Source organism: Sorghum bicolor, chromosome 5 (assembly GCF_000003195.3).
Source record: "Sorghum bicolor cultivar BTx623 chromosome 5, Sorghum_bicolor_NCBIv3, whole genome shotgun sequence".
Taxonomy (NCBI): Eukaryota; Viridiplantae; Streptophyta; class Magnoliopsida; order Poales; family Poaceae; genus Sorghum; species Sorghum bicolor.
In genome coordinates this window covers 68,325,380-68,385,660 of record NC_012874.2, presented here as the reverse complement: position 1 = coordinate 68,385,660, position 60,281 = coordinate 68,325,380, and the positions used below count along the sequence as shown (strand labels likewise).

At 40.7% G+C, this 60,281-nt stretch overlaps 5 protein-coding genes and 1 non-coding gene across 6 annotated transcripts; 3 read left to right on the top strand and 3 right to left on the bottom strand.

Annotated features, from left to right (window-relative positions):
- LOC8068345 (FHA domain-containing protein FHA2) lies at positions 7,945–10,369 on the top strand. Its single transcript, XM_002451141.2, has 3 exons — positions 7,945–8,572; positions 8,966–9,117; positions 9,850–10,369. Exons 1-3 carry the CDS (start codon positions 7,945–7,947, stop codon positions 10,075–10,077), a joined length of 1,008 nt encoding a protein of 335 aa, XP_002451186.1. The 3' UTR covers positions 10,078–10,369.
- On the bottom strand, positions 12,039–13,248 carry LOC8068344. The gene has a single exon (XM_002449868.2). It carries the CDS (start codon positions 12,961–12,963, stop codon positions 12,208–12,210), a length of 756 nt encoding a protein of 251 aa, XP_002449913.1. The 5' UTR covers positions 12,964–13,248; the 3' UTR covers positions 12,039–12,207.
- LOC8079163 (F-box/LRR-repeat protein 4) lies at positions 13,408–18,489 on the bottom strand. The gene is made up of 8 exons (XM_002449867.2): positions 18,054–18,489; positions 17,363–17,611; positions 16,594–17,000; positions 15,906–16,091; positions 15,384–15,576; positions 15,140–15,216; positions 14,886–15,036; positions 13,408–13,974 (listed from the first exon to the last, which is right to left on the bottom strand). Exons 1-8 carry the CDS (start codon positions 18,399–18,401, stop codon positions 13,678–13,680), a joined length of 1,908 nt encoding a protein of 635 aa, XP_002449912.1. The 5' UTR covers positions 18,402–18,489; the 3' UTR covers positions 13,408–13,677.
- TRNAL-UAA lies at positions 21,241–21,322 on the top strand. Its single transcript has one exon. It is a non-coding gene; the product is annotated as a tRNA-Leu (tRNA).
- Positions 24,895–31,524, bottom strand: LOC8079162 (protein FRA10AC1). The gene is made up of 11 exons (XM_002449866.2): positions 31,266–31,524; positions 30,837–30,904; positions 28,092–28,173; positions 27,913–27,996; positions 27,477–27,516; positions 26,911–26,956; positions 26,418–26,476; positions 26,254–26,321; positions 25,943–26,047; positions 25,804–25,868; positions 24,895–25,306 (listed from the first exon to the last, which is right to left on the bottom strand). The coding sequence occupies exons 1-11, from the start codon at positions 31,319–31,321 to the stop codon at positions 25,227–25,229; spliced, it is 753 nt and encodes a 250-aa protein (XP_002449911.1). The 5' UTR covers positions 31,322–31,524; the 3' UTR covers positions 24,895–25,226.
- On the top strand, positions 35,088–42,045 carry LOC8068342 (armadillo repeat-containing protein 8). The gene is made up of 8 exons (XM_021461301.1): positions 35,088–35,543; positions 37,392–38,111; positions 38,315–38,410; positions 38,486–38,569; positions 40,281–40,515; positions 40,592–40,752; positions 41,034–41,315; positions 41,456–42,045. The coding sequence occupies exons 1-8, from the start codon at positions 35,088–35,090 to the stop codon at positions 41,513–41,515; spliced, it is 2,094 nt and encodes a 697-aa protein (XP_021316976.1). The 3' UTR covers positions 41,516–42,045.

The following is a 60,281-nucleotide window of genomic DNA, read 5'->3' as shown; positions in this document are numbered from 1 at the left end:
ATGCAGTAACAACTCTATGTAAATAAATCTCACCTATTAATGAGTGGGGGGTGCTATGACTAAGAGAATCTCCAAGGGACATTCTAAATTCCGCACTCCATATCTTCACTTAGCTAGCCACTCGATAAAAATTCTCTCTATATAATTCAGCACACTTCAACAAACAAGCCATGAAAGAAGGAGAAAGAAATGGAATTTTGGAGCAACAGAAACATGAACGTCTCCAGAGCCATTCTAAAATCTACTCTTTAAATCATCGTTTAGATAGTTATTTGAGTAAAAATCTTTTTCTATATTTTATACTCTCCACTGTATTTTATGCGCGGCCTAGCGAGTCATCCTTGCACTCCATCTTTGGCTAGCAAGAAATTCAGAATAGGATATTCAAATAAGAAGTTAAAGTTTGGCTTTGCAGATAGTGTCGTTGTTCCGAATGACTAGTTAGTTTGTGTACTGTCTCGGCAGGCAAAGACTTTTCTCGTCTTCTCACCAACCAAATAATATTATGATTAGTCAAACGGTGACGTACTGTCACGTGTACTCGCATGCCTTTATTTGACAGTCAGGTACCGTACAGCAACGGATGTTTGTATATATATACGAACTATTCTACATCAACATGGCGTTCGATCTTTCAGGGAAAAGAAACATTGCGTTTCATGCTGCTTGAAAGATACGTAATCCTATTTAACAAGATCTTTTGATGTGCATCGTCGCAGGATTTTAATGGGCGTTTTTTTTAGGAAAGTTTAGTGAGCGTTTGACGCAGTCAGGTAAACGGTGCCGTACAGTAACGGATGTTTACTTCAACATGTACTATTCGAATTCTGTAATTTAATTACTTGAATACACATCATGCATCCATCCTATTCTGAATTGAGGTTTCATCTATACCAAGTTCTATGTACGTACGTACGCTCATGCCGGCCGACTAGACTAGTCAAATACAGATGCATATGCTACTACTAGCTAGTAAAGTAGTTCACTACAGTTACAACTATATTTTGACCTAGCTTTATGTTAATTTCAGAGAGATTGCGTAACTGCATCTGGTGGAAGAATCATGCATGCTACTACATTATTTTTTGTGAGTTAAGATTGATGATGCACTTCCGGCACGAATATCTTCGATCAGGTCGTTTATTTGTTTGCATTTTACTGGGTCCTTGTATTGCTCAACTCGATCAGACCACTGCGTACATCAATGTAGGGAATTTCCCAGCATATCGCCGCTCAGTGATTTGTGATGTTTCCATTGTTATGTACCTCGCCAGCATATTGGCGCAGGTTGGTCACAGAAGTAGAACGACGTCATCATGTCGTACTCGTCCGGGCACTGGAGCATCATCGGATCTTGGACGGCGACGACAACGTGATCTCCTAGCTCTGGTGGCGAACGCCGGGATCTGGGGATTCGGCGGCGACGCGGTGTCAGGATGGGCTTGGCAACCATGTAACGACCTGCGCCACGGAGCGCGTCCGCCACAACCAGAGCGTCCACCGTCTTGCCAGGCGAAATGGCGAGGATGTCATGTCAGTGCTGTAGGGGCTCACGTATAGTTGGCGTCGCCGGCGACCACCGTGAACTTGTGCCCGGCGATCCTGATGTACTACTCCGAGAAGAGGGCGGCGTTGATTACTCGCAGTAGGTACGTCTTGCCAGCACATACCCATCTTCCACGGCTCCTTCACAGTTGAAGAAGCTTGCCATTAATGGTGGATGCACTGGGTTGGTCATTGAGGAAACTATGCACGAAGTCCCTGTCCATCTCCCACCACTCCCCTGATCGACATTAACAAGACAACATGAGCAAAACCAGTTCATATCATAGATGATCTCTAATGTGAAATAATTCACCAACCTATCACGATGGGGATCTTCCTATGAGGCTTCTCAAACGGGTAGGAGTCGGCGCCATGTCTCGGACGGATGATGAAGGCTGAGGGAGGGGAGGGAGAGGCCGCGTGAGCTCGGGGGCTGGTGACGGAGAGGGAGGAGGAGGGGGGAGGGGAGGCGCTGTTGCTCGGGCACCGGAGGGAGGGGATCGGAGGCGCGTGAGAAAGAGAGGGTGAGTTCTGAGTGAAACCATAGGTTAGAAATTTATACTTGAGCGCCTATCGGGCCTCAGTATAGGTCTGTTTGGGCTTTGGCTTTTTTTTAGGCGGGCAAGTTAGGAGGTCCGCCTCCGAAAATAGGAGTATTTTTTAAGGCGTGCTTCTTATAAGGCCCGCCTCCATTAATATATTTTAGGAGGCAGTTATTTTGTAACCGCCTTCGTAAATTGATTTTGCGAGGCGATTCATTGTGACCGTCGCGGTTAATAAAAAGCGATCGCCTCGGTTAATCACAGGCATTAACCAGCAGTTCATATTTCTAGCCGCCTCCAAGACCCAGTTTAAAACGCCTCGCAAAAGATTTTTGTAGTAGTGCGAAGAACTAGACAATCTTGTCATCAATGCATTCAGGTTGCTTGATGCACGGAGCTTCCATCTGCTACACAATGCTCTGATGATCCTCTTGTGCAAGAAGGACCCTACTACTCTAAGGGACTACCGGCCGATAAGCCGTTGCTTGGCCTTTGCTTGGCTATAGATGAGGTAGGGATTCGGGGGTTTTCTTCTCAATTACCAAAACTAAAAGATATACTCTTGGGCACAAGACACATGACACTTACATTCTCCCCCACTTCAGTGATTTATTATAGCACAAGCATCATGTCTTAATTAAGTTCATCTATCATGTACTAGGTTTGCCACTATCCTTACAAGAACACGTTTCATTATGAGAACAGCAAAACAATAATGAGTAAGCATCATATCATCATCATGTTTCATATCATTACTATGATGCAGGGGCATGGATCAAGGATCATTATTCAAGAGAGATGAAGATTTGAATCGATTTACATCCAGCTGGGCACCCTAAATTCACGCACATATGTTCTGAAGCTGCACAAGGCAACCTTTCCATTGACTCAATAGTGTGTCTAAACAGGACCTGAGGGCGGTCGTAGCTCCACATGATGTTCCAAGCCCATCCATAGTGTGTGCTTTGCCACGACCATGCATATCTACCATCCTTAGAGGAGGGCATCCATGACACATGGCTGACTAAAACCTTAGCAATTGGTGACTCATTAGAGCCATTACAGAAAAGCTTCATAATCCAACTGTTACACCTTGGAAATGTAATGTGAGACACATGGAAAATCAAGACTTCTAGTAAGTTGTACATCCTCTAAAGAGTGTCTTTTAAACTATTATAATAGTCGTGCCCTCGAGATCATTGTTGCTTAAGCACAATCTAGTTACTCAGGTTGAACACATTGCGTCTAACTCATGTTATACTTGTTAAGTATGTTTACACTTACAAATTAAAAAAAAAGATGGGTACTAGATGGTGTTGATGTCATGAAATTTCCTTAGGAAGTACTAGTCATGTGTTCACTAATTGATGTCTGCGTGGTGTTGGAGGCTTCGTCAAGATAATAATATTATATTCTATTGCATTTTGTTAAATCCTAAGTCTCTTTTTTATGTTTTTTCTGAAATCTTTGTATTAAATACATTGTATTTGGTATTACCTTATTTGTCTCTATACGTGTGAATTGACTTACTAGGCACACATATGGTAAGAATCTTGTTTCATCCTTAAAACTAGATGATACTCTATGCATTGCTGTAGGAATTGTAAAGAATTTGGAACAAAATTAAGTGGAGATGACATGAATAGTTTGCATTAAGAAGTTAAAAGTTAGTGGAATGACATGGCAATTACTGGGAGATAATATGGATAATGAGAAAGAAATGGTGTGGATGGCTTGTATGTTGAGATATAACTTGTTGTGGGGATTAACTTTAAAACTAGGCAATACTCTATGTGTTTCTATGGGAATTGCAAAGAATTTGGAATGAAATTAAGTGGAGATGACATGAATAGTTTCCATTAAGAACATGGTAGTTAGTGGAATGACATGGCTATTCGTGGGATATGATGTGGATAATTAATGGGAAATGGTGTGGATGGCTTGCATGTTGAGATATAACTTTTAGTGGGGATTAGATTTATAAGAGATATAGATTGGGTGTGACAACAAGCAATAAAGCTCTCCTGATAAACTAGACATAGGCCATAGTGTACCTAAACCATTATAAACCTATGTCGTTGTACAACCTATCTAATCTATTGCGCATGATTCGTTGGATTAGCCATTGGAGGTAAAGAACAATGACAGGTCTATTAATCGAGCGATTGTTGGTCAATTGACAATCCAAACTAAAATAGTCCTAACCGTATGTCTTTCTATCCCATGTGTGGTTAGAGAAGATGTGAGTTGCTAGTGTTGAGGACCACCAAGGCAGATAGTGGGAGGATGTGGCTCGGTAGTGTCGCTTAGTGATGAATTGGTGTAGGTAAGGGATTGCAAAAAAAATTGTGGTAATCATAATAACATACTTGTGGCAATGGAAGGTCAAGTAATGATAGATGGAAGATGACGTACCTAATTGTCCTCAACTGACAAGCTACCAAAGATAGAAGGCAATGATGGTTCATGAGTGGATGTCGTCAATCAAGATCAATCGAGCGGGGGACAACCTAGACTGGGATGGATATGGAATGGGTGGGTTGTCATGGCAGCTATTTCAAAGACATGCTTGTGTGAACTAGTGGAAAAGACATCCCTTTGCAAACTATACTTTCATACCCTCACCTTGTCGGCCCCTTTCTACATCAGTTGGGTTCTTATCTTCCTTTCATATTCATAGTTGGAGGGATATGCTAAGACTATTACAAGAGCAAATGGTAGAGCTTATAGACATAGTTCAAGATGTCCAATAGTAGCAATAAAGTACACGATAATGGTTGTCAATGAGGGAGGGGCTTCTAATCCAAAGATCTACCTCTGTTCAATTAGACACCAGTCTTGTATGTGATGATGATCATGTGTGGCATGCATCATTTGGGGGAGATAGAGATAGAGATAGAGATAGAGATAGAGATAGAGATAGAGATAGAGATAGAGATAGAGATAGAGATAGAGATAGAGATAGAGATAGAGATAGAGATAGAGATAGAGATAGAGATAGAGATGGAGATAAAGAGAGCTTTTGGCTATTAGTTTTGGCATTGCGATAGTAGAGTGTGACAATTCAAGAAAGGAATAGGAATGAAACAGAAATGGCAATAAAAAAATATTTAATGGGCAATATAAAGAGGAATAGATGGGTAGGGAATTGAGCCACCTTTGAAGACAGATCTGGGAGGGGCCTCCATCCTTTTCTCGTCGCACCTCTTTGTTGCCGTCGCCACCACTGTTGGCTCTCTTCTTGGTGATCATGGAGTTCTCTAGTGAGAGCATGAGCTTGCCTGCTTCTGGTATGTACTAAATACGTTTTTCTCTCCTACTTTCATTATTTGCTTTGTTTAGAAATCTATCTTGTTGAAGGTCTTGTTCGTTAAATCCTTTCCCCATGGGCAAGGGATTTTATCGCCCAAATCCCGACCAGTTCCAAGCAAAGGGATTAATCGAAGATTGAAATGGGATTATAGTGAATTCATACAGATGCTAAGGGTTTTATGTATTAGAGCATTAGATACCTTGTGGTTAGGAAACAAAAGATGATATCACGTTTTTGTGGGATTTTATCCCCCAAATCTCTACTAGTCCTAAGGAATGGACTAATTGATGATTAAAATGGGATTATAGTGAATATATACACATGCTAAGGGTTTTATGTATTACAGCATTAGATGCCTTATGATTAGTAATCAATAGAAGATATCATGTTTTCGTGTAAGTTGCAATTAGAAAACTTATGGATTAACATGTTAACTATATTACTTGGAGTAATGGTTTTACAGAAGGGCTTGTTAGGTACATGTCATTACCTTTTTGCATATTTCTGAAATATCCCCCTACAAATTAAGATCGAAGTTGTAGACATATCATTGAGATTTACTTCTTATTCGATATATGCCATAGGTTGTGGTAGGAGCACCATGAGCATATCTACCCTAAGAGGAAAAGCACTATAATAAATGGGCACTTGCATGGGCTCTGCTAGTAGATAGAAGAATGATTTTTGTGGCCATGGAGCAATATTGAGCCATGTAAGAGGGGAAGAGGTTGGGGGAATCTTTGTATAGGCAAATTTTAATTCCAAAAAAATTGTAATGTGGCAAGGATTTAATTAATCGTTAAATAAATAGGTTGAGAAGAATGATTGTATTTTCATGCACAGATAAAGTGGCATGCAATTATGTGCCTGGGGTGAAACAAATCTCCTATTTTGATTAACCCATTGCTATGTTCTCTTACTCAAAAGAGAAGACATGAGATAGTATAATGACAATATATTTGTGTAGTCTTTTTAGTACAAGAGATTTTCATTTGGGCGTTCATGTCTCTAGTAAGTCTATTTTGAATGTGTTGGGTTTTCCCCCAAAATAATTTCTATATTTGGACTCATATCTATTTACATAAGCACGCCTTTTTATACTATGGCCAGGAGCTTTTACTTCTCTAGAAAGCTTGAAAAGCTAGAAACTCCACCAAACATGGTAGCTTCTTCAAGCTGACAAAAGTTCCAAAAGCTACATTTTGTACTAAAAGCAGAGAAGCTCCCTTAGAGTAGCTTCCTGAGCTTTTACAAAAAGCTTCTCTAGGAGGAGCTTTCTGAAAAGCTACAGCTCCACAAACAGAGCCCTATATCAAAGCTAGCAGATCTGGTGCTTAAACTTGATAACACATCAGCTTGTGCCAGAATGTGAGAAGTAACCATTTCTAGATCCACAATAAGTTATTATTGAATCGCCATGATGGTGAGCTGCATGTTGGTGTGGACAAAATTCAATTGCATTGGGGCCTGTATGTATAGAACCCCTAACTGGTAGAAAACCTTTGGTTCTTGAAAGTCAGCCTAGATGTTGAGAAACTTAGGCGCATGCCAATTTTGCTCTATGCTATGTTTTGGACTGTTTTGATCCAAATTTATCATATGGGTATAGAAAATTTTATCATAAATTATTATTATTTTCCATGAATGCATGACCATCTTCTGAAAATAAGCTCAAATGGTCTCGTAGCCCATTTTTGTCCAAAAAGATTTGTACAGCATATATTAATTCTCTCCTTGTTTCACAATGCAACCATCAAGGTTATTGTGTAGACATCACTATCAACAATCAAAATCATAGGATAACTGGTCCTTCACGTATTTTTACATTATTACTTTGGTATATCCTTTTTCCAATAGTTTTGTTTTTGAATTTTGATAGAGAGCTGCTATTAACATATAATTTTATTGCCATGCCATTTTTGAAAGGCATTCCTCATTTGTCGTGTTAAAGATTGATGCACACAGATTATGATACGGGAAAATAATGTTGTTAGTTGTCTCCCTTCAAAACACAATGAGCCAACGTACCAGACCCCTGGAAATACAAGCATCATGGTATCTTTCTAGATGTAAGAAGCATTTTGTAATTGTACATATAATCTTATATTTTTTATCAATAGCACTGATAGAAATTGGAACAAAAAAAGGAACTTTGGCTCCCCTAAAACTGTATCTTCGTGTAATCAGCAACATTACTGAACTATATTAAAAGGAATAGTGAGAATTGGTTCCATTTGTAGCCTACACTATGTCTTATGTGCAATGATTTGAAGGAAGCAAACATGCTACTTATGTAGTCCAGTGTATTCTCTATTAGCATATATTTGTTGTTTTGGACCCTTTTATCATATTATTGTATTTTTACAATGTTTAGTTCATGTAACATAATGATCTTAGCTGTCTAGCATGAGACTGCATAGCCATATATTGCAATTCAGCTAATATAATCCATCTACACTGTATTTTAACAAATAATGTATTTACTCTATAGAAGAAACTAAAATAAACACATATTGTTTTCTTTGACTACCAGGATCACCACAGATGGCAGCCCCAAATTCTGTAGCAACTTCTATTGGCCAGGGTCAAAAGGTGCCTGGTTTTGCCAAGCTTCAGGGTGAAAATTTTGTGTACTTCATACAAACTTATTCAGTCATCTTGGGACGCAACACTGAAAGCTATAGTGTAGACTTTGATCTCTCAAAATATGAATGCAGAAGCCAACGAGTTTCACGTTGCCATGCATGTATATTCTATGACTTTAAACTCCGCCATTTTGTCATTGAAGTCATTGGAAGAAAAGGATGCACCATTCGGGGGGTCTCTTATCTCCCAGGTAGTGTCCCTATTAAATTGAATTCTCAGGACCTCCTTGAGATTGCTGGCATAAAATTCTACTTTCTCCTACCATCTCGCTCCATCTTTGACACTATTGCTTCTCGGGATACTACTTCATTGCCTCCACAATCTTCATCCCTTTTGCACCCTGCTGATTACCATGGGCATCCAAGTGCTAATGATTGTAGCCATAGCAATGGTGAGAATGGTGTCAAAATAACCAATGACAGGAAAGGAAACTTGGAGAAACAAAACTGGAGTTTTTCTGGAGAATTGGATATATCTAACTGCAATGGCATCAGTAATGCTGACCTAGTTGGAACACTTGATGGGGGTAAGCTACCTCTGCTATAGTCTTATGCTAGATCCATGTTGCTCCATTTTTTCCTACATTCTAGCATACTATAACAGAAAGTGTGGAATGACAAGATGACTTTATCCACATGGTTTATTTGCACAATAATTCAAGTATACCTTGACTGTTGTATTGATTGTTGGCAGGCATTTCCTCTTCTTTTGTGATGCTTTGGAATAAAGTACATTTGCCAGTGCAGACTTCTTTTATTTTTTAATTATAGATGTCAAAAATTGTTTAGTTACTAAGAATGAATATTAATAATGGGAAGGTTTCCTTTTGTTGGCCACAAAATATAAATATGGAGCATTATCCTACTGACCTGCTCTCATACAAAAAAATGAGTATCCCTAACTAGTTTTATTTATGCAGTCAGCAAGCTAGATATACAAAGTGCAGAGAAGGACATAGATGATCAACAGCTCCTACTAGAAGAAGAGGAGGTAGCGACGTGTCTTGCAGCCCTGATATCTGACCTATCTGGTCCTAGAAAATGGGTGCCTATGGAAAAACTCCATTCAGAGGTTTGTCATGGAAGAAAAATCTATTTTTTGTAGAAATTCTGGATTTTTTTACTAGGCATTGATACAAAACATGGAAATATGTTGGCATCTTTAATGTGACATTATCAATCATTACTCGATCAATGGTAAACTAAATTCAAGACTTGGCTTTGTCTTGCCAATATGTTAGATGCTGCATAATATTGTACCATTTGTCCTTTTGTCTTGGTTAGTTGTTGATGTGGATGCCATAGCGGTAATGGTTTTGTAGGCAATATTTACTATCTGCAATATAGTGGTGACTATAGTGACGGTTGCAGTGTTGCAAACCCGTATGTGCAAAATTATACAAAATAAAATATAAATTATATTCTTCATTGAGGCGATAGTAGACTGGCTCTCTCTATATACATTAACAATTTGATGTTTTGGGTATATTTTAAGATTTCAATATTGTTGAATGTGGTATCCAATATTATATCCTGCCATCCATTCTTGAAACTTTGGTCATAACAACAGTACTATTATACATTAACAATTTGATGTTTTAGGTATACTTTAAGATCTCAATATTGTTGAATGTGGTACCCAATATTATATCCTGTCATCCACTCTTGAAACTTTGGTCACAACAACAGTACTATGATCATATGATTATTTTTACAATGTGTACTGTTTCTAACATGCTATATATGGCATGTGAACGTATTGTAAAGTTTTTTTAAAAGAATACTAATCATTGATTACCTGCAGCTTTTTGAACGCTTTGGTCAGAATTGGCCCCATGATAGGGTCAGCAAGTACTTATCACAAAAGGGCATGTCAGGCTCTTCAATTGGAGATGGTAGGCCATGGTGCAGCTTGTGGACGCTATTCAAGAAGTACCCGGAGCATTTTGTCATGAGCACTGTGACAAGAGGACAAGCAGTATCAGAGTATGTTGGCTTGTACCATCTGGTTTCTTTGGAAAATGAATCGTGAATCCAAGATGCATTCTGAGTATTCTCAAGCCATCGTGATCCTATGATCTAAAAAAACTAGGACATATTATTGTTAGCATTTGAAATCTGAAATTCATGTTGCAGATGCTATGTTGTATTGTAAACCTATGCACCTTGGATGATGTGGGTACCTTTAGGATTGATCTGTGCACTTCAGTGCTAGGGTTTGGAAACTTTGCTTTTGAAATAGTTGTATCTGTTGGGAGAATATGAATTATCAGTGTATTCCTCCAGTTTAGATCTGTGGTCACATTTTTTATTTCCCTTGCTGCATTTTGCAAGATAAAAGGGGTTGCCAATGCTAAGAGATGCATTGACCAGTGACATTGTTGGAAACATTTTTGCTACATCATATTATTCGTGACATGGTCCTACATTTTTTTAGAAATTCTTCAACCCTCAATTCTCTGATGTCCAGTCTATAACCAAGACAACCATAAAGGACCATGCATTTTTTTTGGCAAATTGCCCACGACATGGCTTCATTGTAACAAACTGCGTCCTTGAAACAGACGACAATTGTCCTATATTTTCTTAGAATGTAATTTATACAAAGATGATATTGCATCTCATTAGCATCACACGTCGATAGAAAAACATTGTAAATGGAGAAAAGGGACACATACAGATATACCACCAATGAGTGTGGCAAGCCACGACTGTTACATGTTGTTCCAAGGTTATGAATACATGACAAAAGTGTGGTACAATCAATTCTCAAAGGATGCTATGCAAGCCATGAAAATCAAAATGGAGAGCAGAATACAACTTGATGAAAAACCTGACAGTCATTTTTACAGTTAGGTAAAACTAAACTGGTGGAGTACGGAGGACGGAGGGGCGGAGGCTCGGGAGAGACTCGTCCCACCTGACCGGAACCACCGACGGCGATGGCATACCGGTGGCGAGCTCTCCGACGGCCTTCAATTTCTAGTCGAATTCAAATTTGAATATGGATAATGTCAGCCATGTCGGATAAGATATAAATTGGATGTTAACATCATAAATACACGATTTGAGTATTCGGATACAGATACGGATGTTAAATGAATTGGGTCTCAAATATGGTCGGAAAATATCATCATCTCCGGCCTGGAGGCTGGACTGGAACTGCTGTGAGGTTGATCATCTGCAGTTGCCATCTTGCATGATGGACACCCCACCAAAGCCACACATGTCCTGGTCGTGCCCTTCCCAGCGCAAGGCCACATGCTGGCGCTCCTCGACCTCGCAGCGCTGCTCGCCACACGCGCGGCAGGAAGGATGGGGATGGTGTTCCAAACGAGTATCCGCAATTCTTCTCTAGCGTAACAAGATCATCTCCATCCTTACACGGCAGCGAGCACTCCGTCACCGTGGCCATCACGGCGCCACGGCGGGCAACGCGCCGCTCCTCGAGCCGCTCCCCCTGGCGCGGCCGCTCATCTCCTGGTGCAACGCCCAGCGGCACAGCGTCACGGCCATCGTCTCCGACCTGTTCACCGGGTGGATCCGGCCTCTCGCCGCCGAGCTCGGCGTCAGGGCACGTCGCGTTCTCGCCTTCCAGCGCGTTCTACGTCGCCATCTCGCGCCCGCTCTGGCGCGATATGCCGCAGAGACGTCGTGCCGACGACGAGGCCGTCGTCATGTTCCCGGACGTAATTGGCGCCGGATGACATGGATGTACCGGCAACACGAGGTCGGCGACGAGCCGTCTGAGATGATCCGGCAACACGTACGAGGTCGATCGGAGACGAGGGAAAGGCCATTAATTAGGGAGCGTGCCATGGAGCTCACAGCTCAGACGCAAGGCGAAGGGTGGGAGCTCGTACATGGACTTCCAAGATTTGGTTGACATGCATGGTGCCAAAAGTCGACTACGGTCGTGGTTAGCTTTTGTTGGGATTTAGATTTAATTTACAGGCGGTTATATATCGTCTTTTGTTAAGATCGAGACCATCGTTTCCTTGGACACGATTAGCATGCAATCACAAATTCACAATACATCAAACCCGGCCATACACACCCACGAATCGTATCGTATTTACACTAGCTACACACTCGCTGAGAGTGAGCTAGAGAGCCACTGTGTGATCGCACGGCATGCAGCCTCTCTGGTCCAGTCGTCCGTTCACTTCTCCTCCGGCGGCGCCGGCTTGCCGACGAAGCTCTTCTTGCGCTCCTCGATGAAGGTGGAGGACCGCTCGTTGATGTTGGACGGCACCCGCGGCACCTGCGGCATCCGCGGCCGGAGACCGCTCCGCTTCGGCACCCGGGCGCCGGCGCCGCCCTGCTGCTCCTCCTCCCCTCCCGCGACCGACGACGCCTGCCGCTTCCTGAACAGCGACTTCTTCCTCTCCACCTTCGCCGGCGCCGAGCTGGCGGCGCCGCCGTCCTGTGCATGAGGACGGTCATCCTTGATCGTCACCGTCCTCCTCACCTTCGTCTCCTCCACAGCCGGCACTGCTGCTGGACCGTCGGCAGCGGCGGCCGCCGCAGCAGCAGCTCCGTCCTTCTGCTCATCAGGAACGTCCCTCGTCGTCGTCGGCGCGGCGCTCTCTTCCAGCATGGTCGGCTCGACGCCGCTGCTGTGCTGGCCTCCATCGCCATGGCCGCTCAACTGGAAGTCGAACTCGGCCCTCTCGATGGGTATAGCGAACTCGTCTTCTTCCACGCCACCGGCGTCGTCTCCTCCCTCCGTCGGCGGCGGAGAGTGGCCACCGCCGGCGCCAGCGCCGCTCCTTGGGCCCTCGGCGATGCCCTTCATCCTGCTCACCGACAGGTTCTTGGCCAGGAACGTGAGGAACCGGTCGCACATGCCGCCGGCCGCGCTCGTCGCTGGCTCGACGTCGCCACCACCGCCACCGCCACCACCGCCTTTCGCCATCGCCGCGTGCTTGTATTGTATTGTACCCGCTGATTCTATTTGACGCCAAGATGGAGGAGGTACACTTTATAGATGCCTCGACATGGTCGTGTCGTGTCCTTGTGTTTGGATAAGAGCAACAACAAAGTCGCCGACAGACAGCGTAGGAGCGAAGCAGCAAAGAATCCATGCGTTGCTTGCAGCTGCAAGAGACCGTCTCGTTTGGTTTTACTTTTACCTGATGAAAATGTCTTTGGGTAGTGAGAGACAGCAAGTGATTCCAGATGCCATAGATGGCAACCCGTTGGGAATATTGCAGGCCAAAGCGATTCCAAGAGTGATCAGAAACAGGCTAACAGAAGCAGCAAGGTACTTCCTTGGCCGCTGGAATAAGGCAAGCATCCTTGTCTGGTAAAAAAAATGCTGGAGACGATCCGACCAGGCTTTTGATGAAGCTCTTGACAGTTTATTCAATTGATCTTTATTTGGTCATCACTTTTGATGAAACAGTTGGTACAACATTTTGTTCTGCGCAACACTTTGTGAGTAAATAAATAGTTCATACGACACTTTTGAGGTAATGATGCTATGGTATACAGCACAGCAACAGCAACAACAGAAGCTTTTGTTTATCCAAAGAAAAGGAAGGAAAAAAAAAAAGAAGAAACCACATCAGAAGCTTTCTGGGTAACAAAGGAGTTGATACTGCACAGATTTATTTCCCTTCTTCTGAACCTAGAGCCCGGTGCAGAGGAACGACAAGACAGGTCCTGCTCTCCGCCGGGTCCTCTCACTCACCTTCCACTCCTCGACGAGGAGCTTCTTCAGCCTGGTGCAGCCCGAGACGATGGTCGCTACCCCAGAGCTGGTGATTCGCCGGCAGTAGACCATCTGGCAGGACTCCAGCTGCAGACACCCTCTGACAAGGTGGTCCAGACCAACGTTGGTGACATCTGGGCAGTGGGAGAGTGCAATTTCTTTGAGCTTAGGGCAACCATCGGCTATCTCAGCAAGCGCTATGTCACTTATGATCTGTATGTTGAAGCAAGATGAGAAGTCATCAGACAAAGGAACTAGCATGCCCAGATTGTTATGTATACCAATACCATAGTCACAGAAAACAGGATCAAATGCCGTCTCTGACCCCGGTTTGACAAGGTCATTTTTTACCCCACCATGTAAAAACCTCTCGCAAGTAGAGTACCACGTTCCTTGACCCCATTGACTTGGGAACTTTGTGACTATATGATTTATACAGAGCAAATGAAAGCATGTTTCCTTATGTATGGACAGCATAAAACTGTTTATGAAACTAACTGTAGAATCAAATATAATTCCACATTTCCACTTACCTTCTTCTACCCTATTTGATGAAGAATACAGAAACCTATCACAACGTGGGCTGGTTCTTTTTGACAGGTTAGAGGTAGAAGCCAGTTTTAAACACCTAGACTTACTGACTAGGTTGCTGATCCCTTGCATGCAAGATTTCCATGACGGCTATTAAGAATTCATTTCCTGCCAAACTTTGTATCTGCACAGCTTTATTATGTCTCACAGTTCTAATCATATTCTGACAGGGATAAAAATCCTTTTTTGTTACCGAAATCTTCACATTTGTTATTACATATTTCAATTGCACTAATTGATTCCCTACAGACTACAGTCAAATTACTATATGTTTGCCTTACTGTATACCAGACTACCAGAGCCTAGATATAGAACATGTGGGCTCAACCTTTTCAAGTGCTGTGAAATGTGCTTCAAGTGTTCTTCTTTGAGGCAGAAGGAGGTAGCTTTCTTACTCAAAATACAAAAGTGTTTATCGTAACACAGGATAAAAATGTACTCAAAGTAAAGTGAAGCAGTGAAGATTTCTCTGTTTACTCAAATTTCGGACAGTTTTCAAATAAGGAATGCAGCATGATAGAGAAAATGCATACCCGAAGAACACTTATATCTAGGAAGACTAGATCAGGGCATCCTCTGGCAATTGCAGTCAAGCCACTATCGGTGATTAGATGGCACCCACACAAGTTTAACTTCTGCAGAGGGCAGTTTTCCGCAATTGCAGACAGCCCTGCATCAGATACCCTGAAAAAAAAGAACTTGAAGATTCACAATTCAAAACAAAGAGGGCAATACAGATTGGAATACCAAGTTAAATAAGACATATCACATCATACATTATATTTACCTCTCACAAAACTGAAGCGTTAACTCTCTAAGTGATTTACAATTCTCAGCAATAGACAACAATGCTCTGTCTCCTACCTGCATACCAAATGCATAAACTATGAATACAAAGTTACAAACAGAAAAAATCATTTAAAGTTCCAAACTGAACACAACCAAATATAGACTGCAGGGGAAATGCAGCTATCCATCTCCATGCATGCTAGGCTTTCAGTAAACCAAAGCAAAACTTGGAAAGCATGTACCTCATAACCACGCCGGATAGAAAGTTCTGTTAAGTTCTTGCAGCCTTGAGCTATGTGGGACAAGGCACTATCACTTATTCTTGAACAGTCAACCAAAAAAAGAGTCCTGAGAAGTGAGCAGCCTCTACCAATCTCCAGAAATGCACTGTTCTGGATCCTGGGGCAGAAAATTAGAGAGAGCTCCAAAAGGCCCCTGTTTGCATAGGACCACAAATCATATACTGTTGTCGCAATAGAAGTTATCAATATAGTTCAAAACTGCACCTAAACAGGAAAAAAATTGCAGAAGTACAACAATTTTCATTGACCATCAGTCAAAGATTATGATAGCCTATATGCTGTTTCAAATTCAATATACAGCCAAACTGTGCTTATTAATGGATTCATTATCCTAACATATTCTTTCTTGAACTACAGCACATCAGTTGACATTAAGGAACTGTTCATAAAAAGGAGAATAAATGTCTAGGAGTGCTAACTGAAGCAATTTCAATATAGTATGTTATCACCAAGGAAACTTACGGACACCATCGCCCAATGTGCTCCAATGCAACAGATTCCATGTTCTGACAACCACTGATCTTCAAACGTGCTAATTTTTTGCAGCTACGAGCTACAAATTCAAGGCTTCTATCAGTTAGTAAATGGCACTCATTGAGAACAAGATCTGTGAGATTCTTGCACCCTTTCGCAATTGAAGTAAGGCTCCTGAAATTGCAAAAGTTGGTCCGCTAAGCATTCAGAAAACTCAGAAATAACTGAAGCACAAGGTGCAAGCAAGGATATTAATGGATGATCAGCACCTTCAGTTGCACATGATTCAATGAAAAGAAAATCAAATTGGCATACCTAACATCCTAGTTGGTTTACATCAGTTCTGCATAGTACATAGTACTACATATCATGGTTCTTCATTGTTTTCATTTTCATTCTTCTTGAAATTCTGTTTTTTTCTTCGCTTTTATGTAAATCATGGGGTTCATAAGCCCTGCTAGTATATTACATAAAACCTTCAAACATTTTTTTACCTATTAATATATTTTATTATTTTAAGAGCCAAGATGGGAAATTAAAAAAAAACAGAAAAAAATCTTTAGCCTAGAAGAAAAGGTCCAAATCAAAATTGATAGAGGAAAAACAAGCATATATAAAACAAAACTGGGACTTCAGGTCATAACATTAGATTAGATAGTGCAACTAAACTGAGTACCTGTCTGTAAACCCTTCAAAGTTGTTGAGTGACAAGATTTCTAAAAGCGGACAAAATGAACCGACAGCATCTAGGGCGTCATCCCCAGCACCAATACATTGTAGCTTCAAAGTTTTTAATTGTCGGCATCCTTTAGCAACAGATATTATTCCGAAACTTCGAACACAATCTGATTCCACCGATAGAATTTCTAGGTTAGGGCAATGGGATCCAACAGCATATAAAGATGCATCAGTCAACCATTGACAATTTGCAACAGCAAGTGAGACCAGCGATTGCCCACAGTTCTTTACTAATCCAATCAAGCCTTCATCTGTGGTGCCTTCAACAAATCGCAAGTTCAATTTCCTAAGCAGCTTGCATCCTACCCCGATAGCAGTAAGTCCTGGATCTCCAATAAAGCAGGCCTGCATTTTAAGATTTGTCTTCATGCTTTGTCCATAAATATGTATTGGGTCTACGAAAGAGGAACCATATGGATTGCGACCAATGGAAAATTGTGTGTGGAATTAGACAAAATGACCTTCTTATCAGATTGCAACTCTGCCATGCATATACATTCTTTACTTTTAACTTCTGTACATAAGGAAAATACAATATTTACAGCTTCACCAGGACCAAAAACCACAATCAATTTTTTTTCCAGATATATATTGTTTTTTCACAGAGCTAATGTTTCAAGTCTCCAAGGTAGAAAAGCAAAATGATATATGAAGTTCATGAAGTCAATAGCACAGCATAAGCTGAAGAATAGACAATACAGAATTACCTGGAGATCCAAAGAAGTCAACTTCTTGCAATGCTCAGCTATCCTCACTAAGCCTGTTGAGGATATGGCAGAACACCACACCAGACTCAACTTCTCAAGCCCTGTGCAACCCCTTGCGAGATGACCCAAGCCAACATCGGTCAAACAGCTGTGCTCAGACCCTTGATCGCCGACTGGCTGGTCCAATGGGAACGGGGATATATGAAGAGTAAGATTCGATGCGAGGGGCAGCCTCCTCCGGCGGCGGATCTGGTTAGGCATATGAATATGCTTTCAAGACAAGTACTGAGTGCATAGTAACAAGGGAGCTAAATAGCTAGCTTCGAGAAAGGAATTCTCAAGAAACCTAAGTTACAGCACTAGAAGAATGACACTAAATTGAGTTTTTATGTCTCAGTCTCATGCGGCAAAGTTCTTCCCACTCTAGCATTTCAGGCAATTTCTCAGCGGCCGAGGAAAACTCTAGCATTTAGCACTAGAAGTTCCACAGCAGACGAAAATTCTAGTTTTTTTAGGGGAGTTGGTCCCACCAATTCCTCGACAGGTCCTCTACATTCGCCATGTTTCTCGCAAAAATAGGACGACGCCGACACAAGACGCGACATTTTCGTCGCGATCCGCGTACGGACGGACGGCGGCAAGCGGGGGATCCCAGCGCCCGGATCAAGGGGGGAGGCTAGGCGAGGCGTACCATTCCGGCGCGGTACGGGCCGCGTTCCATTCGGGAGCGGTGGTACGATCTGGAGGCGGGTCCGGATCCGGAGGCGCCGGCGGCGCCCGCGGAGGCGGTGAGGCGCTCGTCGACCGACACCTCGGCGAGCGCCGTGAAGCGCTCGGCGACGAGGCGCAGCACCTCGTCGGCGCGGTCCCCGGAGGCCGCGAGCCTCGCGGAGCGGCGGGAGGCGCGCTCCAGGCGGCGCCAGCGGCGGCAGACGAGCGCGCAGGCGTCGAGGTCGCGCTTGGCCCCGCCGACGCGGCGGATCACGTCGTCGAGGAGCTCGTCGGGGAGCGCCGCGTTGATGAGGTCGGCGCCCCGCATCGCCGCCGGTGGAGCGCGGGCGGGCGGGGAGGATTTGTTTGGGCCGGAGTGGACGGAGAATCAGGCGTGGCGCTGTGGGGTGGGGCGGAATATGGGAATATTTGGATTATTTAAGTATGGATATGGAAATGGAAAGCGGTGGGCGAGTTTCGAGGGGTTGGAGGGGGCGGAGTGCAAGACCTGCGCGGGGGAAAGGAACAGAAGCGTGCACGCGCGGTAAACTACTTGTGCGGTTTAGTCCCCCAAAGCACGAGTGAAATCTCCACTGGGTTTACTAGCATCTCCAACGAATTACCTATTTCTTCTTTTATATAAAAAAAAAATGGCATAGGTATTTTCACTGGATTGAAAAAAATACTCAATCCTGTTTGATGTCACTATTGAGAGCTACTTTCTCCGTCTCGGATAGAGAGTTGTTCTACGATTCTAAAGTTGTCGTAGATTAAGACTATCTCCAACAACAATTGTTACCCAAAATACAATACTCAGGTAAAAGATTCAATACCTATTTTTAGTCTTCTCCAACAACAAGACCTAAAAGACAATACTCTCTGCAAATAGGTCTCAAGGAGAGAGGATACCCAATTTTGGGTTATGCCTCTCCTGATACCCAAAATGGGTCTTCTCTATGGGTACTCTGTTGGAGGCTATAGGTATTGTGTTGAAGACCCATTTTGAGTTTAGGTTCCCAAATGGGTCTCCTATTGGAGACAGCCTAAGAGTCGTTTCAAGACTCTGAAGCCTATTGCGTAGCCTCTACTTCCTCCTCAATTTGATTGCTCCCTCCCTCCTCGTCCTCTACACACCAGCACCCTTCGCGGCTCCACACCTTCGTCAAAAGGTCGTCTTCATCTCCGTCAAGCTCCTCTACCTCGCTACCGTGCTTTCGTCTCGGACTAGACCGACCTCAAGAAGAGGTGTATTTGGTGACCGACGTCGAAGAGAGGCGTCGCCCCGAACAAAAACCATGCCCTACTGGCTCCTCTTCTCCTCCACCGGGTGGAGGCCCGTGCTCGGAATGCCTTTTCTCCTCCATGATGCCTATAACAGCCGCCATCGTCGTATCCACTGCTGGCACTTTTGCTCTAACCCCTCCCTCACAGATCCACCGCCCTGGTTCCTCTTCTCCTCCACCGACAGCGGCCACGCCGGATCTGCTACCCGCCCATTTGCTCTGCCCCCACCCTTGCAAATCTGACGCTCTGACTCCTCTTCTTCTCCACCAGTAGCCACCAACGGTAAATCCATAGTCGCCCCGTCCCCTCTGTTATAGATCCATCGTTCAATCCTCTTCTCCACCAGTGCGATGTATGTCGCCCTTCTCTCCACCTCCATCGCATGGAGGACGCGTCCGCTGGTCCCCTTCTCCACGAGCGACTAATGATGAGTCCAATACTAAATTGAGTGGGAATTGAAACGAGGCTCAAATCAAATGTTATTATTTGGATAGCACGAGAAATTGCAAAACAATTGAGGTATAATTCATTTCCAAATGTTGTTTGGATAACTTATACTACTACAATCTCGATTCGAGAGGAAAACGACAAAATTGTAGTGTGTAGATCCAATACATGTCCATGACCTAGCCCTATGTCATTCTCCTTCCAACCACAGGACACTAACGGTAGGACTGACATAGATGGACATCTGGTCCAGTGGGCACCAACCCTAGGGAAGGAGAGAAGACATAGCATAGGCCTTCTTTATCAGCCCTCCGTACCCTCTGTCATAGATCCATCATTCGAGATCCTCTTCTCCACCGGTGTGATGTACGTCGCCCTTCTCTCCACCTCCATCGCATGGAGGACGTGTCCGCTGGTCCCTTCTCCACGAGCGACTAATGATGAGTCTAATACCAAATTGAGTGGGAATTGAAACGAGGCTCAAATCAAATTCTATTCTTTGAATAGCACGAGAAATTGCAAAACAATGAGGTATAATTCATTTACAAATGTTGTCTGGATAACTTATACTACTACAATCTCGATTCGAGAGGAAGATGACAAAATTGTAGTGTGTAGATCCAATACATGCCCATGACCTAGCCCTATGTCATTCTCCTTCCAACCATAGGACGCCAACGATAGGACTGACATGGATGGACATCTGGTCCAGGGGGTGGCATAGGCCTTATTTATCAGCCCTAATGTCCAATGTGGCCTACGTGGCACGACGGTGCTAGCTCGCATTGGACGCGACAACAGGTTTCTTTGTCAACCATAGCACTTAGTGCGGTTACCTAGCACGGAGATTGCAAGTGTAGTGGTTGGCTCAGCTTGGATGCAGCGGCATATGAGGAACACCTTAGCCGAGGTTCGCAGGGTGTGAGGTGCTGCAGTACCCTAGGAAGCAAACCAATTTCAGCAAACACGATCTCCGGGAAGATGATTGAGGCTTTGATGGCTCAATTTTGATGGGGGTGTGAACATGATGTGAGGCGTCGTGAGAAAATAATTGTTGCAGGAAAACAAAATAGAGTCGAGCGGGTGTCCTCTTTGTTCGAGACTTTGAGGGATTGGGGCAGATGTTTTTGAGAGATTTAAAATAAAACTATTCCTAAGTCTTAGATAACTATATAATATGTTATATGTGATTTTTATTATTTGGCTTTGATAGTTAAACAAGTTAAATTAAGCTCATAATATAATAAGTTGGCCTTATGTCTCGTTAAGACATTGAGGTAAGTCAAGCTGACTTCTAACTCGTTAAAAAAATCTGAGTTGATCTGACTTGTTATTGAGCCCTCACATCATCGGCAGATAAGAAGGGTGGCTGATGGAGTAGGTACGGAACCCGTAATTTAATCAAATAGCATCTTTTGTGTCTTAGAAACATTGCAGCTGGTTTGCCCGAGTGGTTAAGGGGAAGACTTAAGATCTTCTGCACAGTAGTGCGCGTGGGTTCGAACCCCACAGCCAGCATATTTTTTATTTAATTGTGTTTTTTTCTTGCTCTTTATTTATTTTTTAAATATTTGTTTTTAACTCTTTATTTACATTTGATGTTTCTTCTTATTCTTTATTTAATCTTCTTATATTTGTTTCTTACTCTTTATTTAATATTTTTATACTTTTTCCTTACTCCTTATTTAATAAATCCTTTTTATATTTTGTCTTACATTTTATTTAATCATTTTTACTTACTCTTTATTTAACCTTTTTATATTTGTTTCTTACTCTTTATTTAATATTTTTATACTCTTTTTTTCTTACTCTTTATTTAATCCTTTATATATATTTCTGTGCTCTTAATGGAATCTTTTTATATTAGTGTCTGCTCTTTATTTAATATTTTTAATACCCTTTATTTTGGAATGGAAATTGTAACATCTTTCTGTAAAAAAAATATGACTCTAGAATTACGTTTCCTCTTTTTTTAATACTCTTTATTTTGGGATGGAAATTGTAGCACTTTCAGTATATATTTTTTAAAATACTCTTTATTTTGGAATGGACTGTAGTGTAGCATTTCTGTACAACTGTGAGGGCACAACTATTTTTTTTCTGGCTCTGTTCTCAATCCAACCAGAACAACAATGGAAAGCTATATATATATATATATATATATATATATATATATATATATATACTTACTACAGCGTGCGTGCCATCTTTCTACTCATAACCATGATGTTCAACGGCCATGTGGCCATGTGGGGTAGGGGTCCCAAAACAATACTTCTACATAATTTGGTCAAATGAATCTTAGGTCTATTTGGTCGAGTGATTCTGAATTTCACTTCTTAGGCCTTGTTTAGTTCCAAAAAATTTTACAAAATTTTTTAGATTCTCTGTCACATCGAATCTTTAGACGCATGCATGGAGTATTAAATATAGACGAAAATAAAAACTAATTATACAGTTTGGTCGGAATTGACGAGAAGAATCTTTTAAGCCTAGTTAGTCTGACAATATTTGTCAAATACAAACGAAATTGCTACAGTGTCAATTTTCTCAAAAAATTTTGGAACTAAACGAGGCCTTATTCTCTGATCGAGTGACTTTGGTGGGAGAGCAAGTGAGTACTGATTCTGAAACGATCCTTATGGTGTTGAATGAGGAGCAGTAGGGAGCAAGGATTTTAGCTCTTAGCACATAGTATAATAAATGGATAAGTGATTTTTATCAGCTTTCCAACAAAATCTGGTTGCATTTTTAACGTTGGTAGGATACAGTATGTGCTTCTAAAAAACTGAGTGGAGTTCTACCAAACTCACGGCTTCAACAAATCCAGATTCTACTGGACATCATGAAAACACAGTCCCTAACTGGCCATTCCAGCATCAACAAAATATCAGCACAGAACATAACCCAGTAGCCAGTAACTACACATCCCTTTCTTGCAGCACCAAAGCATTGCCAGAACTTGCCAAAAAAAAGACATTTCCAGAACTACTAATCTTGGACGATTTCTTTGCCCTTGTTGACTCGAGCACCAACAGGTTCTCCTGCAACGGAAAAGTTCAAGGCGCCAAAAGAGGGAGGCCTGATGCAAAGACTCGAAGAAAACAAGTTGAATGCATGTGCCTGTTTAGAATTTTGTTTGAAGGGATTCTTCTAGGTAGAATTGGTATAACTAAAAACGCCGTTGCGGTGAAGGAATATTTCATCTTAATATTCCTGGGACCCGGCGGTGCCTATGAACAAGGGCTTTCACGTCATTTTACAAGTCACTTGACTCTGTTACTAACCCAAATGGATGGTAGTGTCATCTAGGGAAGACTGATGCTAGATAAGAAAGTTCCAATTTTTTAGTGCCAAATGGAAACTTGGTGCTAGATAAGAAAGTTCTAATTTTTTAGTGCCAAATAAAGAAGACTGATTTGTTTCAGTGCCAAATAGGTAAATTTCTCCCTAAAAATCTAGGTTCATGTAGGAATATTTCACCCCATTCTTACATACTTCTCCTATATTTCAAGTGCCTAAATTTTAAGATGATTTTAGAGAATACTCTTATACAATCAACTAGTACAAGTAAAATTTACTTTTGTGATTTGTTATTTATCTTTGTGTCATAATATATTAAATTTTTGTCGTTTCCTTACTAATTACTATAGATTGTTAATTGTCTTTGTGCTTACATAGATCAGCTTTTGTAGTTTTGTTTAAAAGGTTTTTTTAATTTTTGAAACCAAAAATTACAAATTATGTGTCCATAAACTGCAACCAACTAAAACATCAGTTTTGATATAAAATATATGAGCAACTATTGTCTGAATTTTAGCAAGTCTGAGTTCGAGTATAGGATGGAAAATTTTCACCTAGCAAAACTAGGGGGATGTTTAGACCCCCTTCTATCCAAAAAAATTAGGTTTTGATTCATCATTTTGTAAAATAGAATTAAATACCATGCAAAATTTTTGGCAAAAAGATAGTTTGTTCTCCATTTTGAATTTTGGTCTCAAGAGACAAAAAAAAACTCAAAAGAGCCTCAAGAAGCCCTCGTAAGGGCAATAAACTCTGCATTTTGGATAAAATTAAACGTAATCCTGAAAATTTTACTATTTTGCATTTCATCATTCCAATGTAGTTGTCATTTTGTATTTTTTTTTTAACTAAACACCCCCTGATTTGCTATTTCGGAGACAATATCCTATTTAAATCGGAAGGGATAACTGCTTTGGTAAACTGATTTTGACACGTGACAGGACCTTTGCCAGTCAACGGCAAATGAGTCGATGTCCTCTACTCTACCGGTCGCCATGGCCGTAGCCAGGAAACCTCTGAGCTCTGCGCCTCCCTGACCCTGCCTGAAGAGCAAACAACCTTTGGCGTGCACTGCTCTCGATGCAGAGGCAATGAGGCGAGCTCATGGACTCGTGGATCTAATTATTTTACGACTGTGAAGATAAGCCTCCGATTTAATCTGCTGTCAACAACATAGTGGATCGTCGGAGATGAAGCTGAAGCATGCCGGGCGGTCATGGAGTGGAGGGTGGAACATCCGCGCGCGTGAAGACCATGTGGGATAGCTGGAGGTACACGAAGAAGGCCAGCCAGAAGCACCATGGATCCCAAGAGCTGCTGGAGCTGGAGGGCGGCACGGAGGCCAAGAGCGTGTGGGTGGAGATGCTCTGCGCTACGCCGCCGGCCGCAAGTGTCGGCGGGAGCGCCCACGCACGGCAGCTCAGCCAGGGCGGCGAGCTGCTCACCGTCGTGTGGCTGCTCTGCTCATGGCGGCGCACTTCGGCGTCGACGATCAGTACAGGGTGGAGTCTGGCCACACCAGGGCCAAGCTCGTCGTTGACTGACAGATTCGACTAATAAGTTGTAAGCAAAAATATATAATTCCAAGTTCTCTGTTTTTTTTTTTGTAGTTCTTTGTTTTCCAATCATTGAGGTATAATACATTATAAATATAATTCCAAGCTCTAAAATTTATTGTATGCAAAACTAGTCAAATTTTAACATCCAGAGAAGCCGGGTAACCACAATTTTTACAGCAGAAAACTAGCTACCGAAAACACTGGAGCTCTAAGGACAGAACATTGATGTAGACATGGAAAGCGACGTTGCTGGAAATGTCATTCAGTCTAAAACACTAATGCAGGGTCGGGAAGTAGTTACATTACACTCTTCTTTGACTAACAGGCATCAATCATTATTCTGAAAGTGATGCGGAAACAAAACAACACAGGCACACATAATTACAGACAAAACACTTACATGACTCTGTGGTCAAAGCACATCGAGTCTGGTTTGCAACTGACTTTCAACTACACTAATAGTGTTGTTTTCCAAGATCCGTGCATCTTTTTCTTCGATGAATCTCAAGGAGCCTTTTTTTTCCTAGTCACCTTTCCTTTAATAAAAAATAAGAATCACATCACGGGAACATGCCTTCGAGGTACTCTTCGAAGCCTTCGTCATTATTCCCTGAACTCCTTGAAGAAGCTCCACTCCGATCTGCAGAATTGTTTGCAAGGGTGAGTTTCTGGCTACCAGAATTTATAGCATCCTCAAATACCCCAAGGAAAAAAAACACAACTATACATAGCATGGAATAGTCGACGAAGCTCAATGCCATTACAGGTTCAAACGAGCCCTAACCCCAGCCATATGTTCTCTCCAGATATGTGCACCTTGTTGCTGCCCCAATGGGCGCCAGGCAACACAACCACACCATCTCTTTATCATTTTAATTTTCTGACTTCTTTTTCCTTACCATATTCTATACAGTTCATTTTCAGTGCCAGAAGGGTTCACCCACCATTCGAAAATTATTATTCTACCAAAATCTACAATACGGCTCGTTAGGCCACAGGGATGTTATAAAAAGGATCAGACTGAGGTTTTTTCTTTTACTCTAGGGCCAAACAAACCCGTAATTAAGCATAACATGCCTGCCCCAAAATGCATCATAGTTCATAACAACACACAGAGGTGTCCGAAATCATGGATACCTTTTTTCTTTCTTCTATATTTCTCGTCCTCGTCCTCAGAGGTATCATCATTTTCCTCATGTTTTCTGCAGTATGAAAAGGAAAATTAAAGAATATAGGGTAAAAAAACATAATGGGGGTGGAGATGAACTAGAAGTACCTCTTTCTCTTGTCACTGTCTTTCAATTCAATTTCCTTTTCACCAGAGAGCTCATTTTCCTTCTCTTTCTCCTTTTGCCTCTTATAAGCAAGCTTTTCTGCACATCTTTCATAATGTACTACAATCAGGCTAAATAACCAATTGAATGCTTGCTTGAACAAAAAGAAGGCAGGAAAGACAGAGCAGGACTCAGTGGTCCATGGTAAAGATTAATTAAAGAAACTAAAGAAATATCATAACAAAAAAGTACAGTAGTGATAGTTAAAAACTGTTTCAAACAAATTCTATCACAGAACAATGGATTCACTAACCTTTTGCAAGCTACTAACTTCACTAGTGCTTGTTTTTGTTCCCCTGCTTCAACATAAGAAAAATTGACCTGAACATGAGATAAAGAAAAAAGAAAGGTAAGGGCTACAAATAAAGCTAAATACACATTTTAGTATCAACAAGAAGATATTACCAAACAACATACCTCATAACTACCTAGACCATGTTTTTCATCACAATGCCTATTGCCGCAGATAAATTGCCCTGCATAAGAGCATATTCTGGTTATTACTGAACATCATAGATATTGATCAACAAATAGCAGATCCTGTTTGCAAGAATATATTTTCTGATCTCTCGAGGAACTTTCTACGTTCTATTACAGGTAAGTATATAATAATATGAGAAAACTACAACGATGGGTTCCAAAAACTATAATTCAGTTCTGATCTATTTTGGAGTTTGAGGTTGTTCGATGCAAGCAACCCCCACCTGTACTCTGCTAAGTGTAACAAGCAACCTTTAAGCTCGGTAACATCGATAGTTTGATACAGTTTCTTTAAATACCCTTTTAAGTTCTACACTTCCATTTTAATGGTCTGTAACTAACCACAGAATACTCATACGATCCAAGTTCAGCCATAGTTTTCAGGTAAACCATTTTATGGAATTTAACTGACAGGATTACTGAATAATACCCTTGCCAGATATCACCTCCTTTTCTGTTCTCCATCTCAATCCAATCTGCAGCAGAAAATGACCTTATAATGTGCAATTCACATCCAAAACTACAGATCATTTCAGAAACACAAAAATGTTGTTGGACACTCATTCATCATCCTATCACGAGTATGCATGTCTGCCATATGTTTACTAGTTGTTTCACTTCTGATAAACAGTGTTTGTGCATGCCTGCCATATCTTAAATATTAGAAATGGGTGTGGCAAGCATGCTTATTGTGATATGCACATTGACACAAATCCAAAAACAAGGAGAACAGTCATCTTGCTATTACTGCCCATTTATTAATCTATGAAATATGAAATCAAGGTTGAAAGAGTATCACAATTGGCATGATATAATTCTTGCAATCTTGCCCATACATAGAGACCACTCTCTAAAAGTACATAAAGGCCCCTCTAAAAGTCATGCTACAAACATTCTTTTCTGTTCCATGGTATTCAAGAGTGAAGGAGAAACTAAGTGTTTACATCAAGAAATGGCTCTCAATGATAGCAATGCCACAGGGGTAAAGAAACACACCTTGCCTTTTTTGTACTGGGTCATGTCAGCAATGCAATACCTGCCTTATGTTAAGGACCCTAAGTACAATAGAGTTAACCCTTACAAAAATTACAAGGAATAACACAACCCCATAAAATAGCTCCCATGTAGACAAGCATCAATCAATCCTAGCTGAAAGAATGCATAAGTTCATGAGGTGAAAGTATGAACTATGAAGTGCTTGACACAGAAGAATGTGGCAATGCAGAAGACACCAACAGATTTCATATGATAATATTCACATGACATATGGCTATTTATATATCACCAAACTATTAAATAGCTGCATGTAACAACATTAGCTTCAGCATATATGAACATGTTACTTCACAAACTTATCTGAAAAATATGTCATGTACTGACATGTCCTTACAGAAAAACAAAACAATATCAAATATACCAAACAAAAGGATACTCCTTAAAAAGTTTGTCATAGTAACGTTTGACCAGCCTCTTCTCCCAAGTTGAATCCATGTCATCTTCCTCGGAAAGAATGAACCTTTTACAAGCTAGAAGTAAAGTGAGGCACTTACAAGTTTCCCAAAACCAAAGGCATATGTTGTAACATGAAAATTTAACAGACATCATTCTGACCTGTATCCTTCTCTCAGTGTATCTTTATCAGTTTTGATGGGCAAACTACTATCCACATTTTTCTCATGGCCATAAAACTGAACTGTTTAAAGACAAAACATGTATCAGCGTCAATACACAGATACATCATACAGGAAAGGAAGGATATATGTGAACTATACTAATATAATAGGGTTTTAAAAAATTGTAAGGTTGAGTGTCTGATCTCCAACTCTTTCTACAATGAAGGGGTAATTCTTTCACAATTCACACCACTATTCTTGATGTGGGATACATAAAATAAGAGTTTTTGAACATAAAATACATTCTCGTAGTTTTGAATTCATGCATTAGAGATGGCTCATACATATATGATATCAAGTACTGCACCATTAGAAGTATGCCAACCAAACCAGTTGCTAAAGAAATCCATCAAAATCCAAGCACCCCACTTAAGATTATACTTGCCATGTTTTTCAAAGGTTCATACTTCTCCTAGATGTACATGTAGTCAGGTATCAGTATATCACCTGACTGGGAATTGGGATAACAGGGCATCATATTGATTCCTTTGGGAAGAAAATAATCCAGATTTGTATATGTTTTGTATACAACTAGGGGGTGGTAAGTTACAGATTGAAGTATATCACCAATGTATGGATGAAGGTAGACCCCAATTCTTTCTACAATAGAGAGGACTGTTCGTCATCCTATTTCTTTTGGAAACCAAGAGTAAGCAAATAAATAGCTTGTTACATGCCACTATCTCAGTTTCCTTGTCACAATGTGATCGATCCATGGGTTGGCATTGGGCGAAAAAGTAAGATTGCACCAGGTTCAAGACCAGGACATAAAACCAATGTAAACAAAAATACACATTAGAATGTTTTTTGTATTAAACTAGCTGACAAGTTATATTTAGAAATACAAATCCATGTATGGATGAAGGTAGCCCCCAAATATTTCTAAAGTAGAGGGGACTATTCATCATTCAGTTTATTTTGGAAACCAATGTTAAGCACATAAATAACTTATTATATGCCACTGCCCCAGTTTCCTTTTCACCATGAAAGGGCAAATTAATCATCTATCCAGACATTTGCAGTGGGACAATATACCAATACATCAAATTTAAAGCTGCGCCTAAAGCAGGCACACCGGCACGTTAATGATTGTGATCAGAAGCCAAATACTATAAAGGAATTCAATAAGACTTTTAGTGTGTTGGACTGTTGGTTGCTCAGTTCCATACATAGTTCAGCATTTGTGGACTCAGGTAATTAGTAATATCAGAAGTGCAAGCAGCTTGCATATGGTTCCTGCAGTAACAGAATAACTGCAAGCTACAAGTGTTCCCTGTTTCTTTTTGATATTGAGAACACTATCAGTTTACCAGGTATAATTTACTTTACATAGCTTATTATTCCATTACCATGCTATTCTATTCCGGAACCATTTATTTAAACCCAACATATAATTCTCATAGTTTTGAATTCATGCATTCGAGATTGCTCATAAATATATCTGTGTAGAAATACTCAAGAACTGCACTATTAGAACTTTAGAAGTATGCGAACCAAGCAAAATCCAAGCAACCCCACTTAATGTTATACTTGCCATGTTTTTCCAGAAGTTTATACTTCTCCTAAATGTACATCTAGTCAAAAGTATCTGTATATCACAAGACTGAGAATTGGGGTAACAGGACATCGATTCCATTGTGAAGAAAAATAATCCAGATTTTGAATATATTTGGTATCCAACTAGGGAATATCATGTTACAGACCGAAGTATGTGACCAATGTATGGATGAAGGTAGACCCCAATTCTTTCTACAATAGGGAGGACTGTTCATCATCCTATTTCTTTTGGAAATCAAGAGTAAGCAAATAAATAGCCCATTATATGCCACTATCTCAGTTTCCTTCTCACAATGAAAGGTTCATTCTGTGAATCTGTGATCTATCCATGGGTTGGCATTGGGCAGAGAAGTAACATTGTACCAGGTTGGAGACCAGGGCTTAAATCCAATGTAAACAAAAATCCACATTAAAATGTTTTCTGTATTAAGCTAGCTGACAAGATTTATTTTGAAATACATAATCCATGTATGGATGAAGGTAGCCCCCAATTCATTCTAAAGTAGAGGGGACTGTTCATCATTCAGTTTATTTTGGAAACCAAGGTTAAGCAAATAAATAACTCGTTATATGCCACTACCCCAGTTTCCTCTTCACCATGAAAGGGAAAATCAAATCTGCCCAAACATTCCAGCAGGACAAGGTACCAATATATCAAATTTAAAGCTATACCTAAAGGAGGCATGCCACCACATTGAATGGTTGTGATCAGGAGCAGAAGCCTATAAAGGAACTCAATAAGGTTTTAGTGTGTTGGTTGCTCCGTTTCATACATAATGCAGTGTTTAAGGTAATTAGTTATAACAGAAGTGCCAGCAGCTCGCGGCATATACTTTAGAGCATCACGAATATGTTGCATATGCTGGTGCATACTGTAACAGAAGAACTCCAAGTTACAGACGTTCCCTGTTTCTTTTGTCGTAGAGAAGCCCATCAGTTTACCATGTATAATTTGGTTTACATAGCTTATTATTCCATTACCATGCTATTCTATTCTGGAACCATTTATTTCAACAACAGATAATACCTTAACCTACACAATTCCCAAATGAATCAACAAAGAATGGATGGGAAAGACAAGGTTGGCATGCTTTTGCCAGAAAAGATTGCAGAAAAAAGATCATACCATAATCCTTCATGAACTTCTTATGGCGATCATAGGCATTGAGCCCGCGGATGTGCGATTGGTACTGCCTGCATCCATCAAAACCTCATTCTGATTAATGAGACCAGTATGCAGCAAAAAACACCACAAGAGTACTGAAAGAAGATACCATGATTCGCCACGTTCGATTACTGTACTAACCTACACTAACTAGTAACTACTGCAAAGCAATTACAGACAAATAAGTAAACTACTAGGGTTCGTTGACCCAGTAATGATATCACATTTGCAAACCGAATGAACCAAGGGCATGAGGCTAGGGTTTCTCTATCCAGTTTGAGCCGCAGGAATCAATCTAAGAAACGGAAGGCGCCAGAATAACGGGCACATCGAATCGAAGAAGGTAAAGAACGACATGGGGATTGGCGGACTGCCACACGAGAGGCTTACATCTTCCTCTCCTCCCTATCGAAGATGGCGGACTTGAGCCGCCCCAGCGACGCCATCGCCCTCGCCGCCTCGCTCCGGCTGAACCTTCAGCCTGGCCTCGCTCCCTCGGCAGCCGCGGCGCGCGCTCAAGCACCAGCTGCGGCAAGCGCGCCGCCAGGATCCGCGCCGGGGTTTGGGAGCAGCAGCAGCTGGGAAAGCGAGCACCTGCGGCGGCGGGTCGTGGCGCACCTCCCGCTCCAGGGCCGGAGCTTTTTAACTGTATGGCATTAGGAAAGATTGACCAAACCACCACGCCACTAAAGAGTTGTTTCGCACCGTTGTGACTAACTTCATCTTCGACTATACCCGTGTGTCATTCCGTCTCAATTCCGTTTGTTTTGTGACGTTCAAGAGATCAGGCACGTGGGTCCCATGTAGAAAAATGTCCTTCCTACCCCTGAGTCCATAACTCCCACGCGGAGGCCGTGCTCGTGCTGCTTTCCGCGGGCGCTGTAAATCCGAGGCGAGGGAGTCGATGACATTCAGGTGAGTACGTTACTTTTCTTTTTTTTTCTTATTCTTTCTTTATTTAACTTTTTTTTCTTTTCTTTTCTTTTCTTTTTTTTATCTATTTTTTTTCTTTTCGTGTTTCATGTCGCGGGATCGGCTTTCTTTTGTTTTCCATTTTTGTTATTGTTCTCATTTCTTTATTTTCCTCTTCTTTTATATTTTTATTTTTATTTACATTTCTTTTTTGTTTTAAGTGATTATTATTATATTAATTTCCATTTTATGTTTCTTTTATTTATTTTTTTCTTTTCTTTTCTTTCCGTTTTAACATTTTATTTCTAATCTTGATTTTTTAATTTTATTCTTTTTTTGTTTCGTGTGATTTTTTATTATGCTAATGATTTTTATTTTTATTTTTTATTTTTTCTCTTTCTTTTTTCGTGCATTATTCATTTTTTATTTTTTTTATTTTATGGTCTTGTTTAGTTCACCTTGAAAACCAAAAAAAAAAAATCAAGATTCCCTGTCACATCGAATGTTGCGGCACATGCATGAGGCATTAAATATAGATGAAAATAAAAACTAATCACACAGTTTAACGGCTAAAACTTTTTTTAGTTTAGGTAACATCGGATCTGTGCCTTTTGTTTTGCTGGTTTGGCGTAGCAATACGAAAAAAACAAACAAAAAATTCATGATTAGACAGCAGGTGCCGGCGTGCCGCTGCTTTCCCATGCATCGGACGGGATGTCTTGCCAATTTCAGTGCCAGAGATCAGGGCTTTGTTTAGTTCCCAACAAATTTTGTAAAATTCTTCAGATTCTCCGTCACATCAAATTTTTAGACATATACATAGAATATTAAATATAGACTAAAATAAAAAATAATTACACAGTTTGGTCGGAATTGACAAGACGAATCTTTTGAGCCTAGTTAGCCTATGATTGGACAATATTTGTCAAATACAAGCAAAAATACTACAGTGTCAATTTTCTAAAAAAATTTTGGAAACCGCAGAGGCTCACCTAACTTTTAGAGCACCCAGATTAAGGCCTTATTTAGTTCAAAAAAATTTACAAAATTTTTCAAATTTTCCATCAAATCGAATCTTTAGACGTATTTATGGAGCATTAAATATACACGAAAATTTGACACACGGTATTTTGACCATACACCATATCCTGCATTTACCATGGTAGTATCCAAAATAGGCCGTTAGTGGCACACGTTATCCAAAATGGGCCGTGGGCCGTCGCTCGTGTGACCATCCTGCCGCGTCCGATGTGGCCTATCTTGGCCCGTTTGGAGAGCATTTCGGTGTTGTGTAATAATAATTTTGCCATATTCCACAAAAAAATAATTTTGCCATATTTTCTAAAAAAAAATTGCCATATGTTTCCAGTGAATTTTGCCATAATGTTTGCATGTCCTATGGAAAATTTTCTCCCACTTGGATCCTTGGAATTGAAGTTATTTTAATAATCATAATTTATATATGAATTAATTAAGTTAATATGGTTGTATATGGAATATATATTGTATATAAACTATGGGCCATACTAGAGATGTACTTATGTGTTGCATCTCTATCATAAGGTAGCTAGTTGAAGAACATGTTATAGTTGTAAAGTATAGAAACATATAGCTTAATTTGAGATATTTATATGTGAACTTTGGAAAATTGAGAAATGTCAAATTTCGAGCCGAATAGTTTAGTCCATTAAGTAGATTCTAATTACTCAAAATGAAACGATCCAAACAGCCTCTAAGATTCAACGGCTGTTTCCATGGTCGACGGACATGGTTATCATTTTGGAAGTCGTTATAAGTACAAGAGTTTAAAGCTGTTTGCAACTTGACTTATTATGTATAAGTTGAAGATGCAGCCAAATTATATTGTCCTTGCCTTTTGCGCGGTGGAGGGTGGACGGACGAAGTTGGGGGACCCATGGCGCTCTCATTTGTCATTGCACGAAAGCAACACACGGAGGCACTTGGCACGCATCATCAAGGAACGTGATGTGCCCTTTTGTTTGGTACTACAACTTGTCTTAACTGTGTGTGTGCTTTGCTAGCATGACATGGGAATGCACCTAAGACTAAGGCCCTGTTTGGTTCCACCAACTAAATTTTAGCTAGCTAAAATTATTTTAGCTACTCTTGGGTGACTAATGGAACTAAACTATTTTAGCTCCTTTTAGTCAATGTGTTTGGAACTTTAGCTACTAAAGTGACTAAAGTTTAGCTAGCTAAAATTTAGTTGGTGGAACCAAACAGGGCCTAAGACACATGCCGTGCTCTGCTACATGACAAACAATGTGCGCATTGTTTAATACGTGTCTCCGTTAATACGGGGCTGTTCTTATAATTTGATCTCTCAAGTTCTCAACGCTATGATCTATTAGTAATGATTATGAGTTAGATGTACACTTTTAAGGTTTTTACCATCAATTTGGTAGAGTGGAGTCTATGCTTGTGTTTAGGAAAAACAAATTGCTCCAACGCCTAAAGTGGTCGTTAATAACGACCGTGTGTGTTCTTCATGACTGCACAATAATTCAAGTACGATTAAGAGTACGTTTTGTTTCGTTTAACTATCAGACGGATGACATTGCAAATGAAAAATGAGATGGAGAGGAATGTTTACACGTGGAATCACATCAGGACGTGTACGGACAAACCTTTTTGCTCATCTTGCGTAGCAAGGCAAGCTTCGCTCCCATGAGCAACGTGAAGCATATCGTTGGACAACCATACATAAAAATAAAAATTAATTACACAATTTGTCTCTAAATCGTGAGACAATTCTTTTAAGTCTAATTACTTCATAATTAGATAATATTTTTTAAATAAAAATAAAAATAAAAAAATTACAGTGTTAAAATTCATTTTTTTTAAATTTAAACAAGACCTAAATCCAAAAGAAACAAAACGAATGTACTAGTAGAAAATAGATGCACATGTGCCTATGTCCATCCAATGCGGCCACCGCCTTCATAATAAAAAATCTAACAAAAATTAAATAAGAATGCGACTTAAAAAAAATTCAAACAAAATTCAGGGCCAATGATTTCACCAGCTGTCCCACGTCACACGCACACAGGCACCAGCTAAAAAAAAAAATAACAAATGAATAGACTAACTAATTCTTAATTCCACGTGGAGACACCTAACTGGGCCGTGCCCCTGGCCCACCCATCATTTCCCTATCACCATCCCTCCTCTCCTATAAACACCAACCAAGCAGAAAAAAAGCTGCTAAAAAATACCTAAAAAAAAATCAATATAATTACATAAAAACACCTCCCGGCCACCTCCCCCTCCGACCCCCAGATGCCGGCCACGGCGAGCGTCGGCGGCGCGCGGCCGGAGCCGGAGGAGGCGTCGCCCGCGCCGGCACCCGCGTCGACGTCCGCGTCGAGCTGCATGGGGACGAGGCCGGAGGAGCTGACGGCGAGGCTGGCGGCCGCGGGGCCGGGGCCCGCCGAGGGCTGCGGCGGCGCCGGCGCCGGCGGAGAGGAGGTGGAGCACGAGCGCGTCCGCGCGCTGCGCGAGATCAAGAACCAGATCATCGGGAACCGGACCAAGAAGCTCCTGTACCTCCGCCTGGGCGCCGTGCCGTCGGTCGTGGCGGCGCTGGCGGAGCCCGGAGCCTCGCCGGCGGCGCTCGTGCAGGCGGCCGCCGCGGCGGGGAGCTTCGCGTGCGGCGTGGAGGATGGCGCGCGCGCCGTGCTGGCCGCCGGCGCTGTGGAGCACCTCACTCGCCTCCTCGCTCATCCCGATGAGAAGGTAGGGTCTGCCCTTTACTTGCTCGTTGTTGCTTGTGTCTGCGGGAATCTGATTGGTTTTGGTAATAGAAAAGTGGGTTTCTTGCTTAATTGGGAAAAGATCTGTTGCGCCCAGCAGAGTTGACGGAAGCTAGCAGCAAACAACTGCTTGGCTTGTTTCCGGCTGTAGATTTTGGGATGCCTTAGCAATTATGCTTGAAATTGAGCCTGAATTGTGTACAAATGGTGTCCATTTCATCATCTATATGAGAACTGTTGATTGGATTGGTGAAGAATTTTGGCCTTACTTGCTGCAATTGGGAATTTGGGATGAGGTGCGTGGCAACTGGGAACTACATCATTCCATTTGCTGTTAACATGTTCTGTAGTTTAAGTGTGTTGATCTAGTTAAAATTTAAAATAAATCGGGGTAATTTTGATGGCAAATAAGTAAGGACTGGTCGAAATGAAGTAAACAGCTCTGCAAATTATGATTGGTGGTTTGGGCTTAAAGCCATGGAATGAGGGCAATTATTTGAGCTAAACTGTTGGAGAATATGTTGGTCTAGTTAAGGTGAGAGCTACTGTGGTGGTTGTCATTTCCTTTTCTCTTCTTTTCTATGTCAGTTTCTTTTATGCTATTCTCATCATTTGGTTGAAGTAGTGTAATATTGTTGATTTGTGCTTGAAATCAGGAGAGTTTGGTAGCGGGTCAATGGTTAGGTTTGGTGAAGGGTGGGGGAGGATGTGCTGGAAAGTTGTCCTTTTATTTTGGATTCCTCTAGAGATCGTCTATATTCATCGATTAAAAGTTTCTTCCTCTTTTGAACACAATCTAAAAAAAAAATGTGGTATGCTTCTGTTAGTTATGGTAAAACTGGAGCTCATGATTTATACTTTAACTTAGAACTTGTTTGTTTTCTGATGTCAGAGTAGTAGCACTCAGTCAGGGATTGCAGTTCGAAGCCCCACATGCATTAGTCAGAATTTTTCCTCCCCAAAAATTTAAACCAATATATAATCACTCACATGATCTATAAATTTGTGATGCAATCGATATATGAGCTTGAATGAATTATGGAGGTAGTCTGCAAGTGAACTAACTGTTTAGTTTGGTGAACTCTGCTGTTCATTATTATACTATATGAGACCAACGGTCACTCCTTTGTGGTACAGAATGACTATTAAGGAGTGTGTGTGTGTGTGTGTGGGGGGGGGGGGGGGATATAACATGGTAGCTGAAGAAAAAAGGAGATGAAATTATTACTTTGGTATTTCTCTATTGGCACATCTCAACATCCTTTTCACAACCACCGCTTTCGACCTTAATTATATAGGGATTGTTATAAAAGGATAATCATGCCCATTTATCTGACATAATAATGTGGCAGTTGCTGGTTTTCTCCTTTTTTCTAGTTTGGGACATTTCTGATATTTATATTTGAAAATGGTTCTTGTGCATATTCAGGGTATAAACATGGCTCTATTCAGAGAATTTTCTAATGGCTTTACCAGTTACATTCTGATCAACAAGCTTTCACCTGATTGTCTTACTTCACAATTCTCTTCCAGAAAATGTAACTAATTCTGACAGAAAACTTCAAAATCTCCATTATGTTTCGTGACTAAGTAATTCATTGTTATATCACTGAAATCTTAAGTTTTCGTTATTGCTTAAATTCAATGTAAGCTATACAATTGTAAGCAGGGGAGCCCAGGAAAATCTTCTTTGTTGAACACATGTTTTTAACTTTTTATATTGTGCTTATGAGCCAATTTTGGTTAATGATTATTCATGTTGTTTTGTATGATATGGTTGTAGATAATGCTGCTGCATATATTTTGTTTAATGTTGTTCTCTTGATTACAGGTTGTGGACGCAAGTGCACGTGCTCTCAGAATGATATATCAATCAAGATTAGCTCCAAAGTTTGATGTTAATAGTGGGGAAAACATGGATTTTGTTCTTTCGCTTTTGGACAGTGAGAACGAGAATGTCACAGAGCTGGCTGCTGCTATTATATCTCACTCTTGTGAGAGTAGTGCAGAACAATTATCACTATGCAGTGCTGGAGTTCCACAGAAACTTGTTAGCCTTTTTGGAGGATCTATGAATCTACGGGATGCTTGTTTAGGTTCTGTCACTGCAGTCATTCGAAATAACAGAGACGTTGCTTCAAGATTTGCATCAACGGACCATGGAAAAGGTTTTCGTTCAGTAGTTGGTTTAATACATGATCGGAGTCCACACACAAGACTACTTGCTTGCCTCTGCTTAATTGCACTTGGGCATGCTTCTCCCTGTCATTTTCAGGACAAACAGATTAAGACGAAGTTGATTATGGTTTTGCTTGAGCTAATTGAAGAACCTGGTCACGTAGGAGATGAAGCTCCCTTGGCATTAACCACCCTGATTAAAGACAGCTTCGAACTGCAGAAACAAGCTCTTACAACGAATGCAGTTGAGAAGCTCAGCAACCATCTGCTAGCAAATCCATTGGAGACAAGGCGAGCAGTGACCATAATGCTTGCATTATCTGAACTTTGCTCAAAACTTGAAGAGTCAAGATCTCAACTAATGTCGGTTGAGGTATGTCATGTGTGAAGTTCCAAAGTTGTCAATTCTAGTTTAGTACTCTGTAGAGTCCTATTGTTATTGTTAGTTTCAGTTAGGTTGGTAACTCAATCAACCGTCTCAATGTCAGCTCCCAACATTTAAGTTTTTAGTAGTGGATGCATACGGTTGTCCATTGACAAATAACTTATGACTATTAACAAAATCTCTTAAAATAGGTATCAGCCTTACTCCTTGAGGCATTGAAGCATGATTGGGCTGATATCCGCATTGCAGCATGTTCATGTCTGAAGAATATCTCCAGGTCACCAAAGGTAAGATGCATGCATCTTTCCATCTTGACTTTTGTTGTTCATCCCAGATATTGAATTGATATATTTAATCTCCAGGTACTCAGTGGAGGTCGATTATCCTGCGATACAGTTATTGGTCCCCTAGTCCAGCTTTTAAATGACTCATCAACATCGGTCCAGGTATGTGAATCCTGCCAAATGTACAATAGCATAGTCCTGAGATAGTGAGATAGTGTGTTTGTTTTTTTTTTTTTTTGTTTTTGTTTTTTTCCCCTGGAAGTTGCAGGGTGCTTCCATTCTTCTTCCAATGGTGAACATGTGGTATTCTAAAAGGAAATAGAGTTTCAGTGCATGGCATAACAACTTATCTATTTTCCCACCCATTATGTAGCATGTTAGCTGACTCCTGAATTTAAAACTACAAGGCAGCTTACCCCTCTGTGGCATGGTGTGGTTGCAGTTTTACCTACTCTTTTTTTTGGAATCCAGTTTCTGTAAATGCCCTACATAATTTATAGTTCTGTTGTCGAAATATAAATTTGTGCGTCAACATATAGATGCACAAAAGGGACCTAAAAGCCAGCAGGTGAACTTGTACCACTGCTAGGGTTTTGTTATTGGAGCAACCTTGTTACAGAAGCCATGCTAAATTCAGTACTCCCTCCTTTTCAAGATATAGCGCATTGGAATCCAGAACAGTTAACATTATTAGTTTGAAGAACAGTTTATGAAATTGTATAAATGTTTAAGGCATAAAAGATATTTCATGTATTTTTCAATAAGATTTGGTTTTATTGAAATTCATAATACTCCCTCCGTCCACGAATAGATACACATCTCGTTTTCTTAGAAGTCAAACTGTTTTAAGTTTGACTAAAAATATATCAAATAATATCAATATTTGTATCTGCAAATAAGTATATTATTATGAAAGTATATTTCATGCTCAACCTACTATTCAATATTATATATGAAAAATATTAGTATATTTTTGTATATATTTGGTCAAACTTAAAAATGTTTGACTTCTCGGGAAACGAGATGTGCATTTATTTGTGGACGGTTGGCTCATTAGCTGGGAATGGAAGGGTCGATGGTGAGATGGTGTACTTGCCCTCACAAGGAGGCTCTGAGCAGGCTCTTTAGAAGGAATTGAGTTTAAAACAGACTCTGAACTAACTGAACTGAACAAACCCTGAGTGAACTGAAACAACTCCTGAACAAACTCTATCCTAGCTACTTGTGGGTGATGTGGTTCCTTCGTCTTGCAATGCTCATATATTTTCCAGATGAATGTGTTAATAAGAGACTGGTCAAATTATATCTCAAAAGATGTTTGCAAATCCGAACATGTGTTATAAAAAGAAATGGAGGGAGTATTAATTAGGAAACTAGCTAGTGAGGCATCACTACATTCGGCCTTTTAAACATTAGCATTAGGATTTGATTAGAATCTACATACCTATGTACAGAGCAAAGTAATGATTTGAAAGCTAGCAGGTACACTTCCTTATTTGGCTACTGGTAGCTTGGGCACTGTTTCATTGCTTTATGGGTGGAGGAACCTTCTGGCACTATGATGTGCTAGTGTTGATTAGGCAATTAGCTGTATTTTCAGACGTCAGTAATCAAGCCTTTAAGCCATTATCTTATCAACGAAAGTTGCACAACAATAATTAAAAGCTAGTGCCAAACTTTCTCTTCTGGTAATCTGCACCCTGGCTACCAATTCTCAGGTTTATTGTTCCAGCAACCTTTTTGTCATTGAAGTTACTAAAGTCAGTATGAATTTGGCAATTAGCTGTACTTTGAAACATGATTGTTTAGGCTTTTAATCCATTATGACTCAATAAAAGTTTCCTAATTTATCTCACTTATTGATTTGAAGCAGGTTGCCGCCCTTGGTGCCATTTGCAATATTGCTGTTAATTTGACACCCAGGAAATCAGTTCTTCTTCACTCTGGGGTCGTCTCACAACTTGTTCATTTGTCAAAGTCCATGGATCCAATGTTGAGGCTAAAATCTGTATGGGCTCTCAGGAATATTATGTTCCTTCTTAGTCCTAAGGATAAAGACTTCATTGTTAAGGAGTTGACCTTATCTACTCTTTCAAGCCTCATTTGTGGTAAGTCTAATGCCTAAATATGAATACGAGGGAACTGCCATTGTATGTTGACTGCTAATTGTGAAATGTCATGCAGATTCTGAACATTTTGTTCAAGAACAGACCTTGGCACTTGTGCACAATCTTGTTGATGGATATGTGGACTCTGCTAATTATGTCATTGGTGAAGATGGAATGGTTATGGATGCTATTGCAAGACAACTGATCAATGCATCTGCCCCGGGAGTGTGCATTCAGGTCAGTTTTCTTCAATAATATAGTCTAAGTCTATTTATTTACTTATTTTGAAGATTTGTAATAATATAACCGTATGCAATTCATATGCATATGCATTTTTTAATTTTGGAGGGACAGCCAGACAGGAGAGGAGAGAAACATCTATTCTAGTGAACTGCATAGTTTTTATCCCATTCTTTGATATTTTGGACATATGTGCTTCTCTATGACTCACTATTTTACAGAATAATGTAAAAACCATTGTACTGCAAGTCACTGATCTTGCTGTTCCCTCTCTTCAGGGTATGTACGTGCTTGCAAACATTGCGGCTGGAAACGAATTGAACAAGGAAGCTGTAATGAATGTTCTTCTTCCTCACAGAGCAGATCGCATCAAACCATTATTTGTAGTGAACTTTCTGCAAAGCAAGGATAAACAGTTGCGGGTTGCCACCCTGTGGTGCCTTCTGAACTTGATTTACCCCAAATGTGAAGCCTCATCTGGTAGAGTTGTCAGATTACAAAATGCTGGAGTGATCCAACAAGTGAAAAGCATGATAAATGACCCCTGCTTGGATTGCAAGGTACCCCCTCTCGTTAAACAATTTGATCCTATGATGATTAGCATCGCTGGTATCTAGTCTGTCCTAATTGTGACAAAAGTCCTCAAAATTAATCTCGCTGTGTGACAAACCTAATGTGCAACGTTGATTCTCTTTTTCAGCTTAGAGTACGTATGGTGCTTGAACACTGCGTGGACAATGCCGATGATTGTTTCATGTGAGCAACCAGTATGTCATCTTGACAACCAAAGTTTATGGAACCATATTCAGACCAGGAAAGAGGAAATCGGTGTGCTTCCGATCCAATATATGCTCTGAACAGTGAAACATGGGCACCATATTCAGATCAGGAAAGAGGAAGAAATCAGTGTGGTCTTGCTGATCTCTCCAGGTCGGCAAGAGCCAACTGTCATTTTTGCACCATGAGAACCTGACAACCGGTACCTGTTGTGCATATTGTCCATTACCTTGTTGTGACCGTGCTTGTCTTGGGAACTTGAGCTGCCTGCTCGCACACTGAAAAGGCTTTAGACACTAGATCCAGAAATATCCCATTTTTCCTGGTGCGTGCCGAACCTGGTGCATGCTTTTGCGATGTTGAGTGTATAATTGAGGGGACTGCTGTTGCTGTTGTACAAAATTTGTATTTCTGTTGCAATAATAAGGCCTTTCTACATGCACCTACGGGTTAGATGTTGTCCATGGATTCCCAATGTTCCCTTAAAATAAAGAAGATGCAAGTGTCCATGCATGTTTTGAGTTGTGTTTGCGGTTAGCTGATCTTAGGTCCTTTGTGATGTCAAGCCAACTGGGAAAATAACACTGGCTCAATGTTCAGAACTCAGAAATTTCGAACTATTTTATTGGTGGGTTTGGCATCTCAGTTTGAAATTTTACTAGAACACCCTAAAATCAGCAGACCAAAAATCAGTGGTTGATGGCTTGATTCTCTTGTTGTTCTGAGCTCGGGGTGTTTGCTGGTACTGAGTTTAGCTGAACAAAGGTTCAGACCAGTCCAATCTACTTGGTACTGAACTTTGAGTGATTAATTTAGATTTAGATTATGGCCTTGTTTAGTTCTCAAAAAAGTTTGCAAAATTTTTCAAATTTCCTGTCATTGAATCTTGCGACACATACATAAAGCATTAAATATAGATAAAAAAAATAAGTAATATTTACGAGACGAAGTTTTTGAGACTAATTAGTATATGATTGAATAATATTTATTAAATACAAACGAAAGTGCCATACTATTCATTTAAAAAATAAAATTTTGGAACTACTAAACAAGGCCTAGATGATCATGTTTACGCCCCACTACAAATTTTGACAGCCGTGTGGACCGCAGCTCGCTGGTGATGACTGGCGAGCGGCGGGCTGCCGGTAGGAGTGAACGTGGAAGAAGAGGAAGCGCCAGTCTGTATTTGTACTATAATTGAGGAAAGCGCGCGCGCCGCGTGGAAAATGGAAACGGTCGCCATGGACGGCGGAGTGGGCCGATCCAGAGTGGCGGCCCCACATCCAGCAGCATACCATTACGGCTTTCTTAGAGCAACTCCAACCATTATGCAAATGGACTTGCCATTTACCAAAATGTATAAAACTCCAAAAAAAACCTCTCCAATCGTTATGCATTTGGACTTTGCATTTTACATAGCTATGTATTTGGAGGGGGAAACTTGGCATATATGCCAAAGGAGTCCGGCTATGCAAATAGAGATCACGGGATTCTCGGTTCCATCTCGCGGGCTTTTTTCTTCCTTTCGCGCGGTTTCCCTTCGCGCCACCACCACTTTGCACGATAGGAGAAGCATCGCGCGTCCTCCTTCGCCAGCTTCGCAGCTCAGTACATCGAACAAAGACCACATGAATTGGATCAAGATATTCGGCTACGAAGTTCAAACCTTGGCGATGCGCTATGCAGTACGGCTAGATCCATTCTCCGGTACCCTCGATCCCATGTTGGCTTCACGAAATTCTGCTGCTCGCGAGCTGCAACAGCTTGACTGATGGCGGCGACCTGCCTTGACGACGAACTGATGGCGGCGACCGGAAACTGATGGGGAACAAGACTTGATGGAGATCGGTACTGGAGCCAAGGGGCGAACCTGTACGACGACGAACTGATGGCCAACAGGCGACGAACTGGTACGGTGAACAGGAACTAACGAAACGGGAGATCGGTACTGCCAACGGGAACGACGAACTGCGCAGCTCACGATCGGTACTGCGCGGCTGTTTGGCACGGGAATTGGTGAACGGGAGACGACGGCGGGCTGTTTGGCGCGGGATCGATTGGCCGCGCAGGAAGGAGTGCCGCGAAACAAAATTTCCGGAAAAAAAAAGATGATGGACTTGGCATTTTGCATAACGGTTGGAGATCACCCGATTTTAGCCTTGCCATTTTCATTTGGGGGTTTATAATTTGCCTAAAATGCATAACTTCAAATGCATAATGGTTGGAGATGCTCTTAAGCATCTCCAACGATTGGCCAAATGACTTGCCATTCTAAAAATTTGGCAAAAAACACAACAAAATAATCTCCAACAGTTTGCTATATGTATTTGTCAAATCTGGGCGTTTGCCAAATTGTGGAGCCACGCGTGTAGGTTTCCACGCGCGGAAAGGCTTCGCCATCGAGCGCGCGACCTTCTCCGTTTCTGTTCCCGCGCGGGTCGGAACGGGAGGCTCAAGGCGAGTCGGGAGGAGAGAGTCGCGCGAGACGCGGTGGGAGGAGAGGGTCCAACGGTAGTTGCAAGATTAGTTGGGATGTGGGTCTTTTTTTAATTTAGCAAGCCAAATAGCAAACTATTGGAGATGGTCACTTTTTCCTACTTGTCAAATTATTTAGCAAGTTGCTATAACTCGAAATTTGGCAAACAAAAATTTGTCAATTGTTGGAGATGCTCTAAGCCCGCTATTATTTAGTAGTATATACTAATTAATTAATTAACTCATAATGTATTATTTAGTAGTACTATTATATAGCCGCGCGAGATGCCGAGATTAATGCGACACCGCGTAATTCGAACGCTTCCGTTCCGTCCGTTGGATTCGTTCCGTCTCAACAGCGGCCGTATCGGAAGACCCAACGGCGTTTCCGGCGCGTCCTCCTGCCACGCCCACGCCTCTATATATATAATCTATCTATAGAGCCTTCCCATCCTATGCCCAGCCACACACAGGCTTTGAGTTGTGTGACTAGTGATCTCTCACCCACCAGCTACTACCTCACAACCATTGTCCCTCCTCTCTTCTTCTTCTTCTTCTTCTTCTTCTTCTTCTTCTTCTTCTTCTTCTTCTTCTTCTTCTTCCGGCCTACTCCTCCATAAGCCTAAGCTTAAGCTCCTCTCGTCTCAACTCCCAGCCCTACCAGCATGCTCTTGCTCTCAAGCACCATGTTTAGTTGAAAACAAAAACTAATTGCACAGTTTGCCTATAAATCATGAGACAATTTTTTAAGCCTAGTTACTCCATAATTGGATAATATTTGTCAAGCAAAAACGAAAGTGCATCTTTTTAAATTATAATTCTTGTCATATGCGGTAGGTATAATAATTTGGATGAACTTCCAGTCAAACTATATGTACATGAGCAATTTTTTTGAGCATTTGTATATGTTGTCAGTTCCTTATACCTGCTCTATTTCCCCCTCTGTGATAGCTTCTAGTGTTACGCATTCAAACTTCTTTACCTAAACCTGTTTTCATTGCTTAAAAATGTGAATTATGACATGTGTACTAAATACAAAGGGATAAGCTGAAATATAAAATTGGGGCTCCTAATTGTAGTATATGTGAATGATTACATGTGTACTAATGAAGAGGTATAAACTGAAATATAGAATTGGTGCTCCTAATTGTAGTATTTTTTTATACCCATGATGGAGTAAGTTCTAAGTTCAGTGTGTTATTTAATAAAAATAGTTGAATGTTCTTGGGTAAAATGGTAGCATGGTTGAAGACATTTACATGTTTATGTAAGTTTCATCAGATTCAGTGAATGGGATCGTGTATCTTTATAGTGGGAAAATAGAATATATGTATGTCACGAATTAAATTCTTGTCATATGTAGTAGGTATAATTTGGATGAACTTCCAGTCAAACTGTGTTCATGGGCAATTCTCTTTTGAGCATTTAATTTGTATATGTGTTGTGCATTTCCTTGTACATGCTCTTCTTGATTGTCTGTGATAGCATGAAGTGTTGTGCATACATACTTTCATCATGTTTAAAAATGTGTTTGTTTTATTTTGATTTGCAGTTTCCTCTTATTCCACTCAACACATCTCCTCCCAATAGCAATCCTGTCATTGATGAGATACTCGAAAGGATCTCTTCGCTGTATGGATCTGTTGCAAGGATCAGGCTGCCGATTTGTGCCCGTGCTGATATGATGTTGACCTCTCGGGCAGCGACGGAGCTAACGGTGGGGCTGGTGGGGCTCCAGCCCCCCTACGGCCGTAGAACCCACGTAGCCCCCCTTAGCCCCTCCTACAAATTTTTATCATTGATGCTCTTTAAGAAGGGGCTGAAGTTATCTTAAGGTAGTAGAAGCCTCTTCTAAATATTTTTCTAGATTCGTCACTGCTCTCGGGTGTACCTTGCTGAAACACAACACTGCTGGAAGAAACATGACAACCTTCTCATGGTTGCCGAGGCTTTACGTGAGAAGTTGTTTTGTGACCATGGTGTTGAAGCTCCTCCAGACCGGTTCTATCAGAAGTTTTGAGTAAAATATTAAATCTGTTCAGAAGCTCGTTATACATCACCCACAAACCGGTTCTATCAGTAGTTTTGAGTAAAATCTTAAATCTATTCAGAAGCTCGTTAGACATCACCCACAGACCGGTTCTATCAGAAGTTTTTGAGTAAATCTTAAATCTGTTCAGAAGCTCGTTAGACATCACCCTCTGAAATGTTTGTGAACAATGTCAGGTTTTAGAATGTAGTTGTAGACAGTTTGCACTTATGCAATGGTGGATACTACTGAATTCCTGTAATAAATTGGTACTCCTCGTTTAGTTTCTCGTCCAAGGGTTTGGTTGATACTACTGAATTCCTATAATAAATTGGTACTCCTCGTTTAGTTTGTCGTCCAAGGGTTCGCAAATACTTTCAATGGTTCTCATATGAAATGGTTCTACTTATTAACCCATGAATTTACTAATTCTTGTCTTTTTTATATTGTTTTTTCGTTACCGTCCACTTTTATGTTCTTATATTATTACGATGTTAGCAAAACATGCCCGTGCATGTTGTGCATCATAATGGGATGTATTATTGCGTAGTCACCTAAAGGTAGCCGTCTTTGTCTGGTTTAATCGGGTCAACATTGCTACTATACTTGCCCGTGCTTTTCACCTGATATTTAACTGAAATACGGTTGCACATTAAGAGATTCAATGCCCGTGCTTTTCACCTGCTAGAAAAATGTTACTATACTTGCTCTTAACAACCGTATTTCACCTAATGTGCAACATTGAATCTCTTTTTCAGCTTATTAGAGTACATATGGTGCTTGAACACTGCGTGGACAATGCGGATGATTGTTTCATGTGAGCAACCAATATTTCATCTTGGCAACCAAAGTTTATGGAACCATATTCTGACCAGGAAAGAGGAAATCGGTGTGCAGATCAGGAAAGAGAAAATCGGTGTGCTTTTGCTGATCTCTCCAGGTCTTCAAGAGCCAACAGCCAACTGTCATTTTTGCACCATGAGAACCTGTACCTGTTGTGCATATTGTCTATCATCACCTTGTTGTGACCGTGCTGTCTGGAAAACTTGAACTGTCTGCTCGCAGACTGAAAAGGGTTTAGGCGCTAGATCCAGGAATCCCATTTTTCCCCAGTGCTGTGCATGCTTTTGCCATGTTGAGTGCATAATTGAGGGACTGGTGTTGCTGTTGTACAAAAATTTGTATTTCTGTTGAATGTTGATATAAGACCTTTTTACATGCACTGCACCTACGGATTAGATGTTGTCCATGGATTCCCATGTTCCCTGAAAAATAAAGAAGATGCAAGTGCTATGCATGTTTTGAGTTGCAGATCAGAGTTTAGGACCGGTCTTGTTTAGTTCCAAAAAATTTTGCAAAATGAAGACTGTAGCATTTTCGTTTGTATTTGACAAATATTATCCAATCATGGACTAACTAGGCTCAAAAGATTCATCTCGCAAATTACAGGCAAACTTTGTAATTAATTATTTATTTTATCTATATATAATGCTCCATGCATGCGCCGCAAGATTCGATGTGACCGGGTATCTGAATTTTTTTGCAAAATTTTTTAGGAACTAAACAAAGCCCGGTGGCAAAATAGCATTGGCTCAAAGTTTAAAATGTCAGGAATTTTGAACTATTTTATTAGTGGGTCTGGCATCTCAGTTTGAAATAAAATCAGAAGCCCAAAAATCAGTGGTTGATGCTCTGATTGTTCTGAGTTGCTGGTACCGATTTTAGCTGTTCAGATAGATTTAGATAATCATGTTACGCTCCACTACGGTGGTGGCTGGCGAGCGGCGGGCTGCCGGTGGGAGTGAACGTGGACTGGGTAAAGAAGAGGATTCGCGCCAGTTTGTAGTACTGATGATCGCCACCAGTTGCTTTCTGCACGCTGCTACTGGATCCGTTGCTGCTAGATCATGCTGTGGAGATTCAAATCCTCGAAAGTAGCAAGATGCACGTCGCACGGCGGCACGCATCACACGCGTGCTGCATTGCGTGGGAAATGGAAACGGCCGCCGTAGACGAAGGGTATGGCCGTTCCAGACCAACGAGACCTACAGCTAGGGCACGTCATTACGGCTTTCCTAATAAGCCTGCCACTCTCAATCTAGTAGCAACAAAAACAATAGACAGATCCAACATTTTGCAACACCACATGAAATTCAGATCATCCGCATATGAAATTCAGATCATTCACATGAAGTTTAGATCACCACATGAAATTCACAACTAATAAGTCTCAACATCTTGAAAGTAACACAAATTCAGATCCAGAAACAATTCACAACTCAACCATCCAGAAAACACTTCAAAATGACTAGTCCAGGGTGCTTCAAGTGATCCAGATATGTAACACTTCTAAAAGGCAAAGATAGGGAACTTGAAGCGCCAGTAGGTGAGAGGCTCGCCCAACGGCATGCCGCCCAACTTTTTAACCTCACAGCGTATGAGAAAACATGCACTGCGATACCTCCAAACCTCCTTCTTTGCGGAACCATTCACAGAATGCTCACCCACCAGCATCTTCTCAGCATGACCCTAGAGGATTCCTAAGATCTTAGTATAAATCTCGGCAAGCAGCAAATTCTTCTCGTCAATAGCATCATCACCGGTAATGGCATTCATTGGTATTGAAAACCTCCCATTACAAACCACCTATCAAAGCATATAAGGATAAGCGAGGATTAGAGCTTCACCATTGAATGTTTGGTCACATGCATGGAATACTAAATATAGACTATTTATAATACTAAAACACAGCTAGAGAATAATCTGGGAGATAAATCTATTAAACCTAATTAGTCCATGATTAGACACTAATTGCCAGACGAAAATGCTAGAGTGCCTGATAAAATTTAAAAGGTCCAACCAACAGTTGTGGCTTAACTAGTAGGAGGAGGTATGTTAACATACTGATTTGGTGTAGCGCAGGTAAGTGGAAGGTGGGCGGCCCCCAACGCTTCCTCTTTGGTGCATGTATCAGGTTAACCCAGGACTAAACATCTAGAAACAAAAAACTTGTTCATCCACAACTCAACATCCAGAAACAAAACACTAAAACTAAAAGACAATGATTGGGTACTTAAAATGTCAGTACGCCACCCAAGGGCAACCCGCCCAACAGCTCTATTTCACGACGCAGAAGAAAGACACACTATGAAGCTCTCACGATCCTCTTCTTTAAGGAACCATATGCAACATCAGATTTCATAAACCCAAACACTAGTATCTTCTCAACGTGGCCCTATAACATCATTAAGATAAGAGTATAAGTCTCAGCAAGTGCTAGATTCCTACTATCAACAGTCTTGTTACTAGTGATGGTATACATTGGAATTGAAAACTTCCCCTCACAGACAACATGTCAAAGCATACAATTAGCTATATTTTCAAACAATATTATAAACTGCATAAAGGTAGTAATTTATAGTTGAGATATTGAATTAGCAGAAGGATACATACAACAAGTAGTTACACAAAAATTGAGATATAATATAATTAATAGTTGATGTTTCAATTTTTTTAATAATATAATTAATAGTTGAGAGAGTTTGATTTTTTCAGAACAGTTGTAAGTGGCCAAGACTTACTAGTCCTCCCCTTTAATAGGGAAGTGGGAGAGTTATGGTTTTTTTCCTTCCCTTGGTGGGGTTTATAATTACATATAAGTTCCTAAAACTTATAAGCATGCATCTTGACATTCACAATTATGCTCTTAGATGTAGTAACTAGGCCATTTTACACACTAAGAGGGTCCCTAACATATGGCACACTCCAAATAGCAGCTTTTTAGTTTTGGTTGAAAGAAAAAGACCCAATAGCTATTCTGAGTAGACGAGGCCCAGTTTGCTCTCAAAATAGGATGTGTGGATCACTCTTCACAATTTACATATGTGCTCCTGACTAAAAACTCCATCCCAAAATTCTATGGGAAAAATGGTATATCTATAAAAGAGAACGCACATGGCCTTTTTTATAGAAAGATTGACTAAGGATGTTTCCATATTTGATTGGCCTTTGGTAGACATGGATAATTCATGAATTTTATTTTTGGCAGCTTGACCCTTCGCGTGGGCTTGAGCCCTCAACTACTTCACTTCATAGATTTTCGTATGTGAAAATGTTGATGTAGTGGAAGTAGTCATACTAGGCAAAGTATTCATATATGACCACTACAAAGCCTCTCAAGGTGAAATGTTCATAAAGGTGTAGTCGATGACACCAAAGTTGACATTGAGCCCCCGTGGGTCAAAATGTTGGCGAAGGCAAAGTTGTTGACACTAAAGTTGATGGTGAAACCCTCGAGCTAAAATGTTGGCAAAGGCGAAGTTAATGAAGCTGAAGTTGATGATGAGCTCCTTGATGTGAAGCATTGGATAAGGCAAAGTTGATGATGCCGAGGATTGACTATGAGCCTCTCTATCCAAAATTGTGGCAAAGGAAAAGTTTCTTTTTGCCTACATTCATAAGACGTGATGGACTATTAAAGTGACTGCCAATTAAGGTAAAAGGAAATTGGATCTATTTGATGTGGTTTAATGCCGCCTTTGCAAGTTGATATGCACTATTTACGATTATAAGAATGTTTTGGCTTTGATTTTCCTGCAAAAGTTAGAAAACTTTTGGACAAGCATTAGAATGCAAAATTAATTTTGAGTCACTCAAACATAAATTAAGTTATGATCATTAGAATTTGGGATATACTTGACAACAAGGTTAGCAAGGACTGTTTAGATGATCGTGGCCTAGAACCTTAGGTATAAATATTTAAATCTCTTCGCCATGACACTTGATTAGTCACTCTATTTATTTACTACAGATTTATGATAATTTACAAATTGCACAATTATTTTGTAGAGAAGCATCTGAAACAAGCACTGGTTAGTAGACCACGATGTCACGTGTTGTGGATGACAAAGCATGACTTGACTAATTTAGTTTTCATTTGTGTAGCTACAATATCAGTTGGGGAATGCAAACTCTTCTGGGGTGGTTATGGTTGATAATTTGCATTATATATGGGTTGTGGTTGATGTATTTTACTTGTATATGGGCTGTAATGAATTAATTATGGTTTCATATTTGGGCTACAATTGATATATTTTGTTGTGAAATGGGTACTATATATTTTTTGACAAAACAACTTCCTCTGTGACCAACTAGTTATTTTTTTATCTACATTTAATGTTCCATGCATGTGACACAAGGTTCGATGTGAGGGGAAATCTTAAAATATTTTTGGGTTTTGGGTGTAACAAACAACACCTTAACCAGTCATGCATCATTCCTAGACGCTCTGGCGATTGTCCTATGAACTGACACACATGGCAGACCATAACTTCCAGCACTGTCCAAAGCTTGAATTGGAATAGCCACACAGGGCTGATCCTGAGTATTTTTGGACCTGGAACGAACCTAAAATTTTGGACCTTTTTATATGAACATGATAATACTACTAGTACTACCTATTGGTAGTATATACACACATATACAAAATGTTGCTAATAAACAGGCAAAAGCAATTTTCTTATAAAATCATTTGTATAAATATTAAATTACCTTAAAATTTTTTCTACCATTCCGTTGAAGCAAAGTCATCTATTCGCTTTTTCTTCTTTTTTTTTACCATTGCCAAAATATACTTTCCTGTTGACATGGTACTGTTAAATAATTTAGAGAAATATTAGTAACTACAACTTCATAAAATAGGGATCGTGTGAGAAACCATTAGTCAATTAGTAACTAAATTCCAGATTTCTATGTGGCGCCTCACTGAACTGCCGAAGTCGGCGAAGCCGAACAGGGATGATGGAAATTGGAATAGAGACCTAGGGATCAGCTGATCGGGATCCAGGGAACACGTGAGGGCCCTTGCTGTTGCTAGCGCCTGCTCGCTTTTCTGCTACTGGAACGCGGACACCACCAGGCCTCTCCCCTCACGTTCTCACGCACCTAGGCACGAACAGACAAGTTGCATTTAATTCCACAAAAAAATTCCATTTTTTAGCGAAAAGAAAAGTTGCATCTCAGCTCCCACCATGGACGAACCTGCCCATCAACCAGAGTTTGTATTTTTCCTGCTGCCTCTCGTCTCCCACCAATGCAGCAATGCCAGGAGGCCTGGGAAAAAAGCCTAGTGTTTCCCATATATTCAGATAAATAGTTGCTTCAATAGTCTTATATGTGTTGTGAGGATAAGGAAACCTCATCAGAATTGGGTAGGAACATAGGTCTATGTTAAGAACAGTTTGTCATGGTGTATATTTACGCAAGTTATTGTGGGTCTTTATGAAAAGCATCAGTTGGCAGACATGCCATGTGACTATTTAATCTGCACATATATCGTCCTCTTACATTTGGACATAGAACTCTAACAAACATATATGCCACACCAAGCTACTCACGCATACCAAAACACAGATATTATTTTCCCATCCATCTCTCTCTTTCATTCTCTGGTGCTAGGAGATCTCAATGTCCATATGCATCGTTACGTCTAGCCTCATTTGCATGTATGTATATAGGGAGCAGGGAAACGGCTTTCCTTGAGCTGAATCACATGGAAACATTTTATTTTTTATATTTATTTCCCAAACATAGAATAAAACTAGCATATTCTTAGTGTTATGTGAAGAACGAGAGGAACTACACAATTTACAATGGGGAGGAGAGACATTAGGAAGAGAAGGTCCGCTGATACTTCATGGTCTACTTATTCTTACTGTGCTACGTGATCTCAATGTCCATATGCATCGTTACGTCTAGCCTCATTTTCTTGCGATGGGCTTCTGACCGCCCCTGAAAATGTATTTTTGACCGCCCCTGAGAATGTATTTTTAGAGGCGGTTCCACTAGGAGAACCGCCTCTGATAATGGTATTTTCAAGGGTAGTTGCATTAGTTAAACCACCTCTAATAACTACTTTTCAGGGGCGGTGCCAATACATGAACCGCCCCTAAATATTTATTATCATGGGCGGCTGCTACAGCGCAACCGCCTGTGAAAACGGGCAGTCAACTGCCTCTAAAAATAGTTTCAAATTTTTGAATTTTTAATTTGAAAATTTCTGTCACATTTGACATCGTGTTTTCCCATCAAATTTCAGACCTGATTGTAAATGATTAAAATTAACATCAGAAATACATACCAGTGGACTAGTTAACTATATTAATACACTGATGATCTACAAAGTATTTGTAGTACAATTTCAAATACATTACAAAAATATTAATTATATGTGCTTCTGCAGCATGGAAGATCACCAGGGTGGAAACCAGGTTCATGCGGCTTGGGAAGTCTGCCGCCATTCATTGTAACTAGGGATGAAAATGGTACAGATATTTTCTGATCGTATTTGAGACCGAATTCATTTAGAGGGGTTCAGATCTGTCCGTATCCGAGTCCGAATGTTCAATATCCGATACCGTATTCATATCCGAATACTTAAATTGTATATTTATAATGTCGACATCTAATCGTATCTTATCCGACATGGTTGACATTATCCGTATTCGAATCCGACCAAAAATATGAAAACAAATATGATATCAGTGATATCCGTTCGTATCCGATCCGTTTTCATCCCTAATTGTAACTAAAAAAACTGAGAAAAGCATCACAATAAATATAAAATCCCTACAACAACATATATGAGAGATACATATAAACAATAAATCATCAACAAAGATTTAGAAAACAAGAAATGTCTAAGGTTATGGAGAAATGATGTATAAATGAAAATAAAAGCCACCATTATTAGAAGATGAAGTTGCTAACCTTTACAAAATAAGAATGCATGGAAGAAGACGCTAACCTTTAGAAGAATATGGTTGGAAGAAGATGCTTGATGGCGGCTGGCAAGAACTGCTCTTGCTCCCCCAAGCAAGAACACACGCGCAATAACTTTATACTGGATTGGCTCCAGCTAACCTTTTTTTTTTGGGGGGGGGGTTGGGGGTGGGGGGGGTATTTTTAGGTGCGGTTGACTAAAAAGAACCACCTCTTTACATTTGCAGAGGCAGTTCTCTTAAGAAACCTTCTCTAAATATTGGACAGTTTTAGAGACGGTTTATAAAGAGAACCGTCTTAGAAGATCCATCTTCAATGGCGGTTCTAATAACTAAACCACCTTTGAAACTAAATGTGTATTAGTTACGGTTTTCTTAATAGAACCATCCCTAAAATGTGCCCGTAAAAAGAACGAGGTAATGCCTACTACTCGTTATTGTTCCATATTTTTTCACTGTCTCTCTCAACATATAATACAGTATACTCCAGGTTGGTAACCAATCAGTCAACAGTAGCTCTTATCTAGGCAGCTAATCAAACCATCTTATTTGCTTTCGCAGCATGCTTGGACTTGGTGACCCCAGGTCGGAACCTCCTCCTGCCTGAACTGCCACTGCCAGCTGCAGAAGGAGGAGGATTAGGATGAGGATTACGATTACCTACCGGCGCCGGCAGCGCTGGTGACGAAGCTTCTTCTCCTTCTTCTTCTTCCTCGTGGGCGTAGCCTTTGGTGTAGTAGTCGTTGAGGATGCGGTCCCTCTGCCGCATGAACCGCGCCTCGCACTCGTTGATTTCCCTGCAGATGTTGGCGATGTAGTCGTCGATCTGGTCCATCGGGACGGGGAGTTCGCCCTGGTCCGCCAGGTCCGCCGGGGTCAGCACCTCCTTGCTGCGCAGGCTCAGCCTGCGGAAGGCCTCCTCAGGCATGTGCACCGTCTCGTACCGGGTTAAGAGCTCGATCTGCTCCTGCGTCATCCGCCGCCGCGGCGGCTTCTTCTCTTCCACCGCCGGCACGATGCCCTCCTCCTTGTTCCTCATCTGGGAGGAGCTCGACGACATGGCTGGCTGCAGAAGTGCAGATCCAGATGCAAAAGGATGGGGAGATCGATTGGGGGCGTACCTGACGATTGCAGCGGTGGTCTAATTCCTTCCGGCCCTCCGACCCCTCTCAATTTATTTACTATTGATACACCGAATAAGGAACGGATATGGGGGTAGAGTTAGAAAATATTTCTTGTTTTTCTTCGTATATTTGATACGGAAACGAAGAAGAAAAAAAAAAGCTTGTGGAGAACAATTCGAGTCCTGAAAGATTGTGGACATGATGAGTTGATCGCGTAGGTAATTGTGATTTTTTTTATTTCTAACCCTTTTTTCTTTTTTAAATAAATTCTAAATATAACAACATAGTTTTTCATATAATCTCGGATGAAGATGATCTTTGTAGAAAAATTGTAGTACTCGACGAGATCTGCAACGTTCTAATTTTGAGTTTTTTTTTCATTTGTGTTGGTTAAAATGATAAAAAAAATTAAACAAAGTTTCAGCAGTATATTAATTGTGTAGCCTCAGAAAAAACATATCTTTCTTGTAGGTGTCAAACTGAGATATTTTATATATAAAAGTTGTAGCTTTTGATGTTTTTTTATGTTTCTTTATTTGAGATCGTTAAGATGACCATTAAAATTAAACAATTTTTCACCAATATATTAATCGTATACAAATGTTTGTCGCCTCAAAAAAATCATATCTTTCTTATACCGTATTAAATTGAGATACTTTATATATGAAAGTTATAGCTCTTAATGAGATCTACGAATTTTTCATGTTGAATTTTTACATTTGAGATCATTAAGATGCTAAAAAAATAAGATATACTTTCAGCATATAGAGCCTAGGAGCAGGCTCGGCGTCACACGTATTCTTCAAAACGTATGAGAGTAGGCTGAACCACATGAGAGTTGAAAACCCATATGTAAATTTCACAACTTCATGTACGAGTTCAGCATCACACATAGTCTTTATTACAAACATGTAATGTAACTAGCTCCAATTTGTGATGACGAGCTGTGCGATTGTGGACACGTAGGATAAGGTGGAAGAAGTTAGGGTGTATTGTAGGCAACCTGATACAAGATGTGATGAATCTTTGTATTATAGTATACAAAGAATTATGGTAGCCAGGTGAATTCGAGCACAGCTATCAGCTAACGCCCGTGAGATTTTGTTGGCAGCAATCCAAGTTTTTCTTCTCCTGTTTGGGTGGCGGTGTGGCAGGTAGGGATGAAAACGGATCGGATACGGACGGATATCACTGATATCATATTTGCTTTCATATCTTTGGTTGGATTCGGATTCGAATACGGATAATATCAACCATGTCGGATAAGATATGATTGGATGTCAACATCACAAATATACGATTTAAGTATTCGGATACGGATACGGTATCGGATGTTGAATATTCGGACTTGAATACGGACAGATCTAAACCCCTCTAAACGAATTCGGTCTCGAATACGGTCGGAAAATATCCGTACCGTTTTCATCCCTAGTGGCAGGCAAATACATCTTGGCCCAAATATTTGAAGCCCATTGAAACAGAAAAGTGGGCCCTAACTGGTCACAAGCCATTATGGACCATCATAGTTGCTGCTGGGCCGATGGACGTGCAGCTCTTGAGGCCCAATATCAGTGTCATCTTTCTCTAGAATCCGAAGCTCCGATTCCCGCCATCTGAGCTTCTCTTCTGCAGTCCTGCTGCCATATTTGTGACAGTTCCTTCAAAGAAACATATATGCATCATCTCGTCTATCTCACCGCCACTGACGGACCCATGAATTAGCCAAGACTTGGGCCATGAGAACGTACCACAGGTATACTACAGTACTACTAATAGTTTAGATGATTTCTTCAAACGGTTTGTAGTATGCAATTTTGTAGAACAACCGAAAAAGTATGTGTTGACGGTCCTTAAGTATCAAATTTAATTATCAAATAAACAAAGAAAAGGATCCAAACGAAATCAACATCTAGACTTAGGGTTTTATCTGACAGAATTCCACGAGTTTTGGTGTTTGTCTATTTCTGCAGGGGGTTATCAGGAAATAAGGAAGAAAGGCCCACATGTCAGGATTACATAGAGATATCAATGCACCGCGCAATTTTCTACCATCTAGAAGACTCCAGAAGCCACGGGAAGGAAGCGGAGGCCGAAAGGGGCCAGGCCCAGGGCGCCCGCCCTGGTGACCTGGGCGCCCGCCCACCTCTGGAAGCCTTTCGGGACTCTCTTCGCACACGACGTTCCACCGACCTAATAGATCAAGGAAAACATAGTACCACCTCGCCTACCGACCCAAAAACGCATAGAGGAGGAGGACTATATAAGGAGACGCCCCTGGCCCCTGGAGAAGACAAGAAATTATCATAGAGATTGAGGGGTGCCCTCGAAGGAAAACCTCTTCTCTAAATAATATTTCTTTTTAGGCTTAGCAACCAATGTAAAGTAGAAATAGATCTTCTAATTTCTACTAGATTGAGAGAGATAGAGTGGAGGTGTGGATCGGAGGAAGGCCGGCCTGTCGGTGTCTACTCCGAGTTGTAGCTACGGGATCAAGTCTCCTAACCCGAGGCTTGCTTCTAAGATTCTTCAGTAATTCGACTTCTAATTCTAGTAAGTTCTTGTTTTATTGTTCTTTGGTTTATGAGTTTACTTTAATCCTCTTCCGGTTGAGTATTAGAGTAATCATTGCTAGCGTAAACGTGGTGTTTAGGCTAGGGTACTCATAGATATCCCCTGACTAGCTGGACCGTGGTAGTAGCGAGGAACGTGACATTTCCGAGTTACCTTTGTATCCCATATCTTGTTAGCAGGACGGGTAGGGTTTATAGGTGCGGGTCGAACATCCTTTGTGTTGTCTAGATTCCGTGAGCCTCCCCAATAGAACAGTAGATCATCCTTACCAAGGTTAGAACGAGACTACGGTTGCAGTCTTCTCTATACATCACTCACATCGAGAGACATTCTTTGTAGCCTAAAGGGATAGTAGCAATAGATTTGGTTAGTCAGATGCACCCTTTCTCCCAGTGGTAAAAATATAAATATGATAACTCTGGATAACCTCCCGGGTGAAATGCTCACCGATATCCGTGCGCTTGCGGATCATTTTCTAATTGCGTTACCAAATATCAACAAGCATTTCTGGCGCCGTTGCCGGGGAGAAAGATGGTTTGCTGAGATAACTTTGAATCTTGCTATTATCTTGTATTATACTTTTATACTTTTATTCTTTTATCTTTTTATTTTTATGGATAACTTAAATTCCATACCTATTATTGAATTCTTTGCACCTTCGGAGACCAGCCATAGACCATGGGAGTCAACACGTCCTGCCCCTAATTATGATCTGTGTCCGGAGTTGATTGCAATAGGTCAAAACCAACCCTTTTCTATAGCCGAGGTCCTATCTTTTAATCAAGAAGATAATGCACTTTTAGCTACACCTAGGGAATCTGTTAATCTTTCTATAAATTCTGGTTTAGACCTAGCCCTACAAGACCATGTTTTTCCTAGATATTTTCACATTGATCTTAATCATATAACCTTTGGTAGAGTCCTTCTTTCTTTATCTATTAGTAAAGAAAGGTATGTCTTCATTCGTAGACATCCTTCTTGTACTAGTCTTCATAGAAAAATCTTAGAGATAGAGGAGGAATCATCTCCCAGAAGAGGAAAGGAAGTTTTAATAGCCAATTTCCAAACATTTCAATCCCATAATTCGGCTATCCATCGCATCCTTGAGCTTAATAATTTCTACTATGCTATTTCTCTTGAACCTCCCGATAATCCTATGAATCTATCTAGACATCTCATTCATAAGAGTCACCAAGACTACAAGGAGGATCGAGAAGAGCAACATCAATGGCTAGAGGGCATTAAAAATCCATGTGCTATCACCATTAAATGGATAGGTAAAACAAACTTGAGAGACAATCCTAGAGGAATTTTAAGCATTCATGAAGAATCATCCTTGGAGTTTGAGAATGAGAGAAACAACAGTGAGCATGGAAGTTATTTCGTAAATACCTTACCAAGTCCTTGCTCATATAAAACATCTCCCCAATCAATCGGTCTCTCCATCATCACCACATTTGAGATCTCCAACCCCCTCTTCCTTTTTATTTATAAAAACTTTAAAAGGGCGATTGTCGATGCATATGTCTATGATAAATATTGTAGATCTCGTTGAGTTGATCTTGATATAGGTCAGCGTTGGAGGGGAAACCACTTCACCGACATAAATTAATGGTTTCTCAAGGACAAGCTTAGCGTCCTTAAACAAGCACTTATCAGATCGTAACATGAACTTCTAATTATTTGCAACATTGCCTTGTGTATTGAGCATATGAGATAATTGTAGAAATATTCCTTCGGGTATTCTTGCCACTAACCTTTCCAGGATTGGAGCAAGAAGATCGGATGAATGACAAGCGCAAGGTATGCCCAACCAATCAACATGCAACATTGAATTAAATTCATCCAATCTTGAATTTTACAAAAATTCAAGCTTGGGGGAGTACTTCACATAAAAACATCCTTTGCCATGTTGCTATGTTGGTTGTCCTTACCTTTGAGACATGCTCAATTTGTTAAATACTAATCACACTACTTCATCTCCACTTAAGTAGATCTTTATAAGCCATCATGCTACCTTTGTTTATCCTAGTAAGTGTTAGTTTGGAAGTACTGTACATACTTCTATTGGCTTTTAAATTAAGCGTGGTGCTTAGGTTAAATAGCCTCCCTTAATCTGATTAGACATGGAGTCTAGTTTGGTTACTGAACTAAAAACTGCTTGAGTAGGCATTAGTATATTTTGTCGGACTAACCCCTAAAGGAAAACTTTCATTATCAACTTGGGAAGTCCTGAGATATAAACTCATTGGAGATAAAGGAGACACATAAATTTTAACAATTTGCACAAGAAGGACATAGCTCATTCATCATCAAGAGACACATAAATTTTAACAATTTGCACAAGAAGGACATAGCTCATTCATCATCAAGAGATGATCCATGGAGGGTGCCGCAAACACGATGCACAACCGTTAAGAAAGGAAAGCTTCCACAAGGTGAGATGGTACCATCACTCTTCAATTAAGATAACCTCTTAAGGTACTTGACTATCGCTTTTATAAGCTTCTCCTTGGTTCTAGCATTCACATAAAGAGACAAACATGTATGATTTGTAACTCCAAATTAACCAACCCAATTAATTCAACATGTTTAGTCCTTTAATCTTTATTCTTAGTACTACCTTCGTGATTCCACACTCCTAATCATATAAGCTAAAGTATTGCACATTAAATCTTTGGAAGATATAAACAAAACATAAATATTGATAGATTATCTTTCCACTAGGTTGAGCCATCTGATCTGACAAATGTTTTAAATGCTACACTCATG

What these genes read in the sequence shown, in the direction of transcription:
- LOC8068345 (XM_002451141.2), top strand. Translation starts at nt 7,945, where the DNA reads ATGGCAGCCCCAAATTCTGTAGCAACTTCTATTGGCCAGGGTCAAAAG. An exon ending in AGTTGGAACACTTGATGGGG is followed by an intron (nt 8,573 to 8,965) that starts GTAAGCTACCTC and finishes TTATTTATGCAG; the next exon opens with TCAGCAAGCTAGATATACAA. An exon ending in TGGAAAAACTCCATTCAGAG is followed by an intron (nt 9,118 to 9,849) that starts GTTTGTCATGGA and finishes GATTACCTGCAG; the next exon opens with CTTTTTGAACGCTTTGGTCA.
- LOC8079163 (XM_002449867.2), bottom strand. Translation starts at nt 18,401, where the DNA reads ATGCGGGGCGCCGACCTCATCAACGCGGCGCTCCCCGACGAGCTCCTC. An exon ending in GCCCGTACCGCGCCGGAATG is followed by an intron (nt 17,612 to 18,053) that starts GTACGCCTCGCC and finishes ATGCCTAACCAG; the next exon opens with ATCCGCCGCCGGAGGAGGCT. An exon ending in TAGATATAAGTGTTCTTCGG is followed by an intron (nt 13,975 to 14,885) that starts GTATGCATTTTC and finishes TTCAACATACAG; the next exon opens with ATCATAAGTGACATAGCGCT.
- LOC8079162 (XM_002449866.2), bottom strand. Translation starts at nt 31,321, where the DNA reads ATGGCGTCGCTGGGGCGGCTCAAGTCCGCCATCTTCGATAGGGAGGAG. An exon ending in GAAGTTCATGAAGGATTATG is followed by an intron (nt 28,174 to 30,836) that starts GTATGATCTTTT and finishes GTCTTTAAACAG; the next exon opens with TTCAGTTTTATGGCCATGAG. An exon ending in GGAGGTGATATCTGGCAAGG is followed by an intron (nt 26,477 to 26,910) that starts GTATTATTCAGT and finishes GCTCTTATGCAG; the next exon opens with GGCAATTTATCTGCGGCAAT.
- LOC8068342 (XM_021461301.1), top strand. Translation starts at nt 35,088, where the DNA reads ATGCCGGCCACGGCGAGCGTCGGCGGCGCGCGGCCGGAGCCGGAGGAG. An exon ending in TCGCTCATCCCGATGAGAAG is followed by an intron (nt 35,544 to 37,391) that starts GTAGGGTCTGCC and finishes TCTTGATTACAG; the next exon opens with GTTGTGGACGCAAGTGCACG. An exon ending in CTCAACTAATGTCGGTTGAG is followed by an intron (nt 38,112 to 38,314) that starts GTATGTCATGTG and finishes CTCTTAAAATAG; the next exon opens with GTATCAGCCTTACTCCTTGA.
- LOC8068344 (XM_002449868.2), bottom strand. Translation starts at nt 12,963, where the DNA reads ATGGCGAAAGGCGGTGGTGGCGGTGGCGGTGGTGGCGACGTCGAGCCA.